Source organism: Mytilus californianus, unplaced genomic scaffold (assembly GCF_021869535.1).
Source record: "Mytilus californianus isolate M0D057914Y unplaced genomic scaffold, xbMytCali1.0.p SCAF_10, whole genome shotgun sequence".
NCBI lineage: Eukaryota > Metazoa > Mollusca > Bivalvia > Mytilida > Mytilidae > Mytilus > Mytilus californianus.
The window spans coordinates 25,144,120-25,216,208 of NW_026262582.1; the positions used below are offsets into that span (position 1 = coordinate 25,144,120).

At 31.1% G+C, this 72,089-nt stretch overlaps 2 protein-coding genes across 2 annotated transcripts; one reads left to right on the plus strand and one right to left on the minus strand.

Annotated features, from left to right (window-relative positions):
• The first annotated feature begins 24,725 nt into the window (after nt 1–24,725).
• LOC127717828 (uncharacterized) lies at nt 24,726–36,232 on the plus strand. Its single transcript, XM_052223687.1, has 5 exons — nt 24,726–25,186; nt 31,010–31,294; nt 31,639–31,974; nt 32,322–32,360; nt 34,786–36,232. The coding sequence occupies exons 1-5, from the start codon at nt 25,063–25,065 to the stop codon at nt 35,214–35,216; spliced, it is 1,215 nt and encodes a 404-aa protein (XP_052079647.1). The 5' UTR covers nt 24,726–25,062; the 3' UTR covers nt 35,217–36,232.
• A 1,572-nt stretch (nt 36,233–37,804) lies between these two features.
• On the minus strand, nt 37,805–48,951 carry LOC127717831 (uncharacterized). The gene is made up of 7 exons (XM_052223693.1): nt 48,903–48,951; nt 45,084–45,161; nt 43,296–43,616; nt 42,340–42,455; nt 41,718–41,908; nt 40,440–40,562; nt 37,805–39,032 (listed from the first exon to the last, which is right to left on the minus strand). Exons 1-7 carry the CDS (start codon nt 48,937–48,939, stop codon nt 38,921–38,923), a joined length of 978 nt encoding a protein of 325 aa, XP_052079653.1. The 5' UTR covers nt 48,940–48,951; the 3' UTR covers nt 37,805–38,920.
• Nucleotides 48,952–72,089: the final 23,138 nt, after the last annotated feature.

Below are 72,089 nucleotides of genomic sequence, written 5' to 3' on the forward strand. Positions count from 1 at the left end.
AGATGCACTTTTTGTCATATATGTTAGACTCAGGTCGATGCTCGGTCTCTAATTGACATCCGTTCCTCAAATCGACGCCCAAATCTAACGTCCGTTCTCAAATCAGTGTCCAATATTTTAACAAATCTAGTCGACGTTTAATGTAACGTAAAGAATAAAAAAAAAACGACGTCCGATAGACGAGAAGACTCTCCTCGCGAAGTCTAATTTAATGCAATAATTTATTTTTCTCAATTATGAAATTATTCTAGATGCCATGTTCTATGCTCAGTTTAACATGGTTAGGCATTATATTTGTCAATATCGTTATACCGAGCGATAGCGAGGTATTAAATGTTGACAAATATAATGCCTACCCATGTTAAAATGAGCATAGAACATGGCATGATAGAACTTTCTCGATTATAATAGGACAATTTATAAATTTCGAAACGGACCTATTAAAGGGGATCGAAAAGTCATTCATTTTGATTTGATGAAGCCAACACGCTATACAAAAATCAACCGTTTCACGATTAAAACATGAACAGATGTTTTTTTTTAAATTTACTTGCGAGAAACACGAACACAAATGTCCATATGGATTTCCGGCGTTTTTAAAAACACAGATGAGGTTGCAATCTCAATTGTGACGTCAATCACGTGCAGCCCATGTTTTATTGGAATAAGAACATGACTTTGTTCCCAAAGCGAAAGAAGAATGTCATATTAGAAGTGATCTTTGTTTATATTATCTGTCTCGTTTTGTTAAAGACAAAGATAATCAAAAGACATCTAGAGGGCAGTATACAGTATTGCACAACAGAAAGAATTACAACGTACAGACAATTGTTGAAATGTATTATTTTTTGGACTTATCTTTTTCAACATTAATTTTAGGTTTTAGGTTCAACCTACCCTTTAATCAAGTTATGTCGATTTTACTGAGACACGTCCATAAAACGGACGTCAATTAAAGAAGCCAAAAGTTGGACGTCGATTTGAGAACAACAAAAAAAGCGGTCGATTAGAGGGTCATAAATTTGTTCCTTCGATTTAGAATTTTTTTATAATGTGACGTCAGATTTTGACGTCGATTTGAGAACGATCGACGTTTAGAGACCGGAGGTCTTACATATAAAATAGATAATGGGCTATGTTCTAAACATTTGACGAGTGAATATTTTTTTTATCAAATCTTAGAACGTTTTCCTGGTCACATAACGAACAATGATCACGTAGGCGAAGTATGCGTTTTAAATGTGACTAAATACACATTATTTGAACACGAAGAAATGTTTTTTGCATTTATCGTTTTATTTTGTATGATGAATAACGCAAACATCTTAGATTCATCAATGCATACATATAATTCGTATTTCAGTTGACAAATGAGTCTAAAAATAACCGAAACTTTTTATATAAATATTCAATTTTGTTTACATTTTTGAAATACTGTTCCGTGTTCTGGAACGTAAATAATTGGAAATTGGAAATCCTTTCAAAGCATTGTGAAAATATAGATTAGGAGAATCTCGTTCTCCATCCATGTGCTTAAGTTCGTGTCGTTTATTTTGCAGCTGGTCTATTGTCTTTTTCTACCAAATATTGTAACAAAGAATCATTTCGTGCAATGTCGATTTCATACCACGTCACTTTTCTTAACAATAAGAGGTTCGCTTACGGACGGAAATAAATAGTGGGTATATAGCGACAGTATAAAATCATCGTACGCCTTTGCCCCAAGCAGGGCTATAGATAACCAAAACACTAACGGGTATTACACGGACACTTTTTAGATGATACACGGATACTTTTTAGTTGTTAAACGGACACTTTTTGGGAATAGAATCATTCGTACATGATCAGTTAGTTCATGGGCACTCTTTATTTCAATTATATTTGAACGTTTTGTTTCAACTACATATTTTCTGTGTTTTTTTATTAGAATACTTATGTTGGCATCAAAATCTATATTTTTTTCAAACAATTCCAGTTTATAACTTTTCACACAAATCTTTAGGAAAATCATTCACCTTATGTCACCAATATTGTCGGAAGCTGCAATTGGATCACATTGTGACACGTGTTTAATCTTGAACAGCAATATTGGAGACATATAAAAACTTATTAGCATGAAGTTGTTTTGAAAAAATCCCGAATATATGTCTATATAAATGTATGTTTTGTACAAGTTATCATTTTGTACAAATCATGATTTGTACAAAACAAATGTACAAATTATAATTTGTATTTTGAATTTGTACAAATTGTAATTTGTATAAACAGTGCTTGTACAAATTACTATTTGTACAAGATTTGACTAAGATTCACTTACTGTCAACGTATACTTGTTCCGCCTAACAGAAGTTCCACTGGAAACTTTGTTATAAACAATGTCATAATATCTATTCCTGTTGGAACAATTATTCTATACCATTTATTCCGTTATGAACATTTACTGTAATATTTATTCCAGTGGAAATAATATTCCAGAATATTGTTTCCATTTGGTACTTATATTATGAAGGAACTTCTATTCCGTGACATTACAACTTGTACAATTTATAGTATGGATTTTGCTACAAAAATGCATTGATACACACTTCATAATTTTTATTCAATGCCCATACAATAAACCTTATTTTCAAAATACAAAAATAACCAGATGAAGACAGGAAATGAAATTGATACATGTCCATGCTTGCCAGATAATTCTGATAGTACAATAGAAATCGACCCCAGGGACAATTCTGATAGAATAATAAAAATTGGCTGGAGTGACAATTCTGATAGAATAATAAAAATTGTTCCAAGTGACAACTCTGGTAGAATAATAAGAATTGACACCAGTGACAATTCTGATAGTATAATAGAAATCGACCCTAGGGACAATTTGGATAGAATAATAAGAATTGGCCCGAGTGACAATTCTGATAGAATAATAAGAATTGGTCCCATCGGTAATTCTGATAGTATAATAGAAACTAGTACCAGTGACAATTTTGATAGTAGAATAGAAATTGGGCCCAGTGAAAATGCTGATAGTATAATAGAAATTGGGCCCAATGACAATTATGATAGTATAATTGGAATTGGCCCAAGTGACAATCCGGTTGACACTGACGTTGAAAGACCCATCATACGTGCCAGGAAGCGTGTGATGTCTCGCCAACAGATTCAATCCGATTATCTTATCCCAAATTATTTAAACTAGCTGTGGGTGATAATTTCATTATACCAATTCCTCAGTAGGATCGTGCCCAAGCAAACCCGCGAAATATCTAAGGTTTAACTTTTAAATCTGGAGAATTTCGGTACCACAGCTTTATGAATTTAAAAGGGATATGTGTCGAGAAATCAAATTAAAGCTGTTGAAGACACATCTTTATTTGCAGCAACGGTTCCTGAGCTTTAACTGTCGCTACATGAAGCAATTAAAAAGCTTTCACAAACTGATGGTCAGGGGTTTCTTTCATTTTAATACAAAGGGGGTGCAGCAATTGTAAATGTAAATGTAAAAATCATAGGGAAATTTGCAAATTACGATGCCATAATTCGCTCACATGCTCAAAGGTTACAGAACTATTTTTGTATTTTGTAATAAGGTTTACTGTGTGGTAATTGAATACCAATTCTTGAGTGTGTATAAATGCTACAAATTATTGTATAAGTTATAAGTGAATTTTCCTCAAATTTTGAACAAATTGTAATTTGTACTAGCACTTTTTATACAAATTACAAGCACTATTTGTTCAAATTACAAGCACTATTTGTACAAATTACAAGCACTATTTGTACAAATTATATTTTGTACTATATTTTTGTACAAACAGTAATTTGTGCAAAATGAAAACTTGTACACACCATAAATTTCTCTAAAACAAGACAAAATTTTCACTAATGAAATAGGAAACTCATTCATTTTATACATTTATATTGTCATTGCATTCATATATTTTGAATTTATATATTTGGAAGCAAACGTACAATTTTTATTTTCGTTTAAGGGGAATGGCACATCCTGCATCTTTTAAACAAAAAATCATCAAGCCTGATTATTTTGAATTTATTTACTCCCCCTCCCCCCTTTTCTATATTTCCCTTAATGAAAATCAAATGTTAGCTTACTTACTGAAATCTTTTTCATACATTACTTTCTTTCGACGTTACATTTTAAAAAGTCTCAAATGTAAACGACATTCATCTTTTATTAGATTCTTGAATTTCGTAGGAAACTCTCAACTGAAGGGAAGTGAAAACAAGTTTGTTTAAGTTACAGTAACTGGTATATGGCCATTTAAGTTTCTAATCTGTTTAAATCTGCTACCGCTTCTAAATGCAATGCTTACTACTTCTTTCTTAAAACGTCGTACAAGTCAGATACAAAATAAAGGTAACAACAACAACAAAAACAGGTCGGAAACAAACTGCCATATAGATTTACTGCACTTGTAGTCAGGTCAAAGTCCTCAGTTATCGCCCCGGAACTTCAAATGCCAACTCGTGCAGAAAAAACTATACGGCAACGGTTGTTATCGACCGGTTTCTTTGTTACCTTTGTATTGTATCTAATACACATTAGCTATAGGTCGATATCAGGATGTTATAAAAGTTGCTCAGTCTTAAGTTTTCTATGTTGTGTTTTGTACACTATTGCCATGACACTGCCAGTTTTTTTTTCGACTGATGAGTTTGAATGTCCCGTTGGTATTAATCTCTTTTCTTTTTAAATTCTTGTATTGATCAGTAATGATTTAAAAGAGAGGCAAAAAAAAAAAAACACCTCAAGCGAAAACAAAAACGACCAAACGACAAGCATCATCAATCAAGCACGATATAAAAAAAACAGACTGACCAACAGGAAGCCCAACTAAAATCATGTGATATCGAAGGTGCTCCACAAGAGTAAGTAGATCCAGCTCAACCAGTGACAACCGTACCTTAAATCGCTTTCTTATTAGGCATGATTTTACTTACAATTGCTATTTGTTATGTTAATTTTTTTCTTTTCAGTGCCCAAAACCAGTGCACGGTAAGACAACAATAGTTATACATTAAACAATTAACATATCAGCAAAAGCATAAAATAATACTTAAGTGTTGTATTTTGTGTGTTTTGTCTTCTTTCTGTGTTGTATTTTGTGAGTTTTTTTCTTCTTTTTGTGTTGTATCTATCGGTTATTGTTTTGTGTGACCTGTATGTCTGTTTAAGCTTCTTACGTTTAAAACTTTGATATTTAAATACGTCGGTCATAGGAAAATTTACATGTCTTGGGTTACAAGAGAAACAGGCATGAAGTAATCGTAATCAGTAATCATAATCAGTTGTACATGATTACATATTCGGTGTAATCACATGTAATCAGTAATCATGCATTTTCTGATTACAAGTAATTGTAATGTTATCGATTACAATGCAAAAACAGGTGTAATATTATATAAAAACAAATGTTTTTTTTTATATGAAAGCATAAAAAATCTCAAACTAATGTTCACTACGATAGATAATGGTTCAATATCAAATAAATGTAGTTTCAGTATACTAATGCTTAGCGATATGTAGGGTGTTAATGTGTGTTTTTTTCACAGTTTACTTCACGAATTACCTTTCCAAAAATTGGATCATGAGATTGAGCCCTTATGATAAAAGATGTGCACTTGTTTTGTTGTTTCCTTGGTTTGCAGAAAATTGTCGTGCTGTTAAGGCTAAGTGCAAATTTTGCTCTTAATATTGACTTTGATTAGTTACTTTAAATGATAATTTAGAACGAACTCTTTTTTTCACAATTTTTATTAAAAAAAATCAGCAATTTTCTTATAATGTTTGTATAAAATATAAATTTTACAATCATGTATATGATTAAAGATAATTTGTATACAGATTTATTGATTATTCCTATCAAAACAAATCATTTTAATTGCTAAAAGCTCACCTATTGTTTGTTATAAAATTAAAGTAGTGATCAACAGCTGTAAAAAATATTAAAGTTTGTAGCTTCGTTCATTCTAAAATTTCTAAAAAGTTGTTAGTAATTGTTCATTGAAGTCATATCTTTGAAAGTTGTACAGAGAAGCTCAATGTCGACACAGATGGATAAATTCAAACATAAACCAATGACAAACTTGATGAAAGCCAATTTCCAATTGTCAACTTCTCATTTCTTCTGTATACACTATTTGGACTTTGCTGACAGGGATGCGCTCATTACACAAGAACTGTTTCATATGAGCTAGGCAAACAATCTTCATGTTAAGGACACTATATAGGTTTAACGGTCACAATCACGAATTGATGTATATACACTTGTATGCAAATTTGTCCGCGATTAATTAAACACACAAACTATTAGAACACAATTCTAAACTTATGACGTCATAATCTAAAATTAATTATTGTATGACGTCAGAAGGAGACAAAATTAGGGTCAAAATATAACTATATATCAACGATGTAAATACGTGTATTGGTTGACTAATACAAACTATCGGTGTATCAACTCAAAAGCGATCTGTTTCTCTCAGTTGTCGATCTGAAGATACCATGTGATCTACAATTTTACCAAGTGTAATATATTAGTTGAGATTGGATGCACATGGCTGGTAATGCATGAATAGCAGGACAAATTTACTCTGTCAACGCATCGGTCGCATTGCTTTTGTTGCTTGTACGATCCCTCAATGTTTGTTTGTTTGTTACCTTGATGAGTCTCTACTAGATTGATTTAGTTGATGGTAACATTGGTAATAGTTATCAAAGGTACCAGGCTTATAATTTGATATGTCAGACGCGCGTATCGTCTACATAAGACTCATCAGTGACGCTCACGTAAAGTACTGTCAGCTTAATTTTGACCACACGTCAGCACTTAACTACTGTGATTTCTACCAATCTACAACCAACGGACTAGTCTTTCATAGCACCTGTATATACCAATTATATCTTTAGGACAGTTTTAAGTATAAATGTGCAGAACCGATTGAGGACACATTACTTAGGACTATGATGACAATAAACGTTAGTCCCAAAATCTATACTTCAAGACCATTGTATATTATTTGTGAAGTTGATACGGAATATTTATCAACAAGGTCTAAGTACCTTCCAATGAACTTTTTAAGAAAAAGGACGAGACGTTCTTTGACATACCCCTGGTTCAACAATTCTCTGTTCAGACACTAGTAACGTTATACAAAGTCTGAGTAGCCGCTGCAGTTGAAGTTGGTATATTGATAGTAAGGTTGGGGAAATTGATAATTTTAAGATTAAAATCGTCTCGTTTGTCATAGATTTTGGTAAAGAGATGACCATGTATGTCAAAGTCTAAAATTAGGCGGAGAAAGCCGTGTCTGTCTTGTTTTTTAATTTCTAGTATTGGTGGATATATTATTGGATCCCAATCAGAATAGTTTTGATTGTTAATGGAAAGAACATCATCAATATATCTGAATGTGAAATAAATGACCTTGGCTTTTTTTTATCTTCTTGATTTTGACAAGTGTTTGAAGGAACTCCGACTCACGTGAAAATACGAAGAGGTTGGAAAGAGTAGGCGCACAGCTCGTTCCATAGGGATGCCGACAATTTGTTGAAAAAGTCTACCTCCAAATTCAACAAATATTTTGTCAATGATAAACTCTAGCATACTGATCACTTGTTCTTCTGTGTAGCATGTTTTACCTTTTTGTTTACTATTAACAAAATAAGCCGTATAATATCCCAAAGTAATAAATTTATGCCGGATGCTACCATTTTTATGTTGAAAAGCATAGTGATTATTTCTTTTTGACGATTTTTTAATTTCACATGTGGAACGATGGTATACAGTATTGAAAAATCTAAAGTTTTAATAGAACTAATTTCAGAAAAAGATCGAGATATACAATTATCCAGAAATTTTTTAGAGTTTAACTGTTATAGAATCATAATTTTTGTCTTTTAAATAATACTTTTACTATTTAGTCTATTTTTGGTGTTATTCATCCGACGTGGCTCGGTATTTACGCATCCCGTCATTGTGTTATTGTTCTATTGTGCTATGGTAACATTATTTGTTGATTTTGTGTTTCTTTGTTACATATTTGTATGTTTTTATAGTGTTCAAGATTAGAACACAATGTTGACTGTTGAACCCCTATTTTGACTTTTTTCCCTTTTATATCCGTTTGTTGTGTTCCCATATCATTGGCAATAAAATGGAATTATCTGCGACTTTCATACAGGTGAAAGGTTTAGCTAGCTTTAAAACAAGGTTTAATCCATCATTTTCTACATAAAAAAATGCCTGTACCAATTCAGCAATATGACAGTTGTTATCAATTCGTTTGATATGACCGAGCTTTTTATTTTGCCATTTCATTAGGGACTTTCTGTTTTGAATTTTATCTCGGAGGTCGGTATTTTTGTGATTTTTCTTTTTTCATTTTGGCATATTTAATCTTAAATCAAAAGACGACTTATTCTATTATACATATGATAGGTGCTTTACTCAAAATGTGTTCAAGTATCAGACAAGGATTATTATAATTTTTAAATTAGAACATCCTTATACTGATATATTACATACATTTGGGAAGCACGAATTACACATCATATTGAACAGTAACATGTATTGGGTTATCTGGTTTGTCACATATCTATTAGAAAATTCCGTGTAGATAGTTCAACCGTTTTAAATGAGAGGATATATATTGGCCTTGTCTTTTATCCAAGGGTTTCAATTTGATATCAATAAGATGTTAGAAATAAGATAGCTACGATTTGTTAAAACATTGGCAAATTACAATATTTCTGCTTTATAAGAGCCATATATGCTTCTTTTTTTTGTGTACAGAATTGTCTAATTACATTGGCTGTTTTGTTGACCCTGAATACAAACTTCTACCACACATTTATAATGAAATCGGACACCATTTTGATATGGAAAACAGTAGATGCATACTTTACTGTAAGGGAAAGGGCTACAAGTATGCCGGTACGGAGGTATGTGGAATACATACTTAAGTGAATTTACGCATTTTCTATTTTCCTCGTAACATTGATAAAATGTATTTTCCGGTTTTTCCAAGCCAAGGACTACTATTCAGCTACATTTTAACTCTTTCCAAAAAAAAAAGAAATATCCCACAATCATCACTGCATTGCTAACTCTGTTTTAAACTATATAAACATCTTTTAAGGTGGTATGGGAGTCTAAATTAAAAATGATAGAATTTGTTCATACTTTGCCAAAACGAAGTACATATTGATATATGTTCAAATATATAATAAAAACGATAGGTCACCGCGAATTTTCTCAAGCTACAGGTTGTGACAAAATGACACATTTTGTATGGATTATACAGGAAAAAACATCATTATGTGTTTAGAAGCTAAACTAAATGATAGAATTGTAAAATAAAATACGAGAAGATAGCTTTTAGAAAATGCTGTGAGAATATCAAAAGAAAAGATAGGGTCACCGGGCGTTTTTTCTGGCTAAAATACAAAATAACAAAATTCCATGTAGATTCCTTCAGAAAATGCACTATTTCAGAGTTACCTCCCCTTAAAATGCCAATTTAAAAATATTAAATATCAAACAGAATTAATCAATACTTGTAAAACTACTAATATTTATAAGTTATAATCATATAATTTTGTTCTTTTAAATGCAAATTCACATTAGTTATCTGTATTCCTGCATCAAATTTTGATAACTTGAATGAAAATCTTGACCTTAGATTCTCTGTTTTTTACAATCCAAGATGGCGAAAGACACCATACCACCTTAACTCAGCTTTCTAATTTACAATATTTTTTAGCATATGTTTTTAGAAGGAATCAGGTCCCAAATATTCTTAAAGTCATATGAATCGGGTTTCTTGAAATTTTGATGCTTTCAAAATTACTAAACCAATGATTGCAAATATTACCTTACTTTTTGTTTATTTGAAATTCCATATGACTTTACTTATTGGAATATCATTTTAAATGAACGAAAATACATATGAAATTGTCACTTTTCCTTGTTAATATAAGTTATGTTAATATTGTCATTCAGGGATACACATGTCTGACGAGAGTAAATTAAATAAATGCTTTTAAATATGCACAATATAAGCAAAAACATTGTTATACAACGACTTAGAAGTGAATGTGAGAACTTAACAGGTTTAATGTTTTGGTATGTTATATCAGTTCAAGTTAGTGTTCATTATTTATCAAGTTTAACTTATATCATACATTTTAACTGATTTTTTAAGAATACCCATTATACGTATGACAATATCATATTCATATGGAACTCTTTATCGTATATCTTATTTTGCCACTAGACTTTTAAGGTAACTCATGGTCGGCCTCTTGAATCCTTTCTTTTTTGCGTCATGATACGCTATGCTCCATACTATGAATTCTTGATTCCTTTGAACAATATCTTGTGATCTAGGCTCACTTGGTATGTTTCTGGTTCTTAAAATAGGACTTCAATGATCTTCCCCACTTGTAAGCAGACTATTTCTAACGACTAAAGTAAGAAGTCAACAATACCTACATAAAACTGTAAATACAAATACTTCTTTTTGAATATAAAAAAGAAGATTTGGTTTGACTGCCAATGAGACTTCTCTTCACAAGAAACCAAATGACACAGAAATTAACAACTATAGGTCACCGTACGGCCTATTTCAGAGAAGGTTTTTGTCTTATTAAGTTTTCTATTGAACATGTTGAAGTTGTGGATAAAAGTTGTCCATTCATAAATAATATTAAGATATGATACTTACTTGTTTAAATAACGAGTTCCTTGCAGGGAGTGGATGGATGACTTCCAAAATCAAGTAATTGATTAAATAACAAGTACTTTGCACTTTTAGAGTTATTTTACTCATGTTTGTAGTATAAAGGTTTGGTCAATCAATAGACTGGCGGAGCTTCAGCTCGTATACAGTATACTCTGCATTTTACTTAACATCTAATCAAATTTAAGTTCAGAGTATACAAGCTGAAGTCCTGCCTATCTATTGATTGGAGATGTCAATCTTAATTATAATACTTGTCAAAACATTTATACAAACAAAACAATTAAGCTTGAATTACTAAACCATTTAACTACAAGCAATAGGAAAACAGCTGAAATATAATTTATTACATTACATTTACACCTAAATTCAAAAATAATTGGTTACCTTACATAATGTTTTTAATGTTTAATGCTGTTGAAATCCCATAACGGTAAAAATAATTATGTCTAAACTAAATTTGGAGCTAATATCAAAATTGTTACATCAAAGAACATAAAATGTTGTCAAAGAAAATATCTTGTATCACAAGTCTTCAATCTCAAAATTAGACATTCAGAAAGGTCAACGTATTTTAAAATGAAATTATTTTAAAAATGATTCACTCATTTCATTCACATGATCTCAAACATTTTTAAACTGCAATTGCTTTGTAATTAACAAAATGAATCGTCAATCATATTCTTTTTTGATAAAAAAGTGGACTACTAATACCAACACATTGTCTGATCTGCCTAATACTATATCTAGGACATATCATGCTTGATTATCGAAAACTCTTCTATCTTACAAAAAGATTTACTGAGCACGTTATCATAATTACAACTAGCTTTTTCATTGTAATCGATTACATTACGATTACTTGTTGTCCATTCGTTTGATGTGTTTTGTCATTTGATTTTGCCATTTGATTAGGGACTTTCCGTTTTGAATTTTCCTCGGAGTTCAGTATTTTTGTGATTTTACTTTTTGCAATCAGAAAATGCATGACTCCTTACATTGTAAATGTTATTGGTTGCAATTGATAACGATTGATAATTACAATTCTTCAAGGTATCCCTTATATTCTACAGGAACACTATTTATGCTTTTGTGGAACCAATCCTTTCCGCAATGGAACAAAGGATGACGATTATTATCTTCAGAGCTCCGACTGTGATTTTTATTGTATTGGTGATATAACACAACTTTGTGGAGGAAGTCACCATATTTCTGTGTATGAAACAGGTATTACTTAATAAGCTTTGGATTTTCAAATATTTTTGACTCGAGCATCACTGAAGAGACATTGATTGTCGAAATGCGCATGTAGTGCAAAAAAATGGGTACCATTTATATTATTATACTGATCTAAAATAAGAATGTGTACCAGTTAATTGATATCCACCTGTATGTTTGATGAGGGTGTTAACGATCATTATATGAAGTTTAAAAATCTCGATGTTGAATATTTCAAAATACGAATAAATGTAATATATTTGTTTGACTCAGATCGACGTCCGGTCTCTAAATCGACGTTCGTTCCACAAATCGACGTCCAAATCTGACGTCACATTCTCATATTATTGTCCAAAATTTAGACATCGTCCAATGTGACGTCATGTATTGCAAAAAAAAAACAACGACGTCCGGTCCATTATACTCTTCTCTATTTGGTTTCTAATAATAATAAGTAATAAATAAGTGCACGTATACATGAACATATTTAAGACTTTAATTGATTTGGTAACATTCAATTACGAAATAAAAGACGAATTTTTTTTTTTTTTTAGGGTTCTTATAAGAACTTAATTTTCAAACAGTTACATAGCTTGCTGTTCGGTGTGAGCCAAGGCTCCGTGTTGAAGACAGTACCTTGACCTATAATCATGATAATGGTTTACTTAAATAAATTGTGACTTGGATGGAGAGTTGTCTCATTTGCACTCATACCACATCTTCCTATATCTACAGACTTTACATAGGGATCGTTTTGACCTAAAATAGGTTACTTATGTATTGATATACATTTGCATACGGTCGATTTATATCCGACGCTATTAGATTGATCCTTATTTATATCAGCTGTTTTAGTTTTGTCTTTACTGAAATCTATTTCAGAAACTACTTGTTTTTATACACTTATAATGGTAAAGATATAGTAGATGTTTGAGAAGGAACAACAAAGTCAGTTACATCTCTTCCCAAAGAATCAACTAAAACTTAATAGAATAACTAAAATCGATACATGACAACAAGAAAACCATACGCGTATACGTCAATTAGAAAACAATCCAACGACAAAGAAAACCAAATGACATCTAAAGGGCAATATTCAGTCTAATACAATAGACAAATTAAATAGTTAATTCAGACTTTGTATTTTTTAACACATTTATGAATTTTAATACAAAGGGAGGGTAAAGCGCATGTTTTTAACCCGCCACATTATGTATATGCCTCTTAATACAGGAGCCTGTAGTTCAATGGTTGTCGTTGGTTAACGTCTGTCTTATTCTTTTCCGGAATAGTTTTGTTATATACGGCCATTAGTTTTCTAGTTTGAATTGTTTTACATTTTAGATGTCGGTGCCTTATATAGCCGACTACACGGTATAGGGTTTTATCATTGTTGAAGGCCGTACGGCTGCCTATAAATGCTTAACATCCACTTCATTTGAACTCTGGTGGATGGTTGTCACATTGGCAATCATATTTCATTGTATAAAGTTATGACGTCATTGTGGCAAGTCCGTAATACGGACGTCGATTAGAGATGCAAAAAATTGGACGTTGATTTGAGAGCAATAAAATAGACGTCGAATAGAGGGGCATACATTTGGCCGTCGATTTCGGATCTTATCTTATTGAGTCTTCAAATTTGGACGTCGATTAGAGGAACGGACGTCAATTAGAGACCGGACGTCGATCTTAGTCTTACATATATACGCAGTGCGTTTTATTTCGTGTGTGAGAGTATTAAAATCCAAAAAATTTTATGATGACGTAAAATTTCATTATTACGTTCATTGAATTTGTACATTTAATGTTCATAAATCTATAAAATCATTTAAAACACCAAGGGTGTTCTACTCCTGCATTTTTTTGTCCTGGTCAAATACAATAACTCCTGTTTGAACTTTTGAATTTAAATGCCCTTGTACTTCCTGATAATTTCGGCCTTTTATCTTATCTCGACTGTTGACTATAGTGTTTATAAAATTGTGCGTCTTGATAACGTCTCCGAGGAGACGTAATTAAGAATTGAACGATGGACAGTCTCCGGCATGAATGCTTTTTACTACCTGATTGGAAGATATTACTGAGACGTTAATAATTAAAGTTCGTTGATTGGTTGGGACAATCCAAACCTAGTAAATGTCTTTCAATCCCGTAGAGTATCGGATTTGTACTCTCTTCATAGCAATTAGATTTTGCCTGGTCATCAATCATGCATATCGGTACACAGTTAACATTTATCTATAAATAGCCGAATATCCTGAAGTTTTGTAAACACACACGTGATTGTTTCACATTCAATCCAGTCGATCACTGTTACGTACATTTTATACATGAAGAAAACTTGAAGGGAATCATGGTTATGATATTTCATGAGGATAGAATAAATTGTTTGACAAATATGTAAAGCATTTACAACCATGATTTTAATTGCATTTGTACAAAAATATCGACATCTGATCAGTTTCAGATCTGGGACTATTATACTATTAGTTTAATAGTCCCAGTTCAGATTCAATCTTCAACCTTGTCTTTCTTATATCACCTAAATTTCTCGACTTCATCAAATATCATGAAGCTTGAATAAAGACCTATTCACCTCTCAATACAAATGATAAGTATGATAAATGCACTCCCCGATCTTTAGGACAGGATTTGGGTTGGGTTAAACGTTGCTCATCGCAGATGATGAAGAATAGAAGATCCAAAAATATCCAAAGGGGAATATAAGAAGAGTAAAATAAAAACTACTCTCAGACGATGAAAGCAATTATACATGTATACTATCATATTTCAGCAGTCAAAGGAGGATCCAGGGGGGGGCCTTTTGTGGGAAAAATTTGGTTGATTACATAGGGAATCACTAAAGCATGACTGGAGCGGCCCCTCTTTTTAGGTCAGTCAGGGACCCCCCTTAGAAAAAGTTCTGGATCCGCCACTGGCAGTGCTTAATTTCTATGAATGATTTGACGGGAGTTATGAAGTATACGTAATTAATTTAGACAGCAACCCAATTAAACAACAAAGAAAACAATTTACTTCTAAAAATTAACCTACGGTCTTCTACAATGGACATGTCATTACAATATTTTAAGTTTTTAATCCTCCCAAATCTAGCTATGATATATAGAATAGTTGTGAATACATGTAAAAAAAAAATATTAATAGCAAAAAAATGAATATTACTTAAAACAATGAGCAGGGTCAAGAACACACTTCTAGTAATTGTTTTGATGTTTATTGACCATTTATACTATATATATATATGCAATATGAGAAAAAGAGAAATAAAAGAAAATTATAAATTTCAAATACGAAAATACTGTTGTCATTTTAAAAGAACGGTCTCTCACAAAATATTATGTCAATCCGGTATGTTAAGCTTTGAAGGATTACTACGATAAGGACCTTATTTAACACCCAACATTAAACGACATACTGCTTCATAACGTGTTTTGTAAAATTTGTTAATTGATTTGCAAGGCTATTCTGAATGAATTTATCTACAAAGCGAGAACACTTTCCACTTTCATCAGCTAAGAGACGGCTAGCGTTTTTAGAAAAGCTATTACTTGTATAAAGTTAAATAATTAGTTTGTTATGTTTTCGGGGAAAGACATATTTTGGTATCTAAGTGTCCTCTAAGTATCGCCTAACTTGTTGGTCAAAGTATATGCAGAGTTATTTGAAAAAGAGCGGCAATTATAGAAACGACAAGCCAAGTATTTTCTGTACTGATTAATATTTAATTTCTTTCTGTATATCTTTTGTTGTTCTACACATATAATATAAAGGGGCGATATACTTTTTTCACAAATCATGAAAAAATTTGTTTGTCCAATGTAAAGGTCAGTTGTTGTCATTAGTTATACTGTGAATTAACCACAGCGGATAGTCTTTTAAATAAGAGATGTCACTATAAGGAACCATTGATGACAATCGACAAGGTGTACTATGAGGCTCTGGTCTTAGATTTAGTAACACCTGTGTTAATATTTGTTTTTTGTTATCCCCGCATGTAATTTTTCATTTTGAAAATTGTCATTATGTCGTCAACTTTTATGTTTTGAATATCCCCTAGGTATTTCCGCCTCTATTTGCAAAATAAACACATGCAGTTAAGTTCGTGTTATTTCAAATCGGCATTCATTATATAAATAAAAGCAATAGAAGTATACCACTGTTCAGTAGTCATGATTCGTATAAGCAAAATAAAAATCCGGGTAACAAACTAAATCCGAGGGAAATACATCCGCTTTTAAAGGAAAATAACGGAACAATAGAAACTCTGAACTTAAACAAAATCAAACGCCAACATACATATTAACGGACTGTAGATAACAATTGATATAATCCTGACTTGGTGCAGGACATTTTAAGAGAAAATGGTGGGTTGATCCTTTTCTTATGGCTAGCCAAACCTCCCGCTTATATAGCAATGTTAAAAATACTGCTAAAATGAAAACACTACGTGACAAGAATATAGTACAAGCAAACACAAGAACACTCAGCACAGAAAAATACACGAATAAATAATATAATAGTACATTACAACATGTAAACAACAGAATTAGCAATACCAACGATTGTATACTGTATCTTATCAGAATTGACTTTCAAATTCAATGACGTTTGATTGTAGATTCTATGTTACTGATTAAAGTTTGCTTTATAGTGCAGAACCAACAATGATAACATGTTTTGAAAAACAAACATGCAAATATTAGTACAAAAAAAAGTTTTAGATGCTGGAATAAAATGTTATAAATTAGGTGATTTTGAGTATCATTTTTATTTATTGAAAGCTTCATTTTTCTGTTGCCACAAAATCAAGCGAAACACTTTTAAAAAATCGTCTAAATTTAAAAAAAAATAAATATGAGTGCAACGACCTTGATAATGAAATAACATTATTTCTATTTTAATAGGGTTTCATCCTTTGAACAGTGAAAATGCCTTCTACAAAGAATTTGCAAAAGACTATAAGTTAACAACACATACTAGGAGAGTAATTAGAATAAGCAGCGTATCACACTGTGCAATGCATTGCTTATCCACTATTTCCTGTCGAGCTTTCGAAATGTGCATTGAGACTGCAGAATGTAGTTTGATATTTGACTATGTAACATTGTGCGATGGTATCCAACATGGGGTTGGATACGTTATTTATATGTTGCAATAGATAATGTAAACACACCATTACATAAGAGTGAGTGCTTCTCAAACCGTGATATAATTATTCTTTTTACTATTGTAGGTTCGTTTAGAAATTTTGTTTTATTTGTTTTGTATTTTCATCGCCATGTTTTAGGTTAATACCACAAATACAAGTATATATTATACATTGTTTCGTTTTTTTAAGTCTTCTATCGAAGAGGTGCACACAGACCCAGTAGAATTAATCATCTTTTATAACAAATCAATATCAGACTTTGAACGAAGAAAATCAGAACAAGGATTGAAAAGTTAGACAAACTGTAGAAATATAATGTAAGTGATGATGAAAATCACTGAAGCTACTAATAAATTGTGTAATGTTATAATTCTTGATTTTCTGTATTCCTTGTCTTTACACATATTCATTGTTATAAGTTAAATGATTAAAACTAGAGAAGAACAAATTTTAGAATAATTAATTTCCAAATAAAATAATTAACAGGAAATCAGGGTTCAGTACTTGCATCTCATTTATCACACATGCAACAACAACAGTTAGAAGACCTGCATTTTATTTAATTTCCATTTCGCGATATTGACACAGATAAAAAAAACCCTTCATCATCGGATCCGTTACATAGTTACTATTTCATTTTTCTCATTGTCTACTTTACTTGTCTAAACAGAAACATTCACACTGCTTATCCGTATGGCATTAAAATATCTCAACTAAGCTTGAGGTTAACACCAATAAAAGATTGCATTGCCATAAGTTTGCATCACGTTGGATAGTACTTACAATTAAATTAATTCCATGAAATGTATGTTTTGATATACGTTACAGTGATTCAATATTTAAACATAAAAGAGATAGAAGGGGTGTGCAATGAGGTAGCAAACAAACCACACACAGACACAAAAACAAATCATATTTGATTTTCCTTTCTCTTCTAATAAAGGAAAGTAATTCGAGTTCCACTGCTGATTCTTGTGTAGTCTGGCGTACAAAATTATAAGCCTGGTAAATTTGATGGGTTAATAATGGAGATTTTACAAACACAATTACTGCTGTGCTTCATACACATAAATAAAGGCAACAGTACTATACCGCCGTTTGAAAGTAATTAATCGATTGAGAGAAAACAAATCTGGGTTATAAACTAAAACCGAGGAAAACAAATCAACTATAAGAGGAAAACAACGAAACAACAGATACACTAAAGTGCAACAAAAAACCAAACGACAATGTAACACACATAGAAACGAACTATAAGATAACAACTGCCATTTTCCTGACTTGGTGGCACCTGAGCATACTTCGTGGTTAAACATGATTATGAGTGCAGAAACCCTCCCATAACGACAATTTGGTGTACAATAGTTGAAAAATAGAATAATAGTCACGGGGAAAAAAAAGCACATCAAACTTTTTTTTTGGCATAACGTTAACTTGTAAAAGCAGATACATAGAATGCATTTAAGTCAAACAATTAAGTTAAAATTAATAACGATGCGTTTTCTCTCTGTGAGAATAGTAAAAGACATTACATTTTTAATTCAATTCAAATTATGCATGATGGTGATAAGACATCAACTTAATTTAGAAAAAGAGTTTCTGAAAGAAAAGTATCAACTTTAATTTTCAATGAAATTGTGTTGTGCATTATTTGTTTATTATTCTTTTTGTCTTTACACGGAAACAATAATATAAAACAAAGAATGAAATGAATTGTGTAGGATGGTGATAAGACATATACATAATTTGGAAGAAGAGGTTTTAAAAGGAAGGTATCAACTTTAATTTTCAATGAAATTTTGTTGTGCATTATTTGTTTCTTATTCTTTTTGTCTTTACACGGAAACAATAATATAAAACAAGGAATAAATGAATTTTATTTGGAAACAAGCATAATGGAAACACGACATTTAACAGTATATAGAATTTACAGATACTCATCACATGCATTCTTTGTCACAGCAGTTGATAAGCTTCTTACATTGTGACATCCCTCAATCATACACTATCTATTGTTTTAATGTAATATCTACTTCCCTCATATTTGAAGCCTTAAATTCATTGCCAAGTACAACAATAATGTAGAGTATCAGCTCTGATTGATTACTTTCTTTCAGAATAATATGAAAAAGTTCACTTGTAGTACGTATTAAATGTCTTATTGTTTTGCATACTGTGGGCGTTTGATACTTGGAGATGATGCTAATTTACAAAACTGGCTGTAAAATGAAAGTATCTATGTGCAGTTTTTATCATTATATGTTTCAGCATAATCAAGTTCATCAAATAGACTAGGCTTAAATTTGTGACTCTAAACGCGTGTTTTGTAAACAAACGACTCACCAGTGACCCTCTTATCAAAACCCGTAACGACTAAATACAACACAAAGTATAAGAGCAACTTTAATCATCTGCTGACCTACTTTGTCCTTTTTTCTAGTAAAAGAGAACCAAAACTGGCCGTATTATTTGATTCCATGTTCCGCATTTTAGATGATGTCTTTAAATGAATAATTAAAAAAATAATGACTAGATTTAAAGATTATATCCAAATGAACTGGAAAAAGGGATACAGTAGATACAGTAAAGGATCATGAGAACGTTTCATATGTTTATACAAGTTATAGTTTGTGTTGTATAAATCAGCAGGTTAAAGAAATTTGTTTTGTCACACACTAAATTTGCAAATAAAATAAAGAGTAAGAGTTCATAACAATACGACAGCAATCATATGACACATAGAACCAATGAAAATTAGAGGTTAACATACGGTTTTCAAGACTATGAAGTGGTATATATAAGTTGTTTATGAGTGTAAATCTCATATGTAAGTATCGGTAAAGTGGTCACACTTCAAGTCAAGAGTGACTTATCATATGAATGGACTAAGTGTTGTGATTGATAAGATGATACCGTGAAATAATGGCTATTGTCAATTCAAGAATGATTATATTTGCTACGTTTATATAATATCTATAGGTTATTTAGACTCATTATTGTATCTAAGTGTTTTTTATATGATGTTAGTGTCGTGCTTTTTTATATTTTCTAATATAACATCTGCAGGCACACATATGTGCAATACTCAATATAGTGACTATTGAAATAGATGATAGTCTTTACTATACTACATAATATATAACTCTTTTTGAGGAAATATTTGTTTTATAACACTTGAAACTTTTAGCGGTTGTAATTAAAACAATTATTTCAAAGGAAATGGTTCAATGTGCTTCGATTAGAATTAATAATAGTTATTAAGTACTGACTCAAATAGGAATTTTTGCATATTTGATTTTCCCATAGTTAATGTGTGTTGCTTTTACAATGCCTGTAATTATATTTACATTTTCTATTATTGTATCTTCAGGATATGCACAATTTGTTACTGAAGGTAAGTTCATTTGGCAAAACACACCTTTTAAAAGATATAAAGGTATAAGTCAGCATGTATGACAAATAAATTTGGGAGACTAAATTACAGACTGTTACAAGTATAAAAATTTCTGAATTTGTCTTTGAATTTGTCTTATATATTCAAATAATAATCTTTTTCCAGGGAATTCGAAACAGAACCTTTGTACAATTAAATTTGTTAAAAAAATCAGATTTCTACATTCATTCATCACATTGAATGAAAATATATTTGAACGAATCAAATTGAAACCGACTATACCTATAATTATAACATGTACACAAAAGGTAACACGGGAAAAACAACAACCAAAAAGAAGAGAACACGAGAAACAGACAGTAAATATACCAAGATAAAAAGAACGAACAATCAAACAACAGTTCCCAAAACAATACACAGACAAATAGCATCACAAAACCTTCCTCAAACCAATGGTGAATTTCTCCATATTGAAGCAAAAGTGCATTTTCATGAATGGTTCTTAAATAAATTTAACTAGCATGCAATTGCAGCTCCAAGGTTGTAAGTCCCCGGGGAGGGGAATAACAAGCTCAGTTTCTGTGCATAGGTTTTATATCATACCTTTCCCTCAATTCTCCGATAATAAATTTATAAATCATTAAACAATACATGTATGGTTCCATCTCCGAAAAAAAGATGACCGTATACGGATTTGCCTATTCATTTTGCTATTTTCTTTTAATTATACATAGCGTCAAACGATAAAAAAAAAAATTAAACATCATTGACTTGACTAATTGAGAAGAGCCTTTTTGTTGGCCGATTGCTTAAAGTGTAATTTTGCAATAATTGTTCACTGAAATATTTTTCTATCATTAAAATACTACACCAATTTCTATCAACATCTTTTTTTGTTGAGTTAAATGGACTGATATTTCAACACTGAGTCGATATTTTGATAACGGCGTAGTGTGTACATCGAGCTTACGAATACTAGCAAATCTTGATATGCTACTCGACATTGACACTGATGGATAACTGCAAATACTAATTTCTATTCTTAACTTAATTTGCGACCACAAAATCACGAATTGATACCATCGGAGCTTCAATTGTCAACTTCACATTTTTTAGATTTTTAGATATCATTTGTTCAATCTGTAAATTCACTAACTGTGCCCTATTCCGATTGTGACTCTTGACTGAAAATGGGTTTGGTTTTCGGATGATGCAGGACATCATAAAAGGAATATCCTGTAAACACGTGCATTCTCGCTCCTTTTGTAGTTCAAACGATTTCATCAGTCTTTGTTGAACAATGCAAAATGAACAGCGGTTAATCCAAAAACAATAGACACAAAGAATTTATCATACCATGTAAAGTAATAGAAAGGGACTTTTTGCAAATTTTAAATGATACATTGTCTGTACAAATAGTGAACTATATAAATTGCAATAACAAACAAAGTGGTCAGCACTGCTATGTCTGACCCGATTCCATAGCCAGTGTTATGATAATGTTGTGTATTGTTTCATTGAAGTTTTTGTCTAAGGTTGATATGAGAAATAATGTTACAAAAAAAGTAGACGTTTCCCATACCCCTAATGATAAAGATATAACCTACAGCAAAAGTGTTTAACATTCAGAACGTTGTTACTTTCAGAAAATAATCGTAAAGATCAAGTTTACTGTCGTATCGGAGAGGAAACAATACTGTATTGTCCTAGGAGTGCAGACGATTCTTCAGTGACGTGGCTGGGACCACCTAAGCTTATTCCATATACTGATGGTAAACAAATAAACAATGCTCTAAGGAAAAGTGATCGATTGGAAATAACGGGAAATCATTCAGAGGGAGAATTTAATTTACAAATTGTTAATATTACAATTGAAGACGAAGGGCTATACAGGTGTAGTGTTATTGTGAATGGATCTCCTCGTGAATATGATACAGAATTAAAAATAGAAAGTAAGATATAGTATAAATGTTTAGCCTGCTTTGTTTCTATCAACCTCTGACAAATGTGCTATAACGCAAGGGAAATGACCTAGTTTGTAAATTTACAGAATCCACAAGTTTATCATTTCTGTTGCGTAACTTAATATCGGCAAAAATTAGAATTGAGTCAGTGAAAAACATTATTTTAGGTATGTTAGAATACTCATGTAAAGTCATATTATATCGTTTTAAAATCTTTTTTTTACAACAGTGTGAACATTTAAAAAAAAGACCATAATTGATTGACAGCAAGAAAAAGCATGCATTTTCATTATTATTTTTTTTTTTTATAAAATCCTTTTTTTTTTCAGGGTTGCCAACAGATCTGACTATAACCAATATGACAAACACACATCAAATATTTAGTATTGAACACACTGAGTTAATTTTAACTTGTTCAGTCAGAAGGGGAAATCCTGTTGAAATTTTACAATGGACGCGGAACGGCATCCACATTCAGAACCAAAATTTGTCTCTATCAATCTCAAAAGATAACATTTCTGAAATAGTAATCTTCCAGTATTCATTTGTACCCTCCAGGGAGGACCAGAAAGATAACTTCACATGCTCCGCAGAAAGTTCAATTACAGAAGAACCACTCTCGAAGACAGTGTACCTCAATGTTTACTGTATGTAAATGTATAAATAGATGTGTCGTATCATAGGAAAACAAAATGCAACCTTATATATTCATTTTTAATCAAGGATATGAAGTCATGAAATTTTTTTTTAACAGTTCAATACCTATCACATTTAGTAAGAATGCTTACTGATTATTGATCATTATTATCAAAGGAAAATAGAAATAGGTTATAGATAATGCATATTTAAAGGTCTTTCTTATGGTATAGCACCCCGAGGTGTGTTATACGACAAGAAAAACCTTAACATATGCTTAATCTGACTTATATACCGTAAAGAAATATTATTTTCTGCAAAGATTTGCAAGATTTCCATCATATTTTACCGACCACACTAAAGTGGGATATTTTTTTCTGATCCGTACTGGTTTTAATACGCCCTACGGCTCATTTGAAACGTGAAATAAAACTCACATATTAATATAGATATAAGCTTTATCATTCATTATCCAGTTACAAAAGAAATATCACTAAATGCATGAAGCAAGACACAAATGAATTGTTACGATGTATGAAAAATACAAGTCACTTTGTAAGTAATTTATTTTCAACTTATTTTAAGAAAGGGGGATGCTATGCTTTTTCTATTTTTCGTGACATTTTCATTGCGGAAAAGCAGATTATTTTTCAACAGATATTAACGAGCTGTTCAGAATTATTGTTTTCACTTTTGAATGACATTTTTTTAAACAGAGAACTTAGTCAGAATTAAATATCATACCCCCCCCCCCCCCATAACCCTATCATAAAGCACGTGGCTGTTATTCTATAGAAATTAAAATATTTCGTCATTTGATCATTTGATAGAGTAAATGTATAGGTACTTATAGATGTAATATATTCAGAAGTGACACGAATAGAGCACGAAATACTGATACATGTACATATAACACGAAAAACGAATATCCATAGGTCAATGTATGATCTCCAATACAGTGTGACTCAATACGATTTTCAAAATCCAACACATGAATTTGTTAAATCTGGTTTGTTTTATTAGTGTTATGAAGGGTTTTTTTTTTGTAATTCAGTTAAAAACAGATGACAGGGTTGTTTATGTCTTTTTCCATAGCACGCGATACTATCAAACGAATTAAATCTTTAAGTAAATTAAAGTTTGCATTTTAATCAAGGAAAACAATGACCTTACTGGTCATTATTTTCTGCCTTGAAGCAAATTTCATTGAAACTTGGTATCGTCCGGGTTGATTCTTCAAAAGAAAGACCTGACGTTCTAAAAGAAAATAACTTCACATAGGTATATGAAAAGTAAGATAAAATAGATGTTAAGATTGCTTTGCTTCTTTATACATGTTAAACCTCTGACAAACGTATCCATATTGAAAAAGAAAATGATGTGTTCTACTTTGATAAGTCAAGTCAATCACATTAATGCATGTTATACAATGAACTTGGCAGGGGAAAGGTGTAAACGTACCATTTTCACGTGGTATAATAGTTATTATATTACTTACTGCGCAATTCTCGCGAAACAAATCAGGATGTTTATCGGGTCATTCCTTGGTATATCAGAGTTGTAAATAACGAACCTTTCTTGTAGCAGTTATGTAAAAGTTTGTTAAAATAGTTAACTTATTATAAACCATTTTGTTAAATCGACTTTTCACTTTCACATGTTTCAGTTAAAACGCATTTTTGTATTCAGTTTTTAACACGATGTCGACGAAAGTACAAATTCGTCAAGCATTTATTTTACCTTTTCATCATTTCTAATTGATATTAGTATTCTTTCTTTTTTTGGCAGATACGCCTGCTGTTATAGCTGAAGTGTATCCTTCTAATGAGGTGAGAGAAGGTTCGGATATCTCATTGCAATGTAAGGCAGATGCAAATCCTGAAGTTAAGAGATACACATGGCAAAAGCATGAACGAATGCTTGCGAATGTTTCTGTTTACAATATTACAAAGATAGATCGATCACAAGCTGGGGAATACACATGTTCTGGATATAATGAAATTGGTGACAGTTCATTCAATGTCAACATCTCAGTACTTTGTAAGTATAATAACCTTACTTATCTTACAATCGCTTATATTTTAATAATAAAAATCGTGGTTACCCTTCTATCTATAAGTGTCATGCCAAAAAATGACTCACATGTCCCCGTCTTTTCACCAACAATACGGTAAGGTCCACGTTTAATGGTCGCATTTTCATTTGATTTTGAAAAAACAAACAGTATTATATATTTACTCACATAATACAAACTGGGATGCGGTATTCCGTACGTAGGTGAAAGTGGACGATATTTATCTAAACGCACGCGAGAACACCTTTATCGTTTTGAAAGACCCCATAAATTCCAAAGTATCATTTGTCAACACATTAAGAAGCACAATCATCCTGTTAATATTTAATAGTTCAATTTTTAGAAGTTATTAATAAGCAGCCTGTGGAATCTTTTTCAAAGTTTGAAACGATCATGGAAAATATTTGAATTAAATTGGATTAGAAAATTACGGAAAGTCTATCCTCTCGGTCCTAATGATAATATCATGGGGATTGGTAGTATATCAAGAACTGATTATGTTAATATTTTGGATATAGTTTCTAAAACAGTTCGTAAAAACCGTTCTCATGGCCGTAGAATAAGTCGTAATCAAAGAAAATTTCGTACCAACAATACACATATTTCGGACCAAATTCCTATTTCAAATCGTCCAAATTATTATGGCATATTGTTATTCTGAACTGTTTCCCAAAATTGATCGCCCTGAAGATCACAGAAAAAAAATTTTTTTTTATTAAAATTCAATATGTCAATAAAGGTTTTGATTTTGTAAAACAATTCACACACCTCATTATATTGGCATTTAAAAAGTCAGAATGCGAATATATATGTTCAAACTCTTTTATGTCATTTTTAGTAATAACAAACAAAAGAACTTTGTCAATTGGACTTGCTTTGATACTATAACTACGCTTGAATATTTACAAGATAACATTTTTGTTTACTATGGATATTCCGTATATCGTCAAGATATCGGAATTCCCATGGGGACTAACTGTGCACCACTTATTGCGGACCTGTTTCTGTATTGTTATGAGTTACAGTTTATGACTAGAATCAGCACAGACCCATCGAAACAACATCTGATTACAAAATTTAAAACACTTTTAGATATTTGGATGATATATTGGCTCTTAAAATCGACGACTTCAGTATTACACTAAAGAGATTTATCATGCCGAATTGACTTTAAATAAAGCTAATGACAACAATTAACACTGCCCTTTCCTGGAGCTTGATATGATATCTATATCTTCAACAGGAAGCTTAATACCAAAATTCACGATAAAAGAAATTATTTTTCATTTCCTATTGTTAATTATCCATTTTAGAAGGTAACATTCTCTTGTCACCATCTTATGGTGTTTATGTATCTCAAATTGTTCGATTCGCTCGTGTATGTAACAACGTTTTTGATTTTAACGAAAGAAATCTCTGTACTACTTAAAGATTATTACACCAGGTTTTTCGATATCACAAACTAGTCAAAACATTTACTAAATTTTATCATCGATACATGGACATCATTCGTAAGTATAAATCAACACGCAGACATCATATACGTTCAGGTATTTCACATCAAATCTTTTATGGGTAATATCCTTTTACAAAGCACAAAAATGTCGGTATTCACTTCAAAATCAAACCAAACCTTTAAAAGACTTATAAAAAGGGATAAAGTTACAATACTTTTGTCAGGTCATTAAGAACGGCATATTTTGGTATTAATATTGATTCACTCATAGGGTCTTTGCATCGGAAATAAACACATTAATTCTCGAACCAGTTGATGGCATGATACGGGTTATTTTCTACTGATATGTTTTTTAATGGTATAATACTTAACCCCTAACGGGAGGGATTGTAATTGATTTTCATATGATGAAGACATAACCTTTCAATCAGTTTAATTGAGGTCTGGAGCTCGCGTGTCAGTAACTGCTAGTATTTGCTGTGTTTCTTTATTCTACATTGACTAGAGGTATAGGAGGAGAGTTGAATTCTCACAAAACTTGTTTAACCCCGCCACATTTTCCCAAGTGAGGCCTTTGTTAGTCTTGTATTTTTTTAATTTTAGTTCAGTTATTTGTTTTTTAGTTAAGTTGACGTCATTTTCACTGAACTATAGTGGCTTACAAGATTTTGTGAGATATACGGAATTTATCTTAAAACGATCGTATTGACTTTTGATGTCAAAAAAATGGCAGATCGGACATATTTAATGGCTACTTTAGTTTGGGATTAATTGTAATTAATATATTCCAATGAGACTGAAAAATGCTTTTCTTTGTTAAGATAAAAAATAAATTTAACTGGTGTAGCAGTGCGTAAAATGCATTTCGGCATTTCTCTTCGAAAAATGACTTGTTTAATGAAATAAAATGCAATTTGTCTCTTTTTTCTCCGCAATAGTCTTTAAAAAATAATTGATCTATTGTGTATTCGGAAATTTTGTGAAAATAGAAAAAGTTGCAATTCTTACCTTTCATACTTTTACATTCATTGATAAAATATTATATGGACTCGTCCAGGGTTCCAGCTTGAAGGTAATTTAAGTTACTGTACACATTCGTGCAACTTCTGATGTAAAAATAGTCATGTCTGAAAAGCATAAACCGTTTGAAGGTAAACTTTTAATAACTTAATCCAATCAAATTGTGTAAGGTTCAATAACAATGACCTGTCCACATCATAACAAGTAATAGAGGTAAACTGGGTAGGGAGAAGATGTCAGATATCTTAAATTTATTATTTTACAATAACGAATAAAAAATTGTCAACCAAACGTTTTGCAATAATTTCATAAACATGTCTTCTGTTTTTGTATAGTTTTTTTATCTTTCAGTTGCGTATTTAAGGCAAATGAAAGTTTGGGCTTCTAAAGTCTACATAATTATTGACTTAATACAGAAATTTCGCCCATTTAAAACATCAAATGTTTCACAAATAAAACGTGACTACAAAGTAAACAATTTCTTGAAACACTGCAAACAATTTCATTATGATTGGTATGGGGATATTGTTATAAAGTGTGTTGAAATGAACAGTGGTATAGCAAACATCGAATTCCCTCACAAAATGTTAGTTTAAACATATTTATTTGTTTAAACTAACATTTCACACTATAGTATACATTTTTATTTAGGGGCCAACTGAGGCGGGTGTGGTGTTTTATCGCTGCGTTTGGGGCCTTTGGTTTTTGGTCGAACCAGTTGATGGCATGATACGGGTTATTTTTTACTCATATGTTTTATAATGGTATGATACTTAACCCCTAACGGGAGGGATTGTGCTTGATTTGCATATGATGAAGACATAACCTTTCAATCAGTTTAATTGAGGTCTGGAGCTCGCGTGTCAGTAACTGCTAGTAGTGCGTTTGGGGCCTTTGGTTGTTACAATGTACCTGCTCATTGGTTGGGTTGTTATCTGGTTGACATATTCCCCATTTCCATTCTCAATTTTACATATTGTTCCTATGTTCCTGATGAAACACAATACTTCGACTGAAAAAACACTTTACACTTATTCAAGTATAATAGGAATTACAGTTCCTGCCGGAGTTGCGTCAAAAGACATCAATTCTTTTAAAACATCTCGTTGCCATTTTGTAGATTGTGAAATGACAGGATGAAAGCCATCACCGGTTTGTGTTGTAACCATGTGTTACACGGCGGTTGTCCAATGTGCTGCTGTATCTCCTTATCATTCCGAGTAACCTGAAATCCCCCAGGTTTATGCTGCAGTTTATGTTGTCATTTTGTTAGTGTGTTGTGACCTTGGTTGTTTGTTCGTCTTTCGTTTTTTAGGAATATATTGTCACTATTTCTCTCGACTTTCTCTGTGATATGCTACGATTAGTAATACTCATGTTAAAAGGCTGTAATTGTAAATGTGTGCAGCGGATATAGTGTGTATGTGAATGTATAATTCAATGATTTTTTTCAACTTCAAAGGTGTTATGCTACCTTTCATAACAGTGCAACAGCTCTTTGTTAAGAGAAATTAGTTTCTGATTCTTTTCCTGATAAAAAAAAATAGCAATTCATTTCATATGACGCGAATTTATTTTACCAGAAACAGAAACAAAGTTATTTTGAAAATTCTTACACTGTGGGTGATATGACAAAGAGTCTAACCACTTACAAATTCGAAGGAAGCATGCGTAGTATAGGACAAATTGTATTTGTAAAATTATAAAGAAAATACTTCGATTTGAACAAGAAAAGCACTAATCTTGATTTCTCAAGCAAATGGATTATGTATCTACAATGTATTTAGTAGGTTTGGAGGACATTTACATGACATTCCCATAGTACTGAACTGAGTTCTTTGCTCCCCGACTTGCTCCTACATAAAATCATTTAAGAAGAACATGCATATGAATATATACCTTTCATTTGCCTTATTTATGTCGATTTTATTCTACTGTCTACAAGAAAGCTTTGGCATCTAAGGTTTAATATGGGTTGCCAATTAGAGTTTACTAATATACAATTTTCCAGTCTTGAAAGGTATTAGGCAGTAACACTAAAATTCCATAGATAAAAAATTAACGCAGAGTTTAATTTTCGAAACATTTTGTATTATGCAGTTGTGTATTCATCAATACAGTAAGGGATCTTTATATAAAGAAAATTTCATAATGCAAAACTTTTTAAAACACTTTTAAAACAAGCCAGAGTTACAGATTTATGTGTCGGATCATTAAAGAAAAAGTATAAAATCTTGTTTATTCACACTGGATAGGAAACCGTATTATGACCTTTGAGTGTCCGTATAATCGTGTTACATGTTCATTACAAATTTGTGGCTCTTCGTGCTATTTGGTTATTTTTACTTTCATACATAGTTTTTCCTTTTGATCTATCAAATTACCAAATAATCTCATTTTCTAAAGGTGAATTTTCATCCTGATTCTCAATTTTCATACAATTGAGGGGTTCAGCTAGCTATAAAACCAGGTTTTATCCATCATTTTCTAAATGAGAAAATGCCTGTACCAAGTCAGGAATATGACACTAGTTATCCATTTGTTTGATGTGTTTGAGCTTTTGATTTTGCCATTAAATTAGGGACTTTCCGTTTTTAATTTTACTCGGAGTTCGGTATTTTTGTGATTTTACTTTTTTTTCTATCGCATGACTGTAGGGTAAACAATTGTTCAAAATAATTCGTAAACAAGTCATTACTGTGGATTCATTTATTTTCGTGGGAACCAATTTTTGTTGACTCAGAAAATTTTGTACTTTCGTGGATATCTAATTTTGTGGTTTTGCCAAAGTCTGCATACAACTCAATGAAAACATTTGTTATTTGTAGAAAATTTAAATTCGTGGTTCATCTGTACCCACGAAATCCACGAAAATTGATATTCAACAAAAATAATGAATCCTCAGTATCTGAATTTCTGTGGTAAAAAAATCATGTTCAAGAGAAAAACATATTACTTCCTTTTATAAAGTTAATATACTAAGTAACTTATCAATTTATATAATGATTGTTAGCGTTTATATGAAAATTAATGAGTAGTATTCCACCTTATACATGTTATAATTGTGCCGTTGGGCGTTGTCATATCTGATTGCAATAGAAAAGAATATCCCAATTTGATTTGATCTATAAAAGTGATACAATTTTAAACAAACCTATATAAAAAAATTATACTTTTAGACGTTACATAAGTCAGATACTGCATATTGTCGCATAACACACATTTGGATGATATACGACGAAAGCAACTCTAGAAATGCAGAATATGCCTTATCTATAACAATAACTTTCATATTTGTGTTCGTATTTTGTAGATGCACCAGATATAAATGTGACTCTTGTATTTTCTGAAGAAAAGTTCAAACTTGTATGCTCTCCAAATGGAAATCCAAGTAGGTATCGATTTGATAAATGGCAACACATGTCATTTTTTGGTCAACACATCCGTTACATCAATGGTTCAACTAATGGAGAATTGGTATTTCCATTAAATTTCAGCGATCAAGACAGGGGGATTTATAAATGCAAAGCTGAAAATGGTATTCTAAACGCAGATGGACATTTATATCAACATGGTTCTAATTCTTTTGATTTAGGAGGTAGGTACAGTAATGGTTTCAATTTAGGATAATGTCTATATCTTTGCATGAATATATACCTTACAAAATAAAAGTTAAAATCCAGAAAAATTCTTTACTAAACTAAAATAGTTTCCCTAATTTTGCATTGCGGTATGCATGAAAAAATTGGAACAGGACGCTAAATAACATTATGTGTTTGAAGTGCTTTTCTGGATTTACCTTCATCAAGCACGCTCAGGGCCGAATATTTGAGATATTCCCAATTTTCAGTCTAATTCAAAAATTATTATTTCATCTTTTACAAGTTAATCATGTATATTGGATAGAACTTTTGAAAAATTAAAGATAAACTTATATTTTAGGATTACCAGTGTTTGTTGATAGAAATGAAAATGTACAATATGGGTTATACCAAAAGACTGCAACCCTAACCTTGTTCATTACAAGCATTCCAAAATATGACAGATTATGTTGTTCTACAAATCAATGGAAACTCTGCAAAAAGAATCACCTTCACCTTTTTCAAGAGAAAAGTGCAATTTTTCGAGATAAAGTTTATGGAGCTAATGCACTGGTTGGTGGATACAAAATTCTGTTTGTGACCCCTCCCATAGAAAGTGCAGATTTTACGGATTATACATTTAAAGCTGCAAACTCTTTCGGAGAGGCTCATTTTACTATAACCTTAAGAGATAAAGGTAAATGTATAGACTTTATATGTTATTATATTTAATTTATATTGACGATATAGAGAAAACTATCTATTTTTGAATGAATGGAAACCTGTCGACAAATGTACTGTTTAGAACATACAAAAAAAGTGAAGGTATTTTCCCTCTGAATAGTAAAATTAAACTTTGTATAGAACACTACATGTACGAACAATACAATTGGACATTCTGTGAATTGATATAGCAGAAAATATACTTTGCTTCAATTTTACGCTGCATCAAATAAAAGTGACTACGTTCCCTCAAATAATAATGGCTCATAATCACAAAAATATGTATTCTTTTGTTTTAATATATATTTTTTTTGTATTTAGGTAATTCGTCCAACAAAACTAAATCAAGAGCGTCATCTGGTATGTATATATATTACCTCTGTTTCCGTTTGCGTTTAAGAAAATATCATTTTAATATTTCATTTTCCAAACTTCAATTAAAACTTAAGATATCTTTAGCATTACATAAAAACTTTTCATTTGACACATTCCGCTACTTAATAGAAGTTTAGGCCTGCGAAATAGTATATATATATAAAAAGTAGTCTTTATTTGGCCTCTACGGCCATTGTCGAACAAGTTCAATTTGGTAAGCAAACTGATGTTTTTAACGAAACAAATGTATGTAGGAAAATATTACTCGAACAAACCGGCCTGGAATAAAACAAACAATACTTAAACAATATTTTCCCACTTTTTTTGTTTTATCACATATTATCACAGGATAAGTGTCGCAAATTAAAAAAACTTTTCAATCAAAATGTTTATATCATAATTTGAATTAATAAATCCTCGAAATCGCAATAACTAATCTTTTATAATATTGCATGGTTCATGTGGTTCAACCATTGTAAAACAATTAATATAAATAATTTTTGAAATTACAAAAATTGAGGCAACATCTTGAATGATGCAAAAATCCATGGTAGGTAATGTTCGATGTACATTCAAACGTTTGGTGTCAAATATGTGTATAAGAGCTGCAAAAGATTCCAAAAAGACATTCAAAATTCAAAAATAACAAACGCTTCCATAGCAAAAAAAGGCCAAACACAAGCAACAGCACACACATCACAAAATAGAAAACTAAGTAACGGGAATTCCAACAAAACACGGATTGATCTTAGGTGCTCTGGAAGTGCACGCAGATGCTGTTTCTTATGGGGTACCAAATTCAAATTCGGAGAAAAACAATGAAGAAACAAAGACGGAATTGTGTTATCAGCGATTGGGTCATCATCTGCGTAACAGATATTCCTTAACGATCATGATGACGTCCATAAAATTATCGAAGGTGGAATTCAATATTGCCACTTGGAAACACTGGGATTGATAGTTTCCTCAAAAGCCATCCCTGGGGTATTGTGACAACTAGGAGATATATACTCCATATCAAGGCGCTGCTAGAATTTTGCTACACAGAAATGGCAAATTCACAATTAAGAAGCTGAAATCATCTCTTTTGTGTAAAAGCTTGTTCTCAAGCGATGTTCACTGTCAATTTCTAGATGTAAGTCAAGATATGATGCATACTTAACTGTATTTATTGTATCCTTTATTTCAAATCCAATGTCACAGTTCCGTTCAACATAGTCCTTCAACTATTTAGTGAGACGAAATCATCTATATAGCGGAAAACAAAATTAAAGAATAATGCTAGCTTCGTTCATGATTCCCAAGAAGCTTCAATATGAAGTCAGTCTCATATGAATTAAGGAACAAATTCGCAAGAATATCAGCACAATTGGTTCCCATTGGAATACCGATTGTTTGTTGAAAAACAAAACGTTTTGTGTTTTGTTTAATCTAACCGATAATTCAAGATGAACATTATTCAGTTCTATGAACGTTTGGAATGATCATGTTTTTAATATTGTAATCTTGATTCTGTTTTATTGATTAAGATTGATAAACTATAAAGAAAGAATTGTTGTAAGTAGTTGAATTAGAAGAACAAGAAAGTTGACGATGATTTGTAGTCAGTACTTCGGTACTGATATGATAAATAGCAAGCCTTTCTAAATTTGCCCGTTTATAGATTTTGAAATTATAAAGAAACAAAGGTTTCAATTCCCTCAGATGAAGTTGGACTTACAAAGATTTGGCTTTAATTTTATAGTCAATTTTTATTATATAGCTCTTCAACCGTTTCGGTTTTACACACTTTTGGCTTTCACATATTCGACTTTGAGCGTTCCGGATGAAGGTAAATCCAGAACAGCGCTTCGGACGCATTAAATCTATAACGTTTTGTTTTCATATTTGAAAGTACTAGGTCCATACCTCTGCAGGTGGAATATTAGTCCCCGAGTTATATCATCAGCTTAGTAGTCAGTACTTTGGTACTGACATGATTAATACATCTAACAAACCTTTCTAAATTTGCCACGCACGTTAATAAACTTTAAAATTATGAAGAAACTAAGGAATCAACTCCCGCTGCTTAAGGTAGCCAAAGAAGAATTTGGCTATAATTTTAGGTCATTTTTTATTATATAGGTTTTCAACTGTTTAAGATTATACATTCTTGGCTTTCAAATATTCGACTTTGCGACTAACGAGTTGTTTTCAATTTTCAAGAGTGACGGATATTTTTTTAACAATTTTTGGAAGATGTATATTTACTGTTTTAAATGTTCAGATAAAAATGAGACTTTAATGTATAACTTTTTTTTTACCATTTCAAATATCGAACGAGATGCTCTAGGTCATTTTGTATATTTAATATCGAATAATGAATAATTGACCGGTACTTCAAAATACATCACGTTATATTTCATTTTAGGAAAATCCTACCTGCCGTATGCCTTCTTAATTGGGGGATTTGTTATAGTTTTATCCATAACTCATCTCTGCAGTTGGTACTTCCGAACACATTATCAAAAGACTGTAGTAACGGAAGGAATACCGAATGAGTCATCTGCCAATTACATTACGCAATCTGGCGAACACTACGAAGAGATTAATTTGAGCCAGGAAATAGAAACTCCGCTTGAAAAAGACAATCAAATAAATTTCAGTTGTATAGCTGAATTAACTGCACCGGTAAATGATGATACAACAGTAGAAATTTGCAGTGAAGACTTTCAGTGCCAACAATTTGACACTGTTGTATCTAGAAATCAATATGAAAAACTGAATGAGGTACAAAAAGAAAACCCTGAGCATGCCTATCGCGGAACAAGATCAAGTGAAACCTTTTTGAAAATCTTTTGAATCAATTAACATAACTTTCATCACCAATCAAAGCTTTATAGTAACTTGAAACAACACAATCTAGGGGTTGTGTAAATCAGATTTGCATGATTTGGTTACTAAAACAAGTCTTAAAATCTCCCTAGTGTACATAAAATCAAAGTGTATTTCCTCTTATAATGGTATACAAACGTATGACTTCTCTTCCCTTTACACAAGTATGACAGTTCTATACTTAAAGAAAAATGGAAAGAATTAGACCAATTTTGTTCAATAAAAAGATGTGGTCAATGTTAGGCTTAATCGGCAAAATTACATATCAGACTGGTGTAGAAAACGTATTACAAACGGAATATGATCCTTATTGTTGTACAGTGAATAAACTCATCATAGATACCAGGATTAAAATTTTGTATTTGCGCCAGACGCGCGTTTCGTCTACAAAAGACTCACCAGTGACGCTCGAATCAAAAAAAGTTAAAAAGGCCTAATACAGTTCGAAGTTGAAGAGCATTGAGGACCCAAAATCCCAAAAAGTTTGCCAAATACAGCTAAGGTAATCTATTCCTGAGGTAGAAAACCCTTTGTATTTGATGTTGTTTACTGATCGTTGATTTAGATACAACCCATGAACACTTATCAGTCCTTTGTATACATTTATTGTCAAAGTTAATCAACTTTATAGTATTATATAAGACGTGTATATGTGTCTCGGTATTTGTTTATCCAGCGTTCATGTATTTAGTTAGGAAGTTTTATTTGTAATTCTGATCGGATATTGTTTTGTGTCTTATCTTTTGTAGTAATGATTCTGTTTTTTCTTTTCTATTCGTATGTAAAAGTAAAGATAATTAATGACTTAGTTCATTTGTATGATTTTAGTTTAAAGTAACTATGTACACAGGATTATTTGTTTTACACAGTTTGATTTGGAAGAAAGGCCGACATAGTTAGATAGTGCAGTTAGTTGCACAGTTCTATATTAACATTCTTGTAATTGTTATAAAATACATCAAATAACATAATTAGAAACCTAATTTTGATTTATATCCAATTTATAAAAATTTACCTGTGACGTTGCTTTTTGTGGCGTTGATACATTCGTGTGACAGACATAGTTCTTATTTCTATTATGCTGTTTTTGTGTACTGTCCTTAATTCATTTTAGCAATTCGCTGTAATTCTGTGGTGAATATGTCGAAATGTTTTATTACATTATTTACTTTTGTATTTCTCTGTTTTGAGCGTTCTTGCATTTATTTGTACTGTATTCCCGTCATGTAATGTCATCATTTTAGCGATATTTGTAACATTGCCATAAAGCGTGAGGTTTGGCTAGCAAAAAACCCAGGTTCAACCCACCATTTTTTTCTTAAAATGTCCTGTTTAAGTCAGGATTATGGCAGTTGTTATTTAATTGTTCGTTTCTATGTATGTTGCATTGTAGTTTGCTTTTTGTTGCACTTCAGTGTTCTGCTGTTTCGTTGTTTTCCTCTTATATTTGATGTGTTTCCCTCGGATTATGTTTGTAACCCGGATTTGTTTTCTCTCAATTGGTTTATGACTTTTGAACAGCGGTATACTACTGTTGCCTTTATTTGTAATATTAGATTTTTTAATACTAGCATTGTTTCCATCGGCACAATCATCGATTATTTTCAATAAACACGAGTAAATGTTTATCGCTATACAGTTAAAGAAGCTTAATGCTGTACTTCCTGAATATACTTATATTTTGGTATTGAAAAAAGTTCTTGACACTAAATCTACTGTTAAACTTTTGTCTAGTATTTTTTATTGTTTTTTTTTTGTGATAGGCTTTCAGTAAATGGTAGAACTCTTAGATCGATTCTTTGTCTTTCAAGTGTATTTGTTTGTTTTGCACTACATCAACCTAATGTGCCAAACCCTTTTGAACTGGTTTTGTAGCATGTTCTATTGTTGTGCTGTCTCACCACCGTCCCGGGCAATATGTTTAAGCTTGCCACATTTGGTATATGCATGTCCATTCCCAACAATTATATGACTGACTTGTGAGTCAGTGGTGGTCGTCATTTGATGATTATCATATTAGTTTTTCGTCTTTTTATGTTGTTGTATAAAAATTCTTTTGAACTCGTTTAAAAAGTTTAACATCTTTACAATTTCTGGTCTATTTGTAGCTTCCTATACGACTTTAGTTTTGTTGATTGTTAAAGACTGTACGGTAACGCATAGTAACTTGCATCCACTCATATCGACTATAGTAGATGACTCTTTGGCAATCATGCCACATCTCCTAATTGTAAATTGTGGATTTGACAATAGGTGGTTAAAAAGTTGAAACATACGCATTCGTACAAATGTATAAGCCTGGTAATGTTGAGTTTTTTTTATTTATTGCACATTGGATTTAAATAATAAATTATTAATACATAACAATACTACTAGCATGCTTTTAAATGATTGAAAATATGTGTAGTAGCCATTTCACGGTCATATAGCTCGTCTTTGTTTTACTCTTGAAAATTATTGCCGATACTTGTTGAATAGATACAAACATGCGATTAGATTACAAAAGCATCAATAACAGAAATATAAACATCCGAACTACTTTGATAAACCTACTGTATCTTGATTTTATTTATCTGTAGTGATAATCTTTCTATCTTTTGATCGGCAGATTAATTTAGAATACCACTAGAGTAATCAAAACATCTATATAAATAACACACAGATGAGTAATGAAAGAGTAGATATTTATCCAAATTAAACATTGTCAACTGAGGCGAAGCCGAGGTTGACAATGTTCTTTCAAGGGGTCACAATCTGCTCTAATACCCTCTCAGCTATGTGTTATTCAATTTATTATACTGAATGTTCTATTATTAATGTCTTAGATTTTAAATTGAAAGTATTTAACTATGATACCATGTACATATGTTTTGTATACACAAGTACCCAGTTTAAGTACTGATGATTCATGAATACCCTGATGATATAAACAATAAAATTCTTAAGAGTAAACGTTTGGCTATTGTATTGAACTTTTATTAACCTCAAACCATTTATTAAGTACTTTAAGCCCAGAAATATGTAAAAGACAATTCCATGCATCAACAATCAAATTATTTCAAAAACGATTCGAAAATAATTTCACAAGATAAAATAAAGAATTCATCCACGTTAAATATAATTTACAATTGTAACTGGATTTTTTATTTCATACAGGGACTATAGTTTATACTATTGTAAATTTCTATATTTACTTATCATATCTCCACATAGTTTTTTTTCAAAAACATACTTAAACACTCTCAATCGTCATTTTGTAGCACAAAAACAATACACTTTTACATAAGTTAACATGACAAAATATATAAGAATCATAACAATATGCAATCTACCTTGAAATCAACATTATCCTGTACATTGTACATAAAAAGTAAAAAGAAAGGTTATAATTGATACGTTAGGCGAGTTGCGATGTCTTTCGTCTTACAGATATTTGCTTAAATTAGAACTGTAATGTTTAAGTAAAGCATTAAATTACAAATGTAATATTAAGAGTTGTGCAAAACATATCTTTTTGTTCTACCATAAGACAAATCTAACTCTAACTCCACGACTGAAAGTATTACTGATTTTCAACAATAAATACATGTATGAATTGGTTATTCATAACGAGCTAATAGCGATTAGATTTCACTTGAAGAATTTCATTTTGTTATTTATCCTTGCATTCATTATGTTACCCCTTCTTTATCATTTTGTAATGCCATTTCTTCGTTTGCCTTCTGGTATTGTTGAAGAGAATGTTCTGATCCTTGCAACTTCTTTTTCAGGTAAAACTTATATCTGTAAAATAAACAAATTAATGTAAACGGTGTACCTTGTTTTATACCGAATACATATACAATTTCTAGCTGATTACGCGGTATCGTTTTTGCTCATTGTTGCAGACCGAATGGTGACATATTGTTATTAACTGCTATGTAATTTAGTCTCTTTATATTTGTGTGTAGTATGGATGATTTTATTTCACTATGGGTTTGAAAAATATAATTTTTCTCATATTCCATCATCAAAACCATATTAGAGTCGTCCGGACTTTCGCCATTAGTTAGTACTTATTTAAATATTGTAACTTTAATATATATATTTAATTCATTTTCAAGGACGGCGATAACTTTGTTGGTGATGTTTTATTACAATAAATCATTTTATTAAGGCATCTATAGCTAGAATCGGGATGAATGTGTATATAAAGTAATGTTTAATTTCTACCCGGCAGTTGCTCATATATACGATACAAATGAATGTGACTCATATTTGAAAATGATTTAATTTCATCATGCATATATATTTTGTGATCTTGTTATTATTAATACTTTAAAAAAGAGATGAAAAAGATACCAAAGAGACATTTAAACTCACTAGGCGAAAAAGAAACTAAACACTAAACAAAACGATAACAGATCCATGTTATTTTTTTACGTACGCATCAATGTACCATTGAATTGTCGGACCTAGACAAGAAAGGAACACATTATAGTTTATATAACGAAAACAAAGTGAACTGAACCAGCTTGCACTTACTGGAGGCTTGTAATATCAACTTATTTGGAAAGTTTAATTGTGGAATAACATGGTTTGTATTTATTTGAAATTGTGTTTTGAACTAGCCTTTAGTTATCTGAGTTTTCTTAGATCGATACTTTGTCTTAATTACTGTTCTGATGGGTTAAACCCTTTAGGCTGTGTTGACACAGCCGTAACGAGGGCGTAGAGTGGGGGTGATTGCGCATTCACAGACGGGTTTTATTCAGTCACAATCGTCACTTACCTTTCGGGGTTTCACGTTTGATTTATTAAACTTTTTGTCATTAATTGGCCTTTTATTACTATCTTTACATTATTGGTATTCTATACGGTTTCTTATAATTGTATATATCTATATATAAATCTGGAAACGCGGCATAACTGCTAATCAGACAACTGTCATCCAGATTCCACATGAAGTGGACATTAAAAATATTGGACGCGGCATTCAGAAATTAATCTATACCGTATAGTCGGCTGTTTACGACCTCGATTAGAAAATGGGACCATCGAGAAACCAAATGATACATAACAAAACAATAACCAGCACAAAATATTACAGGCAGCAAACAAAAAACCTGAAAGTGTATTCAATATATAAATCTTCGTGTATTCTTTAATTATTAAATAAATACGAATACGTTATTCAAAGAAAGTACTTACACCCATGCTTTTAATTTCTTTTTGTCTTTCATAGAGAAAACATATATTAAACACAGCATCGGAATCGACATCAAAACGCAAACTGAGGTAATTCCAGCAATCCGTTTTATATCGAGGTTGGTTCTACCTAAAATATATCAATAAAGAAGTTATTCGGTGTCGCCAAACAATTGAAATATACAAAAATGTCTTTAAGTAACGCTTTACGAGTTCCAAATGGTGAAGTTGAAATCATCCCTTCGTTAATTTTACGGACACTATCACGAGTTGGTTTGATATGGAATATCTGTTTCACAGATGATAACGGACATGTTCCTTATGTCGAAACTACAATCCCGTTCCCTTTTCACGAATGTGACCTACCGAACTAGAATATTTACCGGGTATGTAATAACATGAGCAGCACGACGGGTGCCACATGTTGAGCAGGATCTGTTTACCCTTCCGTAGCACCTGATATCACCCCAGTTTTTGGTTGGGTTCGTGTAGCTTCGTCTTTAGTTTTCTATGTTGTGTTTTATGTACTATTATTTGTCTGTTTGTCTTTTTTATTTTAGCCATTGCTTGTCAGTTTATTTTCGATCTATGAGTTTGAAAGGCCCTCTGGTATTTTTCGGCCCTCTTTTTAAAAGTAAAATTACAGAAATACTGTACTCCGAGAAATATTCTAAAAGGAAAGTCCCTAATCAAACGGCAAAATCGAAAGCTCTATGAATAACAAATGTCCTATTCCTACATTGTTACAGGCATTTTCTTATATAGAAAATATTGGATTAAACATGGTTTTAAAGCTAACTAAACCTCTCACTTGTATGACAGTCGCATCAAATCCAAGATATTGACAACGATGTGTGAACAAAACGAACAAACATAATAGGTAAAAATGTAAAAAATAGAGGTACAGCAGTCAACATTGTGTTATAATCTTAATCACTATAAAAACAAACTAATATGTAACAAAGAAGCACAGAAAGGCATATAGACAAAGCATATTAGCATAAATTAAAGACAGGAATACACATTAAAAGATACATATTTTCTTATTAATAAATATTTCCATCCAGTACTTCTTTAATTTAATTTCATACTTGTAGTTTAAGTTTAAAGAATATCATTTAACACTAAGAAATTAACCAATGCTTACTAATGACATAATTAAAACATATTCCTATATCTGTTTCTCATTTAACACTTGCCGGGTTCAAGACCATATACCACGTGTCTGTTTGTCACAGTGTGTGTTATTTAAATATACATAAATAACATAATGACAGAAACCTACCGTTTGAAACGCAGAATAACGTTTCATTAACAACAACAAATCTTTTACTTCCAATTTCACAAACAACAATCAATTTTCCCGTTTCAACATCGCCTCTATGTGTATAGATCAGCATTATTTCACTAGTAAAGAATAATCCCTGCTGCTCTGTTTTAACATGCAGGGAGGATAAAGTTATGTCCATTAACTGAAAGAAAGTTTTTAATTTTTACTGTTTTACTCTATCTATCTGTCTATCGACGAATCTATCTATCGATCAATCTATCTATCTATTTATCGATCTGTCTATCTATCTATATAGCTATTTATCTCTATCTATTTATTTATTTATCTATCTATCATATATATATTTATCTATCAATAGCTTAAGACACGCATAAAAATTGTACTTTGCAAATGAATTTTCGTACGTGTTTGTTGATAGCATCCTAATAATGTGCTACAAAACATAAGGGACCACTTGCGATAAAAACCTTTTAAATTAAGATTTTCTCCATTTGCATGGTTTGTTTTCTAAGGTAATTCTTAATTATATTCACTAAGGATAGTTGAAGTTTTAATCCTGAAATGATATTTTTAATGTATATCATTGTTAAAAAAAATATTTCATTTACTCACATTAAATGTAGATTTACAATCTGGTTGAGGAAAAACGTTTTCTAAGGTAACATTTCCTCTGCAAGTACATTTTTTGTCATTCTCAACTGTTGCATTCAGAAGTCTTATAGGATGATCTGGATAATGAACGCAAATGATTACATATTTGTTTTCTTTTTATATTATTAAAAATAACAATAGTAATATATTGCAGCCACAATAAGTATCAAAATGTTCACCCCCCTCCCAAAAAAAAATAAACAATACCCGTCACTATGCAAAACTCTGCGTTGTAGACTTTTAATAGCGAAACGTCCTACATGAGGTATCAGATACATACCGTCATCAGAAATATTTACTTTTTGTGGGGTTTTTTTCATACTAAAGTCATATGAAACTTAAACAATAAGAAACAATTGAGTATGTCTTATATACTTGAAAGGCTTTACAACTAGTGTACGTGAACGTTCTTGTCAAAGAAAATCCTTTCTCAGGATTACATTACAAAAATCCTAATTAATGGCCTGCTATTGATTTTTTGTCTTCAAGTTCTCTAATTCGCCGACATTTCTCCATAACTATAAAACCTCTAGTTAGAATGTCGGTCATTACACAGCGTAGGTGTAAGCACGAAACCGTTACGAAAGACTGCACTTAAACATGCACTGAAAGGTAAATAGTAATAACTCTTTAAGAACAAATTAAATGTACCAACTTATTTAAACAACTGATATGGAAAACAAATGTAATGTATTACGAAAAACTCGTTTGTTATGAATTTAAAGTCACAATAATTAATGCTGAAACTAGAAAAGTATTGTGTACGGGGAAATAGCAGGGGAAAGGGAAGTTAAACATTTATTTTCATAAAAGTGTAAAACATCAAAGAATTAAAATAATATATAAAAATCAACGAATACATAAATGTGAACTCAGTCATAAAATGTATGTGATTTTGGTGAATTTGGTATACTCACTCTCAAATTTGATTTTAGACAGGTTGAGAAACTTTCTGTCGATCGAAAACCCATATGCACATTCGTAAATTGTATTTACGTCATATAGACTAAAATTGTGTATTCGTAACGTTGACACACCATTTTTCTCATCCATATGCTCACTATATTTATTTGGATATCTTGATACACCGTTCAATGTTATTCCATGAATTTTTCTTCCAATCGACCATCTTCTGTTCATATTTGCCCTACTTGCATAGTTAGGAATGAAACATGCTAATTGAACATCTTCTCCAAAAACAGCTGGTACTGTTTCCAATTTCCATGATAGTATTCCATCTAAATATATGCATTTGGTTAATGATATTGACATTTTAGACGAAGGAAGTTATCGTGAATGTAATCAGAATTTAACACTTACTCAGCTGTTTTTTTATAACAAATACCATGCAACCGAACTGTATCATTTCTAACCCGGTTAGGGGCCTCGGTGGCCGAGTGGTCTAAGTAGTTACTACTGTAATCACTAGCCAGTCAACACAGAGGTTGTGAGTTCTAACTCCGCTTGTGCGGGTGCACTCGACTCCAATCTTAATTCACTAGGTTTGTCAGTTTTCCTATCGAAGGTCGGTGGTTTTCTCCGGGAACTCCGGCTTCCTCTACCAATAAAAACTGGCCGCCACAAAATAGCCCAAAAGCGGTGCTTAAAAGTGGTGTTAAAACACCAAAAATCAAATCAATCAATCTAACCCGGTTAATAAGATCATTATACATAATTATGTATTATCGAAAAGCGTTTCATTAATCAATATATGTTCTCTTATTTTAAAACTCAGAAGTTCTGTAATACGTTTAGGACTATATAGACAAGTGTAGTGGTTCAAGTATATATTTTACCTATTATATGTGTAACACAATTTATAAGATCTTTTGTAAACAGTGATTTATAGGTGTCAGACCACCAACTCAAAATCTTTACATATTCAACCAAATTTTGCAAATTTCACAGCTTTTTAGATATTTTACCTTGAGTTCAAGAATAGTTTCATATCTGCAAACTTGTTGGTTAGTTTAAGTAAACAATGATATAAAAAGGACTACTTTTTAGGGAAGGTTTAATTCTATATACGTTGTAAAATAGACTCGATGAATTAGTGGTCTGATACCTATATGAAGCTATACCATATTTAAGTATGAGTAAGCATATAGGGATTTAAGATAAACCAGTTACCGTTGTATTTACGTTAACGATGACCAATATTGTATCAATGGCATCAAGAATACCCGGTATAATTCATTCATAATAACTTTTTCAATAAAGACATCAATAAACTTTTTGTCATAATTAAAATTAATAAAGCTATTAATAGTGGGCGATATAGTCTCATCTATACAGCTTTAGTATAAAGAATTTTCCGACTATTTAATGAATTTTTATTATGAAGTTTCTTACGAGCTTTATAATTAAACTGTGTGATCAAGTTTATTTAATTTATTCCTTGTTAAACAGAATGCGTAATCAAACCTTCCCTATAAACAAATTCTCTCCTTGTTAGTATGCATACATTTGAAGATACTTATTTTTATGAGTCATGAAATATTATATGCTGTTATTTAAATGTGAAAAAAACCATACCGTATAATAAGCTATAAATGGCCCCGACATGAAAATGTGAAACAATTCTAACGAGAAAACTAACGGCATAACTAATAAAATAACAATTTACGAATAACAAATATGAAAGACATGAATAAACAAACAATACCCTATTTAAACAATTCACAAGATAACTGTCATTTGCTTACCTGATTTGCTTATCACTGGATAATACACCAAGGCATACAATAATAATAGCATACTGATTGTCATTTTGCGTAAATTATCTGCATAAACAGAAAACAATAAATCATTATTCTTATCTAACTCATTTAACTGTTTATAATGGAGGGATACACGAATATTCAAAGGCGTACAAAATATAGAATGAACACATTATTGAATTCAATTGATTGTATCCTTAAGGTTTCAAAAATTGATGCATCAAAAACATCTATACACCAAGATATGGTATGATTTCAAATGAGATAACTTTCAACCGGAGACACTTGTTGCAGTTGTGAAATCTATATATAATAAACTGTTACAATAATTCGAAACACCAAGGTGTTTTTTTATATAATGCTTAAAATTGAATGGCTTAGTCAGATTTGGCACATCTTCTTAAAGGATAGGGTTTATAATACTTTGTTTAACATTGATCGCTGATAATGAGTGTTGATGAGACAAAATGTGCATCGGTTATAACAAATGCCAGGTATTGCATAATTGATGAGTTTGTGCAACGATTGAGTCATTGTAATTGCTGTCAGAAGTTTTCTCAATGAAGGGATTGCCGTCGCAGGAATCAGTGGTCTTAACGTGAAAAATGAAGATTCCTTATTTTGTTAATAGCTGTGTATCGTGCAAATATGTTGTATTTTGATAACAAGCACACTACATTCATTCATAATTGACAAGAAATTTAGATAATTTGGATATATATGATCAAAGTTTATTATGACGTTGATTCTATTTTTGATGTTTTGTTATTAAACATTGGCGATTCTCAATATGTTTTAACGGTTCGAATAACAACAGAATACTCAATATTACCAACATTTGGGTACCAACAAGAAAAACAACAAAATGGCGAACTCCGAGGAAAATTCAAAACAGAGACTTCCCTTATCAAATGGAAAAATAAAAAGCTCAAGCACATCAAACGAATGGTTAACAACTGTCATATTCCTTACTTTTAAAAGCATGTACAATGATTGTAGAAAAACAAGAAATAAATGTTATTATGCACCAAGTTTTCAATGGAACGACTATAAAAACAACTTTTGTTACAGTCTCATAAAGATAAATGTTAACTTCAGTGATTATTGTCTTTTTCTGACACCATTGACACAGTTTATTAACTCAATTTATAGACACAAATTATATATCAAGAAGAAATATAAATCACTGAGTAGAATTTGAATAATTCTGACGGATAAACATACAACAAAAACAAGAAGAGTAACTACTACGCTTATACACATATTCTACAAAAAAATATATTTAATCAAGGTATAAGATATAAACAATCTACAACAATAAATTGTCTGCTGTTTACAAAAATATTGAACTTTGAGCTAACTTTTTGTGAAAACTTTCAATTTGACTTTGAACATAGTGAAGTTTCAGTTACACACGTAAGCATTTAATGATCGAAGACGGGCTCTTCTAAATTCTTATTTTAATCATTCATAATTTACGTCAAAAACATGGGTATGATAAAAATTGTCCCTTTAAATTACATATATGATGAATCATTGCGTATCACATGACCTTAGTAAATGTCATGTCTATCCAATGTTAGTTAACAATGACAAGTATTTTCATTTTTCGAAAATAAACATGAGATTATTTAACATTAATATGCAACTGCAAATTCTAGTATATTTTCAAAATATTTTAGGACAAAAACCAAACCAAGCATACATATGATAATGTATACTTATTGACTGGGTATGAGTGAAATAGTAAGTTTATTGTCCCCCGAGGTGCAACTGTTGTATCCGAGGGGACAATAAAATTACTTTTTCACGAATTATTATATCGAAAAAGACAACAGATAATAAATGGCGTAGATAAATCAACTATCGTAATATAAAAAACAGAAACCCAACCATAACGTTTACTTCATAAGTATTCTGCAATGATAAGGCTACGTCTTGCACTGACGTCAACCCTAGATACAATAGGTAAAATGCGACGTCTTTTCTCTCGCGGTATTTTCAAAATCACCAATCCCGTAGCTGCATTAGAAATTGCGCGAAATATAATGACGCTTGCGGTCAAATAGTTTCATCGAGGTCCCATAGTTGGAAACTATTGACTGGTCCAATAGTTCAACGCATGCATTTTGAAAAAAATAGTCAAAATATTGTGTACTTATTTTATATAGAAAATGATAAGTTAGGTATAATAAATTCATCTATTGATTTTTTGAACTCGGCGGCTGTAGCAAATAAAAATAAGAAGACGCGGGTAGATGGAAACAACTTTTTATTCAAGCATTATTAAGATATATTCATATTACAGTTATGCTTATTCTGCTTAACCCAATATTTTCCACACTTGCTAGAAAAATATGATACTATGGGATTTTTCTTTTACTTGTAAATTATTACCGTACATGCGGTAGGCACTCATAACAACGACAAAAGTCGACAAAATTCAGTAATTTATACAGTTTGGTACACCTTTTTCAGAAGAACGTTTTCCTTTTTTGATTGTGTACAAAGCCGAAACTTGTTACTGCTCCGATTTGTTTTGGTAAACCAATGTTTTGAGTAAACTGGAATCACGTTTGATTCTTTTTTTTACGTTGTACTATGGTACTATATGAAGTTATTCTCTAAGCATCATTATAAGTGATTCGAGATCTATTACGTAAATACGAAAAGCTAGAAAGTAAAGCGTAGAAGTAAATACGAAAAGCTAGAAAGTAAAGCGTAGAAGTAAATACGAAAAGCTAGAAAGTAAAGCGTAGCAGGTAAATTGTTTACCGATTGGATATTAAAAAAATTTTGTAAATAAATTACATACACGGCTCACTAAATATATACATTCATTTGTCATTGATCACAAGGATTTTGAAAAATTTACCTGATACAAACACTCAAAAAATGTTAGTGAACAATATTGATTATTATTTTGTTTTAACTGTTTGAAAATTTAACTGAACGTTTGTTGTTAAAATTCCTAATATTAATCAAGGATAGACGAACTACAAAAACTATAAGAGCAATAACTAGGCTTAGACAAATATGCTACAAAAGCTTTTGAACTTGAGTATGAAATATAAACAACATATTTCTTTCGAAAAAATTGTATTTTGTTTACCATGTTTACTAAATTTGTGAACTTTGAGCTTAACATTTGTGAAAATTTTCAATTGGACTTTGATCATAGTGAATTTTAGTAACACGCATGATCACTTAATGATCGAAGACGAGGTCTTCTGTATTATTGTTTCATTCATTCATAGCTTTCGTCAAAAACTTGGATATAATCCAAATTTGTCCCTATAAACTTGAATGAATAATCACGTGACCGTTTGTTTATTCTATTTTTAAATCAATGTTTGTAAACAATGTTGAACATGTCGAATTGATTCTTTTTAAATTACATATCGTTTTAATATTAAAGTAGAAACATTTTTAAAGCCAATTGAATATATGTTAGTAAACATTTGCGATTCGTTAAAGCTGTGAAAACAGTATATGTAATTTCTACATGCACTTGGGTACAACAAAATTAGAAGTAGTATTTCAATCATTTCAGAAAAAAATCAAAATAATCAAATGCATCAAAGGAACTACCTTAAGAAAGACATTTTTGCGGCTATTTGAGGGGTATTAAATGTACATATATCAATCTGGAGACAAAATATTAAACATTATAGAGGAAATATAAGTTGACGAAAGAATAGTTATCAAGAAAAGATAATATCCAAACACTATGAGAGTAAGTACTACGCTTAGACATATACTTAAAACATATCAAATTAAGGTATAAAATATAAAAAAACCTACCACTTTCATCTAAAGTGTTGTTTACTAACAAATACATAAAATTGGACTTTGAGCTTAAAATTTGTGAAAATTTTCAGTAACATTGACAATCTTATGTTTACACTCGTGATCACTTCATGACCAAAGACGTTTTCTTTGTGTATTGTTTATTTATTAAAACATCAAGCATATTCATTGTGAAGGTCATATCTATTTGTATCTATAAATAGAGCTCAATAATGTTTTTGTTTCTTCCTGGTAGACAAATTCTAAAAATATATTGATTTTCTCCACTTGGTCTAAACATATTCAAATAAAGGGAAAACGGCACTATTTATTCTGCCATAGGCGACAATACTAACATTTTCTAAATTTACCACTTTTTATAATAAAAACCCGGATAAAACAGTTATTTGTGGTGTTAGTACTTTATTATTCTGTTTTAAAAATTGAAGCCAAATAGTATCATGACCAACTTCCAACGGAGCTTGTTAGTGTTATCCATGCCCACCGTCATTTTCACCAAATTTATGAAATATTTGAAGTCTTTTCGAATAATTCTCTAGAAAATATTTCAATAGGTTTCAAAATTTATATTGTAAATATACACACTGCAGTAATTCATAGATAAATAAAAAATATATTGTACCCTAACATCCAATCACAGCGCTCCTAAGTTGACTTCCTTCACCTGCCTTGGGTACACAAAAGGCCAACCTAATGCTGGGAAAATGTAATAGTACCGTTTTCCCTATACTGTGACATAAAGATATAAAGAATTCTTATGACACCACTAATGCAATACTGAGTTATTGTGAAAACCTTAACTATAATAAATACTTGTATGTTCCCATTACTTAAAGAAGCATGGATCATTTAATGTCCCCACCCCTACATGCTGGTTTACCTCTTTTTCTACTTCTTTCAGATAAGGCTTAATAAACAACCTGTATCCAATCATATCCTATCTCATTTAAAAAGAATAATAAACAGTTCCATTTAAACAGATAAAAATAACAGTTCCATTCAATTTGTATTCATTTCATCCAAAATTTACAACATAAGCACAAACTCAAGATTTTTCATACTAATCTCCATTCCGTGCTTTAGTATATGCCATATTGTGGTTCAAAATTTCAGAGCTTGTTATAAAATCCATTATTCTGTCTTGAGATGATGAAAACAAAGATATTAGACACTTTAAACATTAGATATGCAAAATACTCAGCTGTAAATTTGCCTTTGTTGTCTGTATTAATCTGTGAAAAAGCTGAAAGATGTCCCTTGGGAGTATTAATTTCCAACAAAAGTCCTTTCAAACAGTAGAAAATGAAAAATTATACATGCCTGATATAATAAAAGATAGAAACTACAACATGAAGCACTATAGAAATATTTGTTGCATGAATTGCCAAGAATATGACCAATTCTTTACACAGGAGAGTATAAATTCTATCTAAATTTAGCCTCAAGTGGGCCTCTTTTTTTCTTAGATGGACAATTTTAACACTGAAAATGCGTCTAGTATGACCAAATATTGCCTTACTCCATAAACAGTACAAACTTAACCTGACAATTTCCCATTTTAATAGATTATGTCTACATAAATACCCAAGTGATACATTTAGGGAATTACACAGCAAAAAAGGCAAATATTTCAGTTAAAAATATTTGTCGCGACTTGAGTTCTGGTGTTTCCAATTGAATTAATCATTGCGAAAGGTGAAACCAAATACAAAAGAACTATAGTTTGGTGCATTTTATACAATATAGTTAATATTGAAATCCTAGAATAAAGTTTTATATCAGTACCCATCAATTTGACTTATTATGATGACTCAGCACTTTTCTCAACACAGTATTGTTCTCAGTGAAAAAATTCTATTCTTTGTGATAAAAATCAAATGTACTAATCAAAAGCTTCAAAAAAGTATACTTTAACTGAAGTCTGATTGATTTTGATTTCCCTTGCTATCTTCAGTATAGGGAAAACGGTACTATTTATTCTGCCATAGGCGACAGTACTAACATTTTCTAAATTTACCACTTTTTATAATAAAAACCCGGATAAAACAGTTATTTGTGGTGTTAGTACTTTATTATTCTGTTTTAAAAATTGAAGCCAAATAGTATCATGACCAACTTCCAACGGAGCCTGTTAGTGTTATCCATGCCCACCATCATTTTACACCAAATTTATGAAATTTTTGAAGTCTTTTCGAATAATTTTCTAGAAAATATTTCAATAGGTTTCAAAATGTATATTGTAAATATACACACTGCAGTTATTCATAGATAAATACAAAATGTATTGTACACTAACATCCAATCACAGCGCTCCTAAGTTGACTTTCTTCACCTGCCTTGGGTACACAAAAGGCCAACCTAATGCTGGGAAAATGTAATAGTACCGTTTTCCCTATAGGCAACAGTAGTATACAGCTGTTCGAAAGTCATAAATCGATTCAGAAAAAACAAGTCCGGGTAACAAACTTAAACTGAGGGAAACACATCAGATATAAGTGGAAAACAACGAAACAACAGAAATGCTAAAGTGCAACAAAAAACCAAACGACAATGCAACACACACAGAAACGAACTATAAACATATTAAAGAATAAAAACAAATAATTATTTTGTTTTTAAATGACAGGAAAAATTTCAGATTAACAATTTGTAACAAATTCATCATTTTCTCGCATAATCATATTTCTGTTTCATTCATATAGTAAGGATATTTATAAAATGTTATAAATCCTTGTTATTTGTGTTAGTTTTAAAAGAAAAAGGTGTGAATATTAAATGTATTAATAATCTGGAGTGAATCATTTCCCGTCAAGTTTTCAATGGCTTTAATCTCAAGAAACAAGTACATTTTTTTTCTTCTTTTTAAGTTCTGTTATAGGTATACATACTATCAATTCAAAACAGTCGTTTAAAACTAGTTAATATTCCCTAAATTATTTTGTTTAATTAAACGTCTTTACTGAAAACGGTTCTGTTCAAGCTTTGATGAGAAATGTGCCTATAACACATGTTTCAGTTATGCTTATTCTCTTATAGGGAAAACGGTACTATTACATTTTCCCAGCATTAGGTTGGCCTTTTGTGAACCCAAAGCAGATGAGAGAAGTCAACTTAGGAGCGCTGTGATTGGATGTAAGGGTACAACATATTATTTTATTTATCTATGAATAAATGCAGTGTGAATATTTACAATATAAATTTAGAAACCTTTTTTCTAGAGAATTATTCGAAAAGACTTCCAAAACTTCATAAATTTGGTGTAAAATGACAGTGGGCATGGATAACATAAACAAGCTCCGTTGGAAGTTGGTCATGATACTATTTGGCTTCACTTTTTAAAATAGAATAATAAAGTACTAACACCACATATAACAGTTTTATCCAGGTTTTTATTATAAAGTGGTAAATTTAAAAAATGTTAGTATTGTAGCTTATGGCAGAATAAATAGTATCGTTTTTCCTATACACTATACGTTCTATCTAATATTCTTGATTTTTCTGTTATTATCTTCTAGTTTTTTTTTTGTGTCCAAATAAAACAAATCATTGCCAGCAAAAATATCGCTGTTGAAATAACCTCTTACTTGTTGAATATAAATATTTGTTACCATGCAATTAGTCGTTATCAGAATAAGGGAAAAATATAATTTAAGGTCACCGTAGACATCCATTTCAAAACGATAAAAGACCAATATATAGTAAAAAACTCCGGTTTCCATTGATCAGAACAGTTCTCCTCCTAATTTATTTTATGGATACAGTCCTTGGAAGGTGTAAACTTCCAAAATAAAACATGTATGGTGTTAAGGTGTATGTCATATGGTGCAATGGTAAAAGGTGTATGGTGCTATGGTGTATGGTGTAAGGGAAATGGTGTAATGGTGTAACGTGGATCGGGAATGGTGTGAATGAATGGTGTACGACATTCAAAACTATGTAAAATATTGATAAGAACTGATTTTTAATTTTATACATTAATTTACAATATTGTGATCAAAATCGTTTTTTGAAATTAATTAATAATTTTTAGTCGCACGCTTTCTTTGAAATTGAATTGCATTGTTGTGTAATGTGTATGGTGTATGGTGCAAAGGTGTTACGTGTATGGTGTAATGGCGCAGGGTGTATTGTGTAATGGTGTATGGTAAATGGTGAAATGGTGTATGGTGTTAGTGGGACATTTACACCATCCAAGGACTGAAGTCGACACTTGTTACTGTTCTTATGTAAAGGGGTTGATCGGGGCTTTAAGTAACCGTGAATCACTTTATTTTTTCTTGTTATGTGTTAAATTGGTACAATAATAACACAATTAAGCATGGGAACATATTATTATTTGGTTAGCCCATACATTTAACATCATCACAAATAGAAACCAAAATATTTAAACTTTTAAGCATGTTTGGTAAACAATGGTAAATGCATTTTTTTTCATATTAGTAAATTTTGTAATTCAGCAATATAACATATGTGCATATATTTTATATGCAAGATATTACTATTGTCAATACTGATTTACTGACCTTTTCCTCGTGTCCTTTTGCCATGTCAATAGAAAAGCAAATCGTTCTTTAATGTCCCTTTTTTATGCAACAAAACGTTAATCAACACTACTTAACTTATCCGCCGATTACGATGTCCTCATATTTATACTGTGGTACATATAAAACTTATTGTACTGTTCAGAGATTAGGCTGTCATACATTGACTGATTTATGTTTTCTTCTGGCTTGTCACAAGTTTTGATGCTGTTGGTCCTGTGTAAATGACACTAATTCGATTTCTTCAGTAGTATTAATGCATTTACTGTGACCTAGTTTGACAATACTCAAAGCTTACAACAACCATAGGAGTTGAAAGTAAAACAATTTATTTATTTATGACTGCTTAAAACGATTGATTAGTTTATTTATGACTGCTAAAAATGTGAACGGATACTAGTATTCTCTTCTTTGTATCCGACTGTCGTAATGAGTCATGTTTTAACGTGATAAAACAAGATCCGTCCATGAATATAAAAGACATGCAAATGTCTATAAAAAAGCAAATCGATTTGTTTCTTGTTTAATCTTTTTTTTTTTGGTACTACCCATGGCTAGGTATTCATGCATCCACCCAATGTGTTGTTGTGCTGTATTTTAATAAAAACTTATAATATTAATTTTACCCAGATTGTTTGTTTATTGCTAGGACATAGAAATATTATGCGACAAAGAACCTTAATATTTTTCTTCTTGCAAGTGCTCTCCACTGCTGTCAAATCAGAAATTTACCAGTAAATTCCACAGGTATAATAAATCGATTTTAACAGAAATATAAAAAATCAGATTCGGGCTTTTTGAGGTAAGTTTCTAGAAAGTAGCATGAACACACTCAAATAGTCTGTATCCATCAATTTTATTCTTAATGATTGTTTAAATGGTCAAAATTCGTACAACCCATTTTTTAGGTAACTATTATTCTAGATCCCTTTTTAGCCCCTTAATTGCAAACATGGTAAAACTATGCAAGCCTTTTAAAATTATGTGTTTGTTGTGTTGATAGATATACCAGTTGATGTCATTTGCTATAATTTGGAAAATTTAATGCAGAAAAGTCGCTTGTGGTGTGACTGTAACGTCTAAAAAATGATAAATGTAATATTGTTTTAACCTAAAGGGGCTATTTCACACATTGTATTTGGTCAGTACAGTGTAACCTGTGTTATCCAACACACTGGGTGGCCCGGAAAAAATGTCGGATTAAGCAGGGTGTTTGAATACTCAGATTTTTTCTGCAAGGTTAGGCCTATATTGGGACCATGAAAATGTGTCGGTTAAAGCCGGATGTTGGCATACTTAGGTGTCGGATTAGGCAGGTTACACTGTATATATATATATATATATATATATATATATATATATATATATATGAATTAGAGCTTTATCCAAGCAGATATTGATATATATTAATATATTTGTAAGATATTTGTTGTAGCAAAGTATCTTTTTATTTAAAACTCTTGCTTCTGATTTAACATTTTTTGAAAATGAAGCTATAAATCGTAGTTTTTGTTGTTTTACACTTCAAGTATAAAGTTTTCAAGACTAAAGCTAAATTTCAAAATGTTAAGTTTGATGATCGACACGCTTATGTCTATTGAAAATCCGAGGGATGTGATTTGGTAAATCTTTAATTGGTTTTGTTTGAAGTCCTCGGCGACCAGATGTGGACTGATGATACCTTCCACCAAAAATCTCTATAATAACGCTAGTAATAGAAAACATGAAGAAATCTAGAGAAGTTGAAAACCCAATCAAAATTGAACTACATGTAAACTTTAACGTAAGGTTTATAGCAAAGAAAACGTAATTTTCGTTAGTCATCCATGCCGAACCAATAAAACAGAGTTTTGCAACACGAATCATTACAATCATTTATCTGCATCGAGATATAGAAATGATATGTTCATCTCATTTTGAAAAAAAAATTCTTCATAGTACTAGTAAGTATTACACATGTCACATAAAGGATATTTTTTATACTTATTTGTTGACCACCTGTCGATTTCTTACACTCATTGAGAAGAAAACTGTTGTTTAATCAAAAATTATGAAACATCTTTGCACTATTTCTTTAATAAGAAACACATTTTTTTTATGTAATATGTAATGTGCTAATTTTCAAACAACATAGAGTACTCATTGACCTCCTGTCAATTATTAATACTCACCGATGAGAAATCTGTTATTTAATCATAACTTCTGAAATATGTTCGCAACATTACGATTATCAAAATACTTTCCTGTACCTAAGTCAGGAACCTGATGTTCAGTTGGTGTCGTTTGTAGATGGGGTTCATAAAATTTCTCGTTTTTTTTTCACATTTCGAGTAATATAAAAGGTAATAACTATTCAACCACTAAAACGATTGTTTAAGCTTATAAACTGAATAGTTTTTGCACCAAACCCCATATCTATTTAACATCTAAATTTCATTTACAATACATTTAGTTTATAATGATTTTATTAAAAAAAAGAGGCATTGCTCAATATTTGAAAAAAAAAGAAAACTAGAAAACTATAAAACAGAAAAATAAAAGTATAAAAAATGAAAATAAGAAAAAAAAATAATAAATAAATTAAAAGATTTTTTTTTAAATTTTATCATCAAAACTGTCATACTGCATCTCATATTCGGGACCACAGCACACATTATAGCCCACCAAGAGAATATCATTATCTCCGTTTGAATAATTGCTTGATTTTAAAAATATTGATTTGGATGCAAAACATGATACATTTTAATGGAGGAAACTTTTTGCTAAATTTCAGAATCTTCAAAAAAATTAATGACATACATAATTTACATATTTTTGTATTGAAAGTGTTTCTTTTAATGAAATATTTTTCTAAACCCAACCCTGCCACCAGAGCACAATTTATATATTTTTTTTAATTTCTGTTCATAAAAGGTGTATATATATTTTCAACTTGAAACTTGATATTTTTAAGCATACATCATAACAAAACTTAATTGTAAGAAGAACAATATTTGAGCTTTGAAAGATTTCAGTTTAAGAATCGCGTGTCTCATTAAGTTATAACGGAGTGAGGCATGGCCAAATAAACAATGAATCCTTGACTAACGGATATAGTGACCGTAAATTCTGAAAGCTTATTGCATTTCTAAAATTAATTAATTATTCTTTCAAATAGATTAAGCAGTATTGATATACATTAATATCTTTGAAAGATACGTTTTGAAGCAATATATCTTTATGAGTAAAACTCTTGCTTCTTTTTAAAGATTTTAAAAATTGACGCTACAAATTGTAGTTTTTGATTATTTTCACTGAAAGTATGACATTTTTAAGACTAATGCCAAATTCCAAAATGTTGATACACATGATATATGCCTTTTTGTGCTTCTTTGTTAAATATTTGTTTGTTTTTGTTGTGATGAAGATGCTTGTGGCACTTGTACGTCCTCTCATTTTTGTTTGTGATATTCTCGTATGCATGTGGCGTGGCTCTGTGCTTATACAAACAGTTATTGTGCTATTATAAAACTTGTTTGTTGCTTGTCTTTCATTTTTTGCTTTGTGCTTTGTCTAAATGCCTTTTTATGTTTCTTCGTTAAATATATGACGTGGCTCTGTACTTATACATCCAGTCATTGTGTTATTGTACTATGGCAAATTTATGCCATTTTGTGCTTCTTTGTTACACATTTGTTTGTGTTTTTAGTGATTAAATTGTAAAACAATGTTGACTGCTGTATATTTGACTTTATTTTTATCTTTAATGTCTTTGTTTTGTTCACTCATCGTTGTCAATATAATGGAATTTGATGCGACTGTCATACAAGTGAGAGGTTTAGCTAGCTAGAAAACCAGGTTTAATCCACCATTTTCTACATAAGAAAATGCCTGTACCAAGTCCGAAATATGACAGATATTATCCATCCGTTTGATGTGTTTGAGCTTTTGATTTTGCCATTTGATTAGGGACTTTCCGTTTTGAATTTTCTTCGGAGTTCAGTATTTTTGTGATTTTACTTTCTACACGCTAATGTCTATTCAAGATCCAACAGTTGTAATTTGATAAATTTGTAAACAAGTTTTGGTTGAAGAATCCCCGAGGCCCAAAAGTGGACTGAAAACATGAAAAAAAACCACAAAGAAATTGAAAACCCAATCAAAATTGAAATACATGTAAAGTTCAACGTAAAGTGTATAGCAAAGAAAACGCAATTTTCGTCGGTAATCCATGCCAAACAAATAAAACAGAGCTGTGCAACACGAATCATTACCATCATTAATCTGCATCGATATTTCAAAACATGAATCTAAAGAAGCAATTTGGTTCAAATTTTATTGACAGAATAAAAAAAAAACCATACAAAATAGATTACATGATAATGAGTTTAAAAGAAAAGGTTTCCTAAAAACAAGTCAAATTGTACATATATAAAATAAAACAGTAATCTAGTTGTATATGAAAATGCTGTGGAACTTAATGCTTTTATATGCAAAAAAAGCCTAAGAAAAGACCATAAATACAAATAACTGATTTCTGTTCTCGCCAACTAAATAATTTTTCCCCCTTTATAACAATATATTTTAAAACTTATCAAAGCTACAAGGCTATAATTTGTAACGACAGAAAAGCGTTTTGTTTGTATAAGACTCATCAGTAGTTCTCGATTCAAAATAGCTGGAAATTCAGATTAACACGATTCTTCAGAGGAATGCTAGCCAACAAGTCCGAAATGTTATACAAATATTTTTTTGAGGCCAGCTGAGGCCCACCTCTGGGTGCGGAATTTTCTCGTTGTATTTAAAACCCATTGGTGACCTTCGGCTGTTTTCTTCTCTTTGGTCGGGTTGTTGTCTCTTTTACACATTCCATTCTCAATTTTATCAGGTTGCAGTTTTATGCATTGGTAGTTTTCCTCAATTGCAAACATATAGCTTAGCTCCTCAGAATGCTCACATCGATCTCATTTTGTTTTGAGGGTTTTCACATGTAATAAAACATTATGCACAACAACAGTAATTTTTGGAAGCCAAGCGATTAATAGGATTATGTTTCAATCTGTTCACGTCTAAGATATTAACAAGAATGTAGTGCTTATTGTTCTATCTCACAGCAAAGGTTGATATAGACTTGCCGTTGTATACAAAACACAAAATTTCAGTCAATGAGTTACTATATTGTTCAGAAAATATCACATGAAAACCAAAACTGTCAGTAGATGGTAATTGCTGTAACGAAGTTTTTCCGCACAATAGTTGCTTTTTAAAAAAGAGTTGTAAAGGTAGGATAATAGACATAGTGATGATTATTTATTGAAGAAGGTCCAATCTCTTTTGATTCTATGATTTCTGATGATAAAACATTCGTCTTTTATACCTAAAATACTGAAGTGTGATAATTTGTGTTAAATTCATAAAGTTGTTTTAATGCCATTATATTAAAAATGACATTTACTACAAGGACAGTCTTTGATTTTACAGGAGTCAGTGTTAAAGGCCTCTTGGAACTCCATTACGTAATTCAAATGTCAACGATCTTTGCAAAAACAAATAATTTTAAGATAGGGGGGAACATAATCGATTTTTTTATATATAGTTTTGATAACATTAATGTTAACATAATAAAATCGATTTGAAAAGCAAGGCATTTGTACTAATAAAGCACCAAATACAATATCAATTTTTGTCATTTTTAATTGCAAACAAGACATGCAATAAATAAAAAAATGAAGATGTGGTATGCTCGACAAAGAGACATCTCTACACAAGAGACCAAATGACAAAGAAATTAACAACTATAGGTCACTCTACGCCTTCAACAATCAATAAAACCCATACCGTTGACATGCGTTGTTCCTTTTTCATGACAAAAAGCGTGATCATACCCCTTATACATAAGATAAGAAAAAAAAAAAAAAAAAAAGATTCTCGGTCAGAAACATGAGAAATGTGAAATGATCCAAACACTAAAATCAACGGCCAAATTTATGACAAAACAATTATTTAAAATAAATTAAACAGACATGAACCAACAGCAACGACTGAATTGCAGACTCCTGACAGGCACATAAAAATGTGGCTACGTTAAACATGCTTGTGGGCCTTTAACCCTTCCATGCCTTCGTTTATCCTAAGACAATAGTATGTACCAGCACAGGATAAACATGACAAAATGTACAAATGCATCGCAAATAACTCAATAGATAGTAAGGAAGTACAAAAACATAAAATAAACAGTCTGTGAAACTCATGCAAAGCCAGAATACAAGTAAACATTATTACGGGTGCATTATGTGCAGCAGGATCTGCTTACGCTTCCGGAGAACCTGAGATCACCCCCAGTTTTTGGTGGGGTTTGTGTTGCTTAGTCTTTAGTTTTCTATGTTGTGTCTTGTGTACTATTATTTGTCTGTTTGTCTTTTTATTTTTTAGCCATGGCGTTGTCAGTTTATTTTCAATCTATGAGTTTGACTGTCCCTCTGGTATCTTTTGCCACTCTTTTTATTACAGAATGTTGGAAGTTCAGTACGGATAGCTATACTTATCAAGCAATATATACATTTAGTTATGTTTTATTTAAAAAAAAAAAACAAAGTTATTTTTACTTTCGATAAAACAACATCTAAAGATTTTACTGCGGTGTTGAATTGATGAATTTACATGGAGTGTACTTAGTTCATTTGTATGTTTTGGAGTTTAGTGTGACGTCCATTTTCACTGAACTAGTACACAATTTATTTAGGGGCCAGCTGAGGACCACCTCCGGGTGCGGGATTTTCTCGCTGCGTTGAAGACCAATTGGTGGCCTTCGGCTGTTGTCTGCTCTTTGGTCGGGTTGTTGTCTCTTTGACATATTCCCTATTTCCATTCTCAATTTAATTAAAACCAACATCACAGTAAAATTAGTATGTGATATTTTCTTTTATAAATAATTAGATAGTAACAACTAAACTGGCTAATTAAATATTTGTATCTATGAAAGAATTTAGAAAAATGTTTTGATGAATTTAGGGTAACAAAATCCTAGACTTTTACAAGACAGTAAATAATTTATAAATTACGTTCATTCAAATCTGAAACATGCCTTCAGGTATTAACATGGCAAAAATGAAACATACGCACCACAGGAAGGCACCAAAAATAAATCAGCGCCCAAAAAGGAAAAAATATCAATAAGGAAAGGAAAATCGTCTCTTCAGTCGGAAATTTGTGTACTCTATAGTTTCTCGTTTGAAACTGATATGTCCAAATCTAGAAAGAACAATAATGCTGTCTGTAGTTTTATTCATTCAAAGTAAATTCCTTTTGGTAGATGTCCGCAGTAAAATTACAGCATTCTTGATTATTTATTAATACATTACTAATATCAACTGAGGTAATTATTCTAAATTTTTCACTTAAATTTGATTAAGACGGTTCTTTACTGTTTTTCACCATAACAACACAGGACAAAATAATCTATTAAATGCACATATTTTGTGTCCATGGGAATGCCAATAAAATTTGTGTCTAAACGTAGCACTACATAAAATTTGATAAGATAACATTTTACAGCTATAATCCTCTCGTCTCATTTCAGGTGAAGGAAGATTCATATCAGTTGCATCAATACAATCTACAATAAGATATTTTAAATTACCAATAGTGGAAAAAATCCTTCTTTTTTTGTCGTCATTTCTTGTACATAGCTTCCCCGTATATTTGATATATCTAAATCTAGAAAAACACACTTATTCATGTTGGGAATATATTCATTAAAGTAATTCCTTTTTAGTGAAAATCCGCAGCAAAATTAGAAAACTCTTGAATATTTTTAGCCTTTATATCAGCAAGGTGACGGCCAGCTTTTTTTATATTTATCAATCAAATGTATTTTGACGGAATTTTACTGAGCTTGGGCATCACTGTTACCAGATAGGAACATGTACAAATATGATATAAAAGAAACATAATTGGTGCCTGTAGGATTGCCTTCAATCTGTAGATAAACTGTATTGCTAAAACGTACAGAGATGTTGACATGGTGAGTTTTTACATCTTAAGCCATCTCATTACCTTTCAACCTTTGCCTTTTTCATTACAGAAATAGGATTTTATATAAGTTGCACCAAATAAATCTGCAATTAGAGTTATTAAAGGACAAATCAATTTAAAAAAATGATCACATTGTAACGTCAACAAATAGCAAATATCAGCCAAGAGTGACGTACGGATCGTCGATAATACAGTAGAATAACAATTATCAAGTTGATCTCTAAATATTTTGAACTTTTTGGGGGAGAGATTGGTGGGTTTTGGTAATAACAAGGCGTACATTTAATTTGTCAGTTAAAAAAAGATAAATAAGATGTTTTGAATAACCATTTGATAATTGAAAAATAGATATCAACTATTAATTACAGTATTTCTCCCCAAATTATAAACATGACCATGGCATAACCATCACCGAAGAAGATATTTCTCTACAGCATTTACAGACGCTAAACACTGATTGATGCCATTACAGACGACAGAGTCGAATAATTTGAAAGCCATCGGCTAAATTGAAAAAAAGGGTTATTCTAAAATATGTGTGAAAAAAGTATCAGGATGAGTAAAATTAGTCGTAGTTTTTTTGTAGAACACGGTGGTTCTTTTGCCTAGAGAAGTGTCAAAAGTAGAAGCATACTATGGATTCATTTATTTTCGATGGAACAATTTTTCGTTGACTTAGAAAAAAATGTATTTTCGTGAATATTAAATTTCATGGTTTTGTTAAAGTTTGCATAATAGCTTATAAAAAACCATATTTTGATGAATATCTAAATTCCTGGTTCACCGATACCTCAACAACCGACGAAAAATGTTATATCACGGATAATTATAAACCCACCGTAGATTAAAATTTGAGTATCCATAAGCTCCTGTTACTAGTTTGAAAAAAAAAAGTAAAATATCAAAAATTCCGGGCTTCGAGGAAAATTCTAAACGGAAAGTCCGTAATCAAACGGTTAAATCAAAAGCTCACGCACACCATACGAATGGATAACAACTGTCATATTCCAGACTTGGTACAGGCATTTTCTTATGTCGAAATAGTGGATAAGACATGGTTTTATGGCTAAATATAGATTTCTTTGATGTTATGTTTTTCAATTCTGATAAAGGCAATAGTAGTATGCCACTGTTCAAAAGTCATACATCGATTGAGGTTACAAACTAAAACCAAGGGAAACACATCAACTATAAGAAGAAAACAAGGGAACAGCAGAAACACTAAAGTGCAACAAAAACAAACGCTAACAGACATAGAAACGAACTATTTGATAACATTAGCCATATTCTTGACTTGGTACAGGACATTGTAAGAAAAAATGGTAGGTATAACCTGGTTTTATGGCTAGTTCAAACCTTGTTATTATTTCAATGTCACTATCCCTTTCAAAAAATCTTAATCTCAAATGCAACAAAATGTTTCCCTGTCTTTGTCTAGATCACTGACATTTAGTGTATGGTATGAAGTTATATCGACTCTTTTTAACACCCACTCACGTAACTGTGTTGTCTATCATGTAGTTAATGTCATTCTTGGTTCACTGCAACGAAAACAAATGTAGGAAACTTTTAATTATCAATTTTTATACTGAAAGTATTAAATACGATGTTTGATATTTGCAAAACAAGACCTTCTTCATACAACCAATAATTAACCATGTCTGCAGTTTTACCTTCATCAAACATTTGTAGACTGCAAGGTATATGCCATAGGGTACAGTTGCTGCACCAATCACCTACTGGGAATAACGTTTGTCTAGTCAAATATTCCCATCAATATGATACACATGTTCCAGAGAGCACCGCTTTATAGACAACTGGACGTCAGCACCAATTTTGCTGTAAAAGAAGAACAAACACTAACTTCTTGCTTTTTTTTTTAACAAATTGAATTAAACAAAACGAAAGATAATAACTACTCAACAGCTATCTGACATTAGTTTCTGTAGGCCAGTTATTATGATGAAAACAAAAGAAAAAGGAAGTCAAATGCGGAGTACATTCTTTGAAGGAAAATGACCTTGAGAACACAAAACAAGACAAAAATGTTTGTATAATGTTTATGTTTCATTATGTATAATTATAAAAAAAAAGTTTTTCATTTGAACTTACTTATGTGTTATAAACGTTCAAATCACTCCATAAGAAAATAGTAGCATCTTAATGTATTTAAATAATATTTAAAAAAGTATTTTTTATTTGATAATATAATTATATATCTTTTATTCGAATACATGTATCAATAATATGCCGATTAAGATACTAAAGCTTTTGGTTCCACAGCCTTTTCATTGAAAGATGACAGTGACTGCCTTATTTAATCATGCATATCTTTTTCCTATTTTTGCATGTATTTTGAAAGGTTTGTTTGATGTTATCAATGTTGTGTGTTTTTTTTTTTTGTAATTCTAGCAATTAAAGAATGTGTTAAATATATTTGTTTACTTATTTTCTGGATAGATATTGATGGATGTAAATAATGCCTGTTGCACAAAACTGATTTCCTGGCTCCACAAGGATATACTAGTAAAACTGCATTTACGACATACAATTTCAAATTGGCGAAGGCAACTCTTTTGACAATATTATACACTGCTTCTATTGTCTTTTGTTAAAGAGAACTGGTGATGAACGTTTTAGATTTACTGCTAGCTTTGACCTCTAAATGTATACTGTGGATTCATTTATCATCGTGGATATTTAATTTCGTGGTTTACCTAAAGTCTATTGAGAAGTTTCCTCAGAGTTTGGTTTTTTTTGTTATTTTACTTTTTATTCAAGTCTATAGAAAATTTTGAACTATTTGAATATTTGAATTTGTGATTCAACTGTACCCACGGAATCCACGAAAACTGGTATCTAACGAAAAATAATGAAACCACAGTATTGAGAATATATCTTTCTCTGTGTAAGTCCATACCGCATATTCAGATATAAAAGGCCCCGAAATAACAAATGTTAAACAATTAAAACGGGAACATTCACGGCCTAACTTATTTACAAAAAAATGACCAAAAGTAATACGAGTCTTTTTTATCGCATCATTGAATGTAAATCTACAAATGTACAATATTTGAAATTCTAGAGTAATCATTATGCATACTTACAATGTTTTTATATTTGATTCTTTCCGAACCAGTATCGAGGTGATCTTGTAGCGAACATATATACTTGAATGTTTTGGTAGCTGTATATTCTCAAAATACCAATTCCGTCGTATATTCTAGCTCACAGTGGGGAAGACTTTTGTTATTGTTTTTAATGTTCTTCATCTTATAAATTGGCCATCCATCTATTTAAATGTGCATGCACTGATGAGTCTGATATACACAAACCAAATTTCTTAATTAATTAATTATAAACCTAATATCTTTATTGAGGTTTTACAAACACTAGGTCGATATCATTGATGTTTAAGCTTTCGTCACGGAGAACATCCTAGTGGTGAGGCAATAACAATACATTTTCATTCTTAATGCACCCATCTAACACATAACTAACATCTTATTAATATACCGTTTGGAAACATATCATCTGTACTTGTTTTTCTGCCGGGTCACGAAATAGTCTTAAATGTAATCAAATTCAAATAAAGATCAGAGGTCAAGGACGAACAATTTTCTATTTTTCATGATGTCGGCATATTGGATATTCTTCATAATGAAATAAGGTAGAAAAAATAAAAAGAGATTAATATCGCTTATCAAAGCATTTTTAAAGTGAAATAGACTAAAATGAATGGAAAGATAACAGTTACTATTTGTTTAAGATTCATCTGAAAATAAACTCAAACCAAGTCAAATAATTCTTTAGTTATATTGAAGTTGTTTACGTTTAGAATTATACTTCAATAAAATTTTTCGGTGTCCCTTTTTTTTCAAGTCCTTTTTTTCTTCGTATTTTAGCTGATGGCTTCTTCGTTAAGTCAATTAACAAAGAAACTACTTCTTTGACAGTAAAAACAGAAACAAAATCATCCCCATTATAAATGAGAAATATATAATAAATCTACATGTTCTAGGATTAAAACAATATTTTGGTCTATAAAAAAATTACAATGAACATAATTTCATTCCGGATACAAGGTTCGACTGACTGACCTAAGGATGGGGGCCGCTCCAGTCACGCTTCAGTGATTCCCTATATAATCAACCATATTTTTCCCACGAAAAGGGGGGGGGGGGGCCCTGGATCCGCCTATGGTACATCCGTAGCAAGAGCAATTCTGATGGGGATTCAGAATGCGTACCACAGATAAAACTAGTTTATTGACCGGTGAACGATATATGCCAAATGTAATAACGTTAAAATAATCTTAACTTAATGAAACGGAAACAGTTTAAACAACATTTAAATATAATTGTTCAATTTAAATCGTAAGCACATATATTTAGTACTTTAAGAAAGTAACATGAATTTGAGCATTATGAAATGGCATATTTATGGCGTCAACGCTAATAATAATTATTTGACTATGAACGGCTTAACGTTAATTAGTCTTCAATATACCAAATCATGTTGCTAAATATTATATATATAAATTTTGAAGGTTCTAAATTTTGGTAATTAAATTTTTTTAACTTTTCAAAACAAGATAAATAAATTCTGTATAATAATAAATGTCTTTTTGAATAAATTAAATATACCAAAATCTATTCAATTTCAATGATTTGTGATGGTTAAGCATTTAATGAAATATGTATATACAAAAATAAAATCTGGTGTTAAAAAGGGGAGCTAACACCCCATTTACGTTATCTTAAACTTATGTTAACTTGTCAAATGTCTAAATATAGATGCGAACCGTGTGGATAAAATCATTTCCACCTATTATAGAATAAAAAAGACAAAATACGAAACTATTTTTATGAAATATCGTTGATTCATTGTCAAAACGTAAAACAGACAGTCGTTTTACTAGAAATGGGTTAAGCTAGAGAATTGATAAGAAGTAGTGAATTCGGAAACGATAATCAACTTGCGACTAAAGTCGCTCGTTGATTATCGTTTACGAATCCACTACTTCTTATCAATTCTCTACTACGTAATTCAATTCAAAAAAGCAAATTCTACGGAATCTTTCAATAGGGCCATTATTTTACAATGGTATTTTTTAATTAGTTGTTAATCAATGTAATACGTTTCTGCTTTATTATATTTTACGTGTGTTCATGTCTGACATTATCTGTAACTTACCATATTAGTATATGAAGGAATTGATCTGATAATATACACTTTGGTATTAAATATCAATTATTCATTTCATTATTGATCGAATGAAGACAGTTGTTAACATCAATTGCACAATGTATTCTCCTGCTTTAGTTTATTCTGTTTTTCAATGCGATTGGAACATACCACAATGTCAATATCAGTACAAAGTTACAAGCCTTAGTATGTTCATGCTCTCTTAACAAAATCATCTTTCAATTGGAAACATGTTTTCACCTTACTTGTTGCTACAGCTCCTGTTGGAACTGCACAAGTGGCGTGTATTTTAACATTTTCAAATCGATCATTATGACTGGAATGAATGAGTTGTGCAAGCTTGTAGTAACTTATTTTCATCAGGTTTTAATCATAGATGGGTGGTAGGTTTTAAGTTAATTAGTGGTTAAATAAGCATTAATCATGATTGTTGTTTCAACTATTTCTACTCTAGGTTTTGTAATAAACTCATCTTTGATGCGTATTATAATGTGTTTGGCTTCATCGATGTCCAATTTAAACTAAGTTGGTGTGCATAAGAAGGCAATTTATAATCCTTCCTAAATTGGAACTATCCTACTAGAAATTATGCTACAGTACTGATGTTTTGTTTAAAATTTGAACACTAAAAGTTTAGATCTTGTTCAATATTAAAAAGAATATTGTTTGCACTCATGAAGATCATTGTGTATGTAAGCACATTATGAGTAACTGTTTCTTTAAATATGACGGATAATTTATATTGTGAAGATTAAATACCTATAGGGCATGGCTAGTAGTATTCGTTATTAGTTATTTATCACTATATTTTTTACACAAACCTACGTTACTTTGTTTTTCTTCAAAATGATATGATTGGGTCATATTTTGGTGGGATTTTAATAAACTTGTTACATATAGAACGACCTTTATCACAGGCAAGAACATTGTAGAATAAAAATATCTTCATATCAACAGAAAACAAAAATAATTGACGACAAAAATAATTTAAAATAAATATACTTTAGACATCTCTTTACTATAAATAGATAAAACTACATCACTGTGTTTGCCGATGCCGATATTGAATGTAACTGTCTAAAACGAACTTGTTTTTACTTCTGAGTATTTTGAAATATATATATATATACAGTAACTTTAAATTTAGACACAATAAAAAAATTAGCGCTTCGAAATAAAACATAAGGGTAAAAAAAACTTATGAAATGGATTTAAATTTTACCATTTAATTCGATTGTTTGGTGTTTAACGCCCCTTTCAACACTATTGATTTTGTAGCGTTAAGTTTTTAAGTGGAGGAAGCCAGAAGTTAAGAAAAAAAACCACCGAACTTCGGTAGAAAAACTGACCTGGTATTATAGGTAATAAACTAATTACATTGCTCACCACAGTATAAATTGCCAAGGCTGCAAAACAGATTCGAACTTTTGAGGTAAGTTTTGAGAAAGTTGCATGAAGACATCAACACACTCAAGTAGTAATTATCTATTAATTTTATATTTAATGATTGTGCAACACAAATCATTACCATCATTCATCTGCATCAATATTTCAAAAAATTAATCTAAAGAAGCAATTTGGTACAAATTTTTTTGACAGAATAAAAAAACATACAAAATTGATTAGAAAATACATGAAAATAAATTTAATAAAAAAGGTTTTATAAAAACAAGTCAAATTGTATATAAATAAAATAAAGCAGTATGTGTTAGCTGTATATAAAAAGGACGTGGAACTTAATGTTTAAATATGCCTAGGGTCTTACATGTCTAAGAAAAGATCATTAATACATATGTTTGATTTTTGTTCTCGCCAATTAAATAATGTCCCTCCCTTTTTTATCACAGCATATGAACAAAATTCATCAAAGATACAAGATTTATAATTCGTAACGCAGAAACGTATTTCGTTTGTATAAGATTTATCAGTAGAACTCGATTGAAAATAGCTGGAAGGCAAAATTAAGCACGATTCTTTAGAGGATTTCTAGTCAAAAAGTCCAAAAGCATACAAACATCAGGTTGCAGTATTATACATTGGTAGTTTTCCTCAATGGAGAACATATTGATTAGCTCCACAGACACTGATATCAATCACTTTTTTACTATGGTGCGTTGCCACATGTAACTAAACAATCATAACAACAGTAATTTTTAGAAGCAAAGCGATTAATAATAGGATTCTGTTTCTGTATCCCATCTGATATATTAATTATGATGTAGCGCTAAATGTTCTTTCTCAGCAAAGGTTGATGTTGAAATGCCGATGTATATAAAACAAAACCTTCCAGCAATTGATTTACTATATTGGTTAGAAAACATCACATTAAAAACGAAACTGCCAATAGATGGTAATTGAAGAAACGAAATATTTTCCCAAACTGATTGCGTTTTAAAAGTGATTTGTGACGGTAAGAGTACAGACATAGCGTTGAGTATCTATTGAAGAAGATCTAATCACTTTTGTTTCTATGATTTCTGATGACAAAACATTCGTCTTTTATTCCTGAAGTATAAAAGTGATAGTTTGTGTTTAATTCCTTAAGTTGTTAGAATTGCCATTAAATTATAAATGAAATTTACTACAAAGACAGTCTTTGATGTTACATGAGTCAATATTAAAGGCCTCATGGAAATCCATTATGTAACTCAAATGTCAACGATCTGTGCAAAGAACGAGTGATCGATTATATGACATTTGCGAATTTACGTGTCCTGTAGAGAAACAATCACTTTCGAGAATAAAATATAGATATTAATTATTGATAATGTTATAGTAATTATTGTAAAACCGAGGTGTTTGTACCAATAAAGCTCCAAATGACAATATGCTTTTTTTCTACTTTTCATTGCAAACAAGACATGCATTATATTAGAATATGAAGATGTGGTATGGTCGCTAATGAGACAACTCTCCACCAAAGAGACCAAATGACGAAGAAATTAACAACTGTAGGTCACCGTACGCCTTCAACAATCAGTAAAACCTATACCGCCGACATGCGTTGTCCCTTTTTCAGGACGTCAGTGGAATCGTACCTCCTATGAGTTTGACTGTCCCTCTGGTATCTTTCGTCCCTCTTTTTTCAGAAATGAGAATAAAAAATTAGAAGAAATTCGCGGTCAGAAACATGGAAAATGTGAAATGATTCAAAAACAAAAACCAACGACCAAATTTATGACAAAACAATTATTTAAAATAGATAGGACAGACATGAACGAACGGCAACGAATGAATAATAGACTCCAGACAGGCGCATAGAGAATTTGGCTACGTTAAACATGCTCGTGAGCATTTAACTCTTCGTTTTTCATGAGACAATAGCATGTAACAACACAAGATAAAGACAAAATGTAAAAATCATTGCAAAAAGCCCAACAGATAGTTACGAAGAACAAAAACCGAACATAAACCAATAGACACAAACAAAGAACTCGCAGCTATTAAAAGCTACTAAAAGCTAGTTAAAAGTGAATTACAACTAATAAAAAGTCTGCGGAACTCATGCAATGCCAAAATATAAGTAAACAATATTACAGCATGTAGGAACTTGAATACTGATAGCTGTACTTATTAAGCAATATTTACATTTAGTTATGTTTTGATTTTCAAAAAACAAAGTCAATGTTGGTATCGATACAACAACATTTAAATTCGGTGTTAAATTGATGACTTTACATGGAGTGTACCTAAATCTGCGGGTTCTAAAACCAACATCACAGTAAAAATTAGTATGTGATATCTTGTTTTTATAAAGAATTCTACAATAACAGCTAAACTGGCTAACAAAATCTTTGTATCTATGAAAGAATTAAGTAAAAGTTTTGATGAATTTGTAGAAACAATATCCCAGACTTTCACCAGATATTTATAAATTACGCTCATTTAAATCTGAAACATGACTTCAGACATCGACAATGCAAATAAGAGAAAAGGAAAGGACCAAAGAAAAATCACCGCTCAAAAGGGGAACATTATCACTAAGGAAAATCGTCTCTTGAGTCGGAAATTCGTGTTCTATATAGTTTCCCGTATGAAACTGAAATATCCAAATCTAGAAAAGAACAATAATGCTGTCAGTAATTTTATTCATATAAAGTTAAATTCCTTTGAGTAAATGTCCGTAGTAACATTACAGCATTCTTGATTATTGATTAATACATCAACAACTGAGGTAATTATTTTAAATTTATCAATTGAATACAATTAAGACGTATCTTTACTGAGTTTCGCCATAACCATAACAACACAGGACCAAATAATCTATTAAATTCGCATATTTTGTGTCCATGGAAATGCCTTCAATCTGCCAATAAACTTTATGCCTAAACGTAGTACTACATAAAATTTGACAAGGAAACATTTTACAGCTATAATCATCTGATCACATTTCACGTGAAGGACGCTTTATATGGTGGCATCAATACAGTCTGCAATAAGATTTTTCAAATTACCCATAGGGAAAGAAAAATCATTTTGTCGAAATTTCTTGTAATAGATAGTTTCCCCGTATAAAATTGAAATATACAAATCTAGAAAAACACAATTATTGATGTTGGGAATATATTTTTTAAAGTAATTTCTTTTGAGTAAATACCCGCAGCAAAATTAGAAAACTCTTGAATATTTTGAGCCTATATATATCAGCAAGGTGAAGGTCAGCTTTTTTGAATTTATCAATTAAATGTAATTTAGACGGATCTTTACTGACTTTGGGCATGTACTGTTACCATTACCAGATAGGAACAAATATGATATAAAAGGGACACAATTGGTGCCAATAAGAATGCCTTCAATCTGTCGATAACCTGTATTGCTAAAACGTTCAGAGATGTTTACAAGGGGAATTTTTACATCTTTAACCATCTCATTACCTTTCCAGTAGATTTATCTTCAATATTTGCAATTGTCAGTACAGAAATAGGCTTTATATGAGTTGCAGCAAAAAAATCTGGACCATTCAATTAAAAAAAAAATGATGAGATTGTAACGTTGACGTCAAATTGAACGTCAACAAATAGCAAATAACAAACAAGAGTGGCGTACGGAACGTCGTTAATATTTGACAACAAGAGTTACACTCATTTCTCCTCGTATAGACCACTAACCTCTGTCTCAATCAGGGTGCATATGACAAGGCATTTAATTGATGTGATAAAATTTTTCGAATTTCACAAAACGTCATTGTAAAAATACCGGTAAAAAAAAGAATAAAGTCAAAAATAACTATCAAGTTAATCTCTCTATGTATTTTTTTTTTATATTTTATGGGGAGGAGTTGATGGATTTCGCTATTTAAATGGCGCACATTTAACTTCTCTGTTTTTAAATAATAAACAAAGATGTTTTGAATTATCATTTAATAATCAAAAATAGATATCGACCATTAATTACAAAATCTCTCACAAATAATAATCAT

Excerpts from the sequence above, each read along its gene's own strand:
- LOC127717828 (XM_052223687.1), top strand. The coding sequence starts at position 25,063 with ATGCTTGCGAATGTTTCTGTTTACAATATTACAAAGATAGATCGATCA. Across the intron at positions 25,187-31,009 it reads TGTCAACATCTCAGTACTTT|ATGCACCAGATATAAATGTG; the intron begins GTAAGTATAATA and ends CGTATTTTGTAG. Across the intron at positions 31,975-32,321 it reads TATAACCTTAAGAGATAAAG|GTAATTCGTCCAACAAAACT; the intron begins GTAAATGTATAG and ends TTTTGTATTTAG.
- LOC127717831 (XM_052223693.1), bottom strand. The coding sequence starts at position 48,939 with ATGTATTTGTTAGTAAACAACACTTTAGATGAAAGTG. Across the intron at positions 45,162-48,902 it reads CAACACTTTAGATGAAAGTG|ATAATTTACGCAAAATGACA; the intron begins GTAGGTTTTTTT and ends CTGTTTATGCAG. Across the intron at positions 43,617-45,083 it reads TCCAGTGATAAGCAAATCAG|ATGGAATACTATCATGGAAA; the intron begins GTAAGCAAATGA and ends GCATATATTTAG.